General features: G+C 34.1%; 3 protein-coding genes across 3 annotated transcripts; 1 reads left to right on the top strand and 2 right to left on the bottom strand.

Moving 5' to 3' along the window:
• Positions 1–25755: 25755 nt before the first annotated feature.
• Positions 25756–51952, top strand: LOC132559821 (ribosome biogenesis protein BMS1 homolog). The gene is made up of 25 exons (XM_060224449.1): positions 25756–25764; positions 26282–26487; positions 28256–28446; positions 28811–28890; positions 29144–29332; positions 29671–29813; positions 30651–30772; positions 30958–31157; positions 31558–31691; positions 32010–32085; positions 40554–40598; positions 40800–41541; positions 42460–42564; positions 42957–43132; positions 43919–44000; positions 44535–44633; positions 45003–45169; positions 45411–45599; positions 45889–46069; positions 46489–46547; positions 47400–47522; positions 47945–48092; positions 49974–50149; positions 50863–51015; positions 51613–51952. Exons 1-25 carry the CDS (start codon positions 25762–25764, stop codon positions 51817–51819), a joined length of 3996 nt encoding a protein of 1331 aa, XP_060080432.1. The 5' UTR covers positions 25756–25761; the 3' UTR covers positions 51820–51952.
• Positions 51953–53449: 1497 nt separating this feature from the next.
• LOC132559822 (hydroxyacyl-coenzyme A dehydrogenase, mitochondrial-like) lies at positions 53450–61142 on the bottom strand. The gene is made up of 8 exons (XM_060224450.1): positions 61024–61142; positions 57117–57245; positions 56670–56827; positions 55136–55262; positions 54907–54996; positions 54623–54695; positions 54242–54358; positions 53450–53973 (listed from the first exon to the last, which is right to left on the bottom strand). Exons 1-8 carry the CDS (start codon positions 61138–61140, stop codon positions 53849–53851), a joined length of 936 nt encoding a protein of 311 aa, XP_060080433.1. The 5' UTR covers positions 61141–61142; the 3' UTR covers positions 53450–53848.
• Positions 61143–67801: 6659 nt separating this feature from the next.
• On the bottom strand, positions 67802–70518 carry LOC132559837 (ectonucleotide pyrophosphatase/phosphodiesterase family member 5-like). The gene is made up of 3 exons (XM_060224466.1): positions 70269–70518; positions 68743–69476; positions 67802–68092 (listed from the first exon to the last, which is right to left on the bottom strand). Exons 1-3 carry the CDS (start codon positions 70516–70518, stop codon positions 67802–67804), a joined length of 1275 nt encoding a protein of 424 aa, XP_060080449.1.
• Positions 70519–72089: the final 1571 nt, after the last annotated feature.

The following is a 72089-nucleotide window of genomic DNA, read 5'->3' as shown; positions in this document are numbered from 1 at the left end:
CAATTGAATATCGAATTAACTGCGACATTTGGGATGCAGGCTGTTGCTATCCAGAATGGAAAAAATCACAAAAAGGAAACTGAAATCATCACACTTATCATACGTTTCGTTGGAAAGCTATCCATATTGGTTTCGATGTAGGAAAAGATCTAAATAAGCGGCTGATGTTTAAAGTATGTCGTGTCTTTGATTTCCAATTTCTGGTGGTATAAACAATGGTGGACGTTTCTCGTCATTTAAAGACAGGACATATCCTTCGCTTTCAATGGTTAATTAAGGCAGCTAAAAGCTAAATGATTGTAAATTGCATCTCTTAACCCAAATACCTTGAAATCAATGCACATTTAGCGAAATTATCGCAGGAAAATATATTGACCAATTAGAAACGAAGTACCTTATTATGCGCAGACGTCAACGAAGGATATCCCTAGTTGAACTCGGGTTGAAGAAAATTAACTTAACCTGTAAACCAAATTTGATCAAAATCCGTTCTCACTTAGCAGAGTAACCGTACGGAGACTAAAGCAGCGGAACGAACAAAAATATATTCATACGTGCAGACAAATGGAAACCCTAAAATAAATATCCCCTTATTCTTCAAATAAAAGACTTTTCTATTCAATGGAAAACGGTCAAACGTTTAATTAGCAATAATATATTTCAAGCGACAGTATACTGACACCTGGCTATATCGTGAATAAAGACCTTCAATGCACGGGGGAAGATCGATATAATTACAAAGGAAAAGTTTTAATTTACTGAAGAGTAATATATCAACAAAGTCATTGCATGATGCAGTTTAAATCTTTTTTGACATATTTTCCTTAACCGACTGACAAAATTTGCAAGGAGAATATTGACTTGTGTGTCTTGTACATTACTCCGATGTGAGGCTTTGTTAATTTAAGATATACGCTGATAATTTATTTAAAACTGCACTCTGAAATAAAGATTTGCAGATTGATGTCTAAATAGGAAGTTTATGTGAGGGAATGGCCAGTATTTTAAACGTCATGAATAAATGAATTTCAAATAATGGTTATTGTCGATAGTAATAATTCATCAACGTTAACAACAATACCACCCAAACTCGTCTAACTTAATTATACTGGTAAACATTGCTTCGAGTGCGTTATGCTTTATGAATTTATTATCGTAAATGATCATCTATCCATGACACCTTTGTTCTCTTGAGGAAACGTGTAGATCAATGCACCGACATACCGTTTAAAATAGTGTTTCATCATTGGCTGGCTACAGGTAAACGACGGAAAATCCTGTGGCAGTCTTGGTACCATATTAAATTAAAATGGAATGCGACGGAATATACATTTGCAGGTCCTCGATGTACAGCATTTAATATGTCTTGTGTTGAAATTTTGAATAATTTGAACGATACGCAGTAGGGAGAACGCTGTCCTTTATTGAACTCCATATATTCGTATGAATTTAGGTGTGTTCGCTTAAGGACAGCCGATACTGCTCAAACCATTTATATCTCACCAGATACACACCTCTTTGAATGTCCACATGCCCTAATAATTTGTCTAGGATAATACAGGACTCCGTCACAGAAAACGGAAGAATAACTAGAGACACCAAATACAAAAGTAACACGTCCGAAAAGGAAAAGGAAGAACATTCTATAGAAATGTACCGATAGCTGCAATTTTGTGACATTTAACTTATGGATAGGCAAGCTAATTATTATAAAGTTGACTACTGAATGACATTAGGCTTTTTAGAATTGGCCCGAGGAATGTGTAAATACTATATTTAGATACGCATTCTTTCTCACATTTACGCGGTATAGAAACAAAAATACCGTAAATGCTTAATACACACACAAATGTTTTGTGAATTTGTATGGTTTTATAATTTAACAGTTTTTAAGACAGTGTAACACTATTGATGCCTTAAGTTGTATAGTCTGCATACTAATTTCAAATTGACAGTAAAACATGAATGCGTTGTCCTTCAAATATCTTATCACAAAACCTTGCCTTCCTTCTTAAAACTAGAACGACATAACGGTATATTCTGCCTTGTTAAAAATCATTTTTTTGTTCTTCTTTTCTGACCTTAAGTTACTTGATAGGACAATTTTTATGTAGGCCTGAAATAGGGCTCTGTGACGAGCATATGGCAAGCGTATGTTCAGGTGATTGAGGTTTCCCTCATCTAAAAATTAAGTATGTCAATGCCTATCTACAGGTTATGTATTAGAATCGTGCTATACATGACTTTGGCACTATGATACAATCGTCCGTGAGTGTTTTAACGGTTCTTGTTGAGGAAAATGATTCGTCACTTTACTGCAAGTGCTGCTCAAATGTCGCAAGGAGAAGAAAAATAATTTTCTACAGCGTTACTGAATAACTATGATTCATATGCACTTTGTTCTTGAAATGTTCTACTATAACATTGTGTATTCATAACTTTGTTAAGCGTATGATGCGTTAAAACCAAAATTCAATAATTTTCTTCGTGATGCTTAATAATATATTACTTGCTGAATGTCTATCGATGTTAAGTCATTGCCACGAACGATCTAAAAAATCTGATAAGTAGGTGACCCGAGACCCATATTATTATTCTAGGAGTTTAAGTTAGTGCCCGTCCCCAAACCCGTTTTCACATTCAACCCCTAAAAATGTATAAAAATATATTAACGAAACTTTCAAACATTTTTGGGTTTATTTTGTTTCGCATTATTTTGATTGCTCGGTTTGAGCCTACGTGTTACTTCAAAACAAACACGAAAAGATAATATCATAGAATGTGCTATTCACTTATATATCCCTTACACAATGCCTGGAGAAGAAATTTTCTATACTATTTGTTCGACTCCGCGATCTGTGTTATGATGTTCTCAAAATATGTAGATATACATGTTATATATGTATAATGATTATCTTGCTGTGTCCTATGAATTCTTTAATGTCACCTACGCTAATGTAATCATTTTCATATCTTAGATTCTACGTTTTGGCTGACACAGTAACCAGCTCTAAAATACATGTAGATTGTCATGTGTAGAGATCACCATCATGTCATGCTTCGTCCGATTACTACTCGAAACCTGATCGTGATATATCAGTGAATGGCTTAGTGTTATGTCTACTGTAACATCGACGTGTATGAAGTATTCGCCATGCTCAACTTATTTATGTTACATTAGTACATGTGCCTTTGTCTAAGCACAATACTTATTGGTTTTAATCAATACGTTCTGTAAATAGATATAATGCAAGTAAAAAAGCACTGTTATGAACATAACACGGTCAATCTTACTGTGCCATCTTTGTTACTTTTTAGTTCTAGTTTATCTACATGTTGTCTTCAAAACGTTGGAATCTCATCGTGTTCATGCATAAGAGAGAGTACAAGGACTTAAGGCACGAAGCGTTCACAAACCTAGAAACCAAACATCCAGAAACACAATTAGGTTCCATATCTAAACAATAAGATTCAAAATTTAAAAAAAAGGCTACAAACTTTAAACCCAACCCCAATAAATTCATTCGAATGAAAATCGAAATGAAACAGAAATCCAGCAATTAGAGGATAAAAAACAAACAAAGCAATAAATATTGGCATATGTCAACATAATCATAATCCAGACTTAAATTCAATATAATTTGGTGAAAATAATGAACAAAAAGTGATTTCGAAAAAAAGGTGGAGGAAGTTTAGACAGGAGTTCGGGAAAAGTAAGCATCTTCTGCATTATTGACGACATCCGCCATGTTAATCTTGGTAAATCCAAGTAAGTAATATCGCGTTCTCAAATGAGTACAAGGTATACAACAATGGAACCAAGAGGCAAACTAACTAGCATCAACAACATCCAGCTTCATATGGCGTAAAGAAATATGACATTTCTCAATGAGATCACTAAAAACTTTTCTATACTTTTCACCGACCTGAATCTTTTGAAACTCTGTGTTACGAGTTTGTCACTTCGTTGACGACTTCCTGCTCAAAAATCGTGGTAACAGGAACAAGTCTTTGAATATCGAATCGGCTTAGACATGATAAATCCATAGGTTACAGATACAAGGCTGTTGCTATCAAGAAGGGAAATTGAAATCATCACACTTATTATACAGCTTGGTGGAAAGCTGGCCATGTTGGTTTCGTTGAAGGAAAAAATCTTATGTTATGAGTTACCGCCCTTGATTGTGTTGTGTACACATAGATATATTTTTTTCCATTGACTGGTTTACTTATGCTATTAGTTCTATAGATTAGTAATGTTATACTCCAGTAGCCATCCATGGAGAGAATTTGACTGTTATTCCATCCATTTCACCATACCATCTGTCAATGAAATGAAAAAAGAGAACGAAGGCGTTCTTTCTGTTTATAATGGAGTATGGTGGTGTACAGTGTAGAGAAATCAAATTTTATCATAGAAATATTTTTTGAGAAGAAGGTGTTAAAGATTGGCCAAAAGCTCTTAGGAATTCTTTAAAATCAGTGAATCCTTAAAAACAGCATCACAAGATTTTAGCTAAGAATGGTAATATTCTATGTGCTACGACCAATGATGAATCCGTTGGAATCCGTTAGTTAGAAAATTTCACAATATGTCATCAAAATCCATACCTACATGATGTATTCTTCGACTTGTGTATTTTGAATTATAATTTCTATAATGAAGTGATACACCAAGTGAAACACCGGAGGACATGCCGTAGCATCAAATCATGTTCCATGTACAAGAACAAATTTGAAATTTGGATTTTATTTTGCATAATTTGTACAGTTAATCGCTGAAAGTCAATTGAACTCGAAATTCCAATCCACCCAGTAAAGTCTAGAAAACACAGAAATGACTAGTATCTTTTAGCATATATACTGCAGTGCCAAATAATGAAATTAACTGCATCATACATCTGGTTCTTTAGTGATGCTGAAGGATTTGTATGATAGAAATGTCAGAACATTAGATGGGGAAGTGTACTAACCTTAAAAAACAGTGAATGTCTTAAATGCAATAGATTATAATATCACACAAGATAAATACAATCAATTACGTAACATATAAAAAAATTACATCACTTTAACACGGATTGTGAACTTTAAGCAACCTAAATATCATTATCATTATTTTCGATATCGAATGCCTTTAAAAGAATATCAAGTGCTTGTTGTATTTTGGACCGTGCGGTTATTCAAATGAAGCAAAATTTCGTATGGAGATGAAGATAACTTAGAGGACCTAAGTCCACTTGTTGCAAAGGATTGTAGAAAAGACACGCAAGTATATACTGTCTTTTAATACAAACTAACATGAGTCTGCTATTACAGCATTGCTTTAAGTTGATCTGACTTTTACACGTCTATGGTGTGATATGAAGACGTATGCCGAGAAAACTGAAAATTGTTCAAATTGGCTGAGTTTTGCGTGAACTGTTTAATATTTTCTCAAATATGTGGTGACTTACCACACCAGAGTAATCTCTAAGGGAAGTAGACTTCAACAAGTCTGATAATTACAATGCATTTGATTAGTAGAAGTACAAAACTGTCATATTGCAATATAGAGATTATTTTGACGTGCTGATGTAAGTAAATATTGGCCACCGTTGTTCACGAGTGCAAGTAGAGGGAACCGTCATTCATAATCCGTGAATCATGGTTCGCGAAATTACTTCTATGACAGTGCGGACTGATAAACTGGATCTTGGTCCAAGCTTTTGAATGGCAACCCCGAATAAACAGTTTTGTTGAGAAGCTCATTTCGAGAGCGAATCGAGTGTCTGTAATGAGGCCAGGTCAGGACTTTATGGGGGAAACAGCTTTAGAATTTACGATGTTTTATCGATACCCCAGACTTCCTTCTGCAATCAATATTAACACTGTTATATATGTAATCATATATGTATATAGAATTGTATTCCTACCTAAGCTATGCTTAATGTGTAAAGGAGCTCTACCGTTTATTCATGTCGAGAGCATACTAGGCTTCCCATATAGATTGTAGTTTCGGTCTCGTATATTCAAGGTCCAGACAAAATCATGCCAGACGAAGATGAATGGTCAACATAGCGTCAATAGTGATCGTTGTGAAGAACTTATAGCCAATTACGTCCGTTAACGCCAATGAATGCGCTGATTAAATAACAAATGTTGCTAAGTCGTCCATCTTGGCTTAATTACCTGTTGTGAGACAGTTGATTCTTCAGAATGTGGCAATCGCTATGACGTGGAGTGGATTTAAACCTAGATGGAACGATATGCAATTCCTTGAAAAATGACCTTAAACATATTGAGTAGTCCCTCTTTTTTAAGTTTCTATTGCAACGTATTTTTCAGCATCCATCCTCTTAAACTTAAACTACAGCATGAATTAAAGACGAGCTGCATATTGAATAAATACAGTAAACTGATTTAGGCTACAAACTGTTTTGCATGAAGATTGCGGTTTGTTATTGTGACGTTTTCTATACCACAACTACATTATTATGTAGGACACTGCAAAGTTACTGTTGTAAGTTGTGCACTACCCGAAGCTGAAACTTGAAAAATCATAACCCCTATGTGAACTTGAAATCCATATCGGAAATACAATTCCTTGAAACCCCAATGTAAACCTTTAGGTCAAACAAATTCAGTCAGTATGCAATTCCGAGCTGTCAATATTCAATACAAGTAAATTTAGTGATCAAGTAATTAGCTCTACCTTAAATGAACATCTCCTCTTCTCTTCAACATATTCAACAAAGAGTTTAAAGGGACTAAATAGTCAATTTTTCATTTCATAACTGATAAAAAGCACTATAGCATTCAAACATCTTTCAAAGAAGTAACATACGGAGGACGAAATCATAAAAAATGATCGAGTTTCTGGTTGACAACGTTTTCGTTGTGTCTGGTGGTAATGTCTTCCAGCAGATTATTAGCAAACCTACTGCTGAATTCAAGGGTTCAAAAGATGCAGGTTAATAAAAATTTTGGGCAAGTTTTATGGTCGCCATGGCGATCTCATGTATGACCTGAAGCTGGACGTATTTGATGCTCGTTAGTTTGGGTGTTGTAAAAATAAGGAAATCTAGCCATTTAGTCCCTTCCAATAATAAGATATGTTTCCTTGGACACTACTTTACTTTTGGCCAGTAGTTAAGCGTTTGCCCTGTGAGAAAGGCTTTGGGTTCAGTTATCTGTGAATATTGTTATTATTATCATAATTACTATCTTGATAGCCCGTCAACACATAAAATGACATTAGGGCCTGGTGAAACACACAGCGATCCAAAATGGAAATAATATCAAACAAACGAAAAGGTCAAGACAACTGCTAAAAATCTTAAATGGTGATATTATCACAAAAGATTAAAATGATTAGACATGTTCTATAATATAGACCAACATCTTTCAGATGTTGTAGAATTTTATCTCAACAGTTTCAGAAAAGGTAAAAGATGAAGATAATAAAACATTTCTCTAGTAGACAGATCAAGTCAATGCAGTCCAATAAAAAATGATAATCTAAGCATTCCAATGAGTTGTTAATTTTTTGGTGAAAAATTAAAAAAAAAAACGATATTTCTCCAAATTCAATTTAGTCCCTTTAAAGGATAGATGAGAATGTATGTCATTCCTATGTTTACAAAGAGACCTGCAGGTGACGTTCATTGGTTATTTAATGATTTAATGTTTATTGATGCCATTTTCTTATTTAGACAACATGATCTTGATATTGACATTTAATCAATACATCTGATGTCATTTTCTAATTTAGACAAGACAATTACAACATTGACGGTCAACCTTAACATCCTCATTATGAGCAATTATTCTAAGTAAGCACGTGTAACCATTTCATATACAGTATTGATGTGACCCAGCCTAGTCCATACAATCCCAATGTAACTCATATCCATACAACCTCAATATAACTTCAACCTACTAAATGAAGTCCTAGTTCACACAACGTCAATATGACCCTTGTCTAAACAACCTTAAATGACCATATTCCAGACAACCTCATTATAACCCTAGTTCAAACAGCTTTAATCATAACCCTTCTCCTCACAACCTCAATATAGCCCTAGTATACAAAAGTGCAAGGCTAACAAGACAAGGTATTCCGGATGAGTAAGCCATGTAAGCTTTGGTCAATCCCAAATGAGAACAAGGCATACAACAAAGGTACCAACAGGCAAACTAACGAGCATCAAATACATCCAGCTTCATGTCACACAAAGAAATAGACTATTTCTCAATAAGATAACTATGGCGACCATGAAACGTCCCCATAATATTCATCAGCTTGCATCATTTAAACCCTCGTGTTACAAGTTTGTCTGTCAGTTGAAGACTTCTTGCACGAAAATCGTGACAATGGGAACAGACAGAAACAGAAATGGAAAATTCTCCGTTGAGAAATTGAAATCATCACGTTTACCATACAACTTGTCCGAAAGCTGTCCATGTTGATTGTAGGAAAAGATCGAGATAAGCAGCTGATATAGAAGAGTATGTTGTATCTTTGATTTCCTGTTCTGATGAATATATACGAGTTACCACGTTCATGTGGTATTATATTGTGATTAATAATTATTGGTCTGTCAATGTAAAATGTACCATCAGGACTGTGTGGTTTTAACTGGTACAATATGTACAACATTTCTTATTTCATTATTCATTACCTTGAAAACAGACTCCTCACAATCGTGACAATGACTGTGTACGACTGTGAAAAAGATAAGTATCTGCGCTTCGAAAAATTTAGTCATACCGATATCAACAAGTTTAAGTACAAAAGTACTTCAATGAAGGCGGTCGACTATGCTAATAAGAGACTGAGACAACAGAGCATCACATCATTTACAACAGCGTCAATAGCATTATCTTTATTTGATTTCCGTTGTTATTTGAATCCCACATATCGATACAATTTATTGGATACTCACAAGTTATCTCATTCTTAAAGTATACATATGTACGCCATTTGTGGTCTGACATGAGATTAAATCATGTACAAGTTCTGTTTGTCAAATATTTGACGAAGCTATTTTGATCAAATCAAGTTTAAACCATTTTAAAATTTCCTGTTGTAATTTGATTTCCGTTAGGTCCAACTATATGGTCAAAGCTCTGAATATAACACTGGTTTTCAGATGTTTCACTTCTTAAGCGTTTCAATGAAAATTACATAAGCCATGGCGTTACTAATCAATTATAAGTCTTGTAATGACCTAGATTCAGAGTAAATATGACGTTCATTATTACACGGATCAATGTCTATGTTCCCATATCAACATCCAAAATAGAGCTCCACATTGTGTGGACTTATTGATGGATGAAGCAAGTTACAGATTAACTATTTATCCGACTAAGAAAGATGTGAAATAATCAGGTCTGCCCAGCGAAAAGTAAGGAATCGAGCAGGAGATAAGCATATAATCACAAAAGCTATCATATAGAACGGATATAGGCACGCTATCAATAAAACTTTAAATATTAAATGCGCTAATTATACTACATTTCCGAAAGTGATACGTAATGAAATTGAAATTTTAAAGGTATGATCGTATTTGTCTTCATGAACAAGAAGTCGGTTTGGTATACTTTTAAATAATCATAATTAAATTGAATGTACGGAAACTCCCGAAAATAGAAAATAGAAGAATAAGACTACTTGTTCCAGAAGGGTAAGTGTGTTCTGCTTCATCGACGACATCCGTCAATTTTCCATGGTTTGTATATATATATTGTTTGTATATATATATATCTTTTTCAGGATAGAATGTCAACTACTTATTCTAATTTATCCACTGTAGTCATTTGATGCAATGAAATCAAACGTTAAGAATTCTGCTAAAAACTGAAAATATATTTGAAAATGCATTAACATCCTGAATCTCTAAATTATACATTGGTTTTCTATCTGGATGCGGAAATGACTGTGATAGTCCTATATACAAGCGAAGTATGGGGTTCGTGTGAAGGGCCTGATATAGAACATGTGCATGTTCATGACTCAACGTCAACATGGTTTAAACAAGAATACTTGGAAAGTAAGGCATGCTAAGCTTTACATCCTCGGACTGCCGGTTGCTTCTGGAATTTGTTATTGTATCTTAATAAAATTACTAAATATGAAAACTGATCGACTGATGGTTAGATTCCAGTTGTAACTGTAGTGACGAGAGTGACACGAAATTAGACGACAGTACCCCAACAGGACTCTCTTCTGCTCGCAACAGAGTCCAAATCATCGTTTTCACAAATGCAAGTCCGTTTACCCTATGATGTTACAGAATTAAGAGTAGAAAGAATTAGTTATTTTTCCATTTATGCCCCGGCCCTCGGTCTTATGTAAACTTTAAAGCCTGCCAGAAATCAGAAATTAACTTCTTTTTCAATGAAATATATGGAACAAACTAATTTATGTAAAATGTTCCTATCAGTCATTGTATAGACTTCAAGAGAATGACCGTATAACGGATCGTGCGATGACAAGTGACCTGTCATAACTTGTGATGCCCTCTCCCTGGCCTATACGTACATGCGCTAGAATTCTTATCTAAATATGTATACCGTACAATGTGTACAGATATCATGATGAAATGCTCGGCTTTACCAAATGTCTACCAATTTATCCGGTGTAATGGACATGTCAGATGTAAAACTGGTGTCGGAAATGAGGTTTCACCTTAGTGAATTTCACATTGATCCATGTGATCGTCAACAAATCAAATTAAATCTGATTAATTCAAGCAGCATGAACTGTACTTGTTTCCGAAAATATCCCCTGATCCCATTCATATCCAAAAAATGACGACAATTCGAGATTAGGATCTAGAAAGATGATGGCCCAATAAATCTGTTATTGCCACTGGACCATATGTCCTGTTGGCATGGGGTCACTACTGTCAACATAAGCGCTATTGAACAGTTTGTAAATAAACAGAAAGGACGGTAAAATCTTCAATATTACTCAGCTAGAGTACACGAATCAAGTAACTACCAAGGAGACGGAACAATTAATTTATAAGTTAACAACGATCGACGCAATTAATGGACCTCCCCTTTCATATACAGAACAATTAGCAAATTGCAACATGTAATCAATGAATCCCACTTGCCACATAAACTTTACGACATCAAATCATTTATACTAAATGGTGGGCCGTAAGCAAATAACGTTTTACAGACAATAACTAATAAAGGCAAAAGTTATGGTGCATTTTAATAGAAAAGTCAAGCTGGTCGTCTTTGTTTTACTTGTCTTTAACATTCGTTAACAATGTGCAAAACGACAAAAAATTTATTCATTAATTAACTTTTGAGATAAAGAGGAATTTGGTGCAATGGCACCGTTTTAATGCCACTGAACCTGTTCGCACATGCTTTCGATATGAAAAATCCCTATTATTGCCTTTTCTGCTCAAGTCGTGAGCATGAGATATTCATGCTACTTGCACACCATTGCTACATGACATGGAATGAGCGTTATATGTGACGACATAGAGAAAATATTTAAATGTTGTGTCATAGCGTTATACCCCCATTAATATGAAATCACGGAAACAAAATTCTTGGATATGGACTTTTCACATATTTTGTAATAAAAGATCCTCATTGACTTCGGCTCTATCAAAATTTTAATAAAATTCAGTACATATCAATAAGCAGCCATAACAAACTATAACTGTGGAAAACAGGCTGCCTTCTTGTTCTTCGGATCATTTCAAAATATGCACAACTAGGGACATAGACAAAACTATGTGTCACTTGCTGGAATGATCTTTCACAAAATATTCCAGAAATAACGTAAACGACGTACGACCATTGAAAACCAAGATGGCCGCTGGGCAGTTCGTTAAACAGTCGCATATTGCATTATTCTTAATCAGGTACCCAGGCAAACCTGCCAATGAATTTTTATATGATTCTGTATAAAATATTTTCCTTTTTATTTTGTTTATTGTCTAAGATAACCTTGTCTAGTTCCCAAGCTGAACATTAAATTGACGCACTTAATTACTGGATTCTTTTATCTGTTCCAATCGTCCATTATTTCACCTTTCACACGAATCATGCGGTTGAAACCATGTGCTTAGAGTGATATTAAGTTACTTAGAAATAATGGAAACTTATATTTGATTATCGACTTATTGCTGTGAATGAAGCAAGCACCGATGAGTCTGATAAGGATTTTTACTTAGCCGACTGTCGCTGGTTGATATATAATTCGCGTAGCTATTGAGCTTAGTTGGTTAGTGAGCCCATCAGCATATTAGTAATCACCAGCGCTCATACATAACCTTAACTGGAAAAACGAAACATCAGCGTTTCCATCATCATTTTATTTGTTCTTACGAGGGACTTTCTGAATATGCCGTCTCATGGTGTTTCGCTGGTTCCGCTGGCTTGTTCGGGCATTTACAAAAAGTGTATTTCGTCGAAACGTGTATCAGATCATCATGTTTACACGTTACACCAGATAAACCATGTCCATGAAAAGTTATATCTTGTTAGAGGGCGTCTGCATAACCATGCAACATGAGAGTATCTACCGAGCTGCAATTAGCCATAGAGAAAACTATAAAATGTAGCTATCAAGGTATTTGTGAAAGTGGTTAGTTATATCTTATTTCATTGTTTAATGCTCCAGCAGTGAAGTTTTGGAGGCTATAATTTTCGCTTCTCTTGAAGAATACAACCTGATATTATTACGCTTGTAACTATGATACTCAAGATAAACTGCTTATTATCGTTCGCACCTTATCATTAGCTTTAAAGTTTACCATACCATTTGTAGAACGCTTTTTTTGTGTGTGATCTGATCTTCAATCCTAATAAACCACATAAACAGTTAGTATATTCCAGTTAGTGAATTTTACACACGAGACATGCACACGGTTTCATATAAATTCTTATCGTGTTGTAACAAGAAAATACAATAATCATTTACTAGATTAACTGTGCACGTGCAATAAAACGCACAGGTAGCATACTCTCTTTTTGATGTATTTGGTATCACTAGCTAAAGGAAACGTCACGGTTTTATGTTAAAACAGGAATAGATTAAAATCGGTTGAGATATGTACATTATATGTTGATTAGCCTTCGTCAGGACGAATAAACGAAGTTAAATTACGACAAATCAATAAGCAGCCATAACAAACTATAACTGTGGAAAACAGAAAATGGCCGACAGGCTGCCTTCTTGTTCTTCGGATCATTTCAAAATATGCACAACTAGGGACATAGACAAAACTATGTGTCACTTGCTGGAATGATCTTTCACAAAATATTCCAGAAATAACGTAAACGACGTACGACCATTGAAAACCAAGATGGCCGCTGGGCAGTTCGTTAAACAGTCGCATATTGCATTATTCTTAATCAGGTACCCAGGCAAACCTGCCAATGAATTTTGAGAGGGATCTATCCTGTCCTTCTCCAGAAATAGCGATAACAATACTGTGAGAAACCAAGATGGCCACCTGTTTGCCTTTCTATCAGTCCCAAATATGTTATGTAATAGGGACAAACTCAAAACTACATATGGCATTTGAAAATGACCCATCAAACAATATGCTTCGGATAAAGCGATAACAAATTACGATTGTCTACCACCGAAATGCTCGCCTGTTAGCAATCTTATTTTCGATCACTTTACGTTGTTTGACAGTGGAAGACACTTTCCAGGCCCACGCTCCATCATTGAGCGTTTTGTGACAATGGTAGGGACTTTCCAGGACCATGCTCGATCATTGAGCGTTTTGTGACAGTGGAAGATGCTTTCCGGGTTCCTGTTCCATCATTGCGTTGTGTGACAGTGAAAGAGACTTTACAGGACTCTGCTGTATCAATGAGCGTGTTGTGACAGTTCTAGAAACTTAATATTCAATGTTTTACGTACTAGTCGTCGTTGTACTACTGACGAGTCCTTGATTGCTATTGGCAAATAGAATCGATATTCCATTAGGAACAATGGGCTTTGATTATTGTGTTGAAAAGATTATATGATTCTGTATAAAATATTTTCCTTTTTATTTTGTTTATTGTCTAAGATAACCTTGTCTAGTTCCCAAGCTGAACATTAAATTGACGCACTTAATTACTGGATTCTTTTATCTGTTCCAATCGTCCATTATTTCACCTTTCACACGAATCATGCGGTTGAAACCATGTGCTTAGAGTGATATCAAGTTACTTAGAAATAATGGAAACTTATATTTGATTATCGACTTATTGCTGTGAATGAAGCAAGCACCGATGAGTCTGATAAGGATTTTTACTTAGCCGACTGTCACTGGTTGATATATAATTCGCGTAGCTATTGAGCTTAGTTGGTTAGTGAGCCCATCAGCATATTAGTAATCACCAGCGCTCATACATAACCTTAACTGGAAAAACGAAACATCAGCGTTTCCATCATCATTTTATTTGTTCTTGCGAGGGAATTTCTGAATATGCCGTCTCATGGTGTTTCGCTGGTTCTGCTGGCTTGTTCGGGCATTTACAAAAAGTGTATTTCGTCGAAACGTGTAACAGATCATCATGTTTACACGTTACACCAGATAAACCATGTCCATGAAAAGTTATATCTTGTTAGAAGGCGTCTGCATAACCATGCAACATGAGAGTATCTACCGAGCCGCAATTAGCCATAGAGAAAACTATAAAATGTAGCTATCAAGGTATTTGTGAAAGTGGTTAGTTTTATCTTATTTCATTGTTTAATGCTCCAGCAGTGAAGTTTTGGAGGCTATTATTTTCGCTTCTCTTGAAGAATACAACCTGATATTATTACGCTTGTAACTATGATACTCAAGATAAACTGCTTATTATCGTTCGCACCTTATCATTAGCTTTAAAGTTTACCATACCATTTGGAGAACGCTTTTTTGTGTGTGATCTGATCTTCAATCCTAATAAACCACATAAACAGTTAGTATATTCCAGTTAGTGAATTTTACACACGAGACATGCACACGGTTTCATATAAATTCTTATCGTGTTGTAACAAGAAAATACAATAATCATTTACTAGATTAACTGTGCACGTGCAATAAAACGCACAGGTAGCATACTCTCTTTTTGATGTATTTGGTATCACTAGCTAAAGGAAACGTCACGGTTTTATGTTAAAACAGGAATAGATTAAAATCGGTTGAGAAATGTACATTATATGTTGATTAGCCTTCGTCAGGACGAATAAACGAAGTTTAATTACGACAAATCACTGAAGCATACAGCTCATTCTATTCACTGATAACTTATCACAACACATAAGCCATCCCATCCCCTTTGCCGTCAGGTTATTATATAGTGTCCTGACTTTGTATGTCTTGAATAACTTTCTAGGCTTTTGTTTTAGGTTTGCCGCCTTATGGCTATGAAGATGATGTTTTATTATAAAATAGTGTTAAAAGTTCATTCCGGAAAGATTATTTGGTAACCAGATACCATCGTAACCAGACTTGACACAGAAAATTAGCATACAAGAATTACAATTTCATGCAATTTGTTGTCATTGTTAAATAAGTATCAACACATTCCAATCTTGAAAAATGTTTTCTTGTATTGATCGCGCTAAACAAGCTTCATTTCAAAATACATCATTTCCGTATTGAATATGGACATTTGCTGTTTCCTTTTGGGATACATAACAGTTAAACCATCAGGGCAAGCCGGTTCTTGTTCACAAAGTTATCATTCAATGTATTGTTCTGTTATGTCAATTGAGTTTAGAAAATTAGTCGTTTCATGCTGCCTTAGATTTATTACGCGAGTGTGTAAGTGTTTTGATATTAGATTTTAAGAGAGAAAGTGGGTAGTAACTTGATCAACTTCCTCCAATGAACTATGAAACATGCTATCACATCATTTCCATGGGGAAATTTTTTTTAAAACGATTTTTTTACATTGATAAATTACTTGCTCAAAAGGTCAATAGCTCCACCGACAGGATACTGAAGAAGATATAGAGATACAGCAGGTTTACGCAGCGAGTTCCCAAGCGATTGGGACTTTTTATCTCCTCTGAAAATTGAACAGTGCTGGTAACCCTGGTACACACATCACCAATTGGAATGGTCACCTTACGAAAAAATATCAGTAAGGAACGATATTGGATCAACCAGCTTCAAACTTGCTTCCCATTTGGCATGAACGAAATATGATCTATACATGCTACATCAGGCGGGTCCGGTCAGACATAAACATTTAATCGGTACAACTTACCCCACCACTAAGGCAACTCCTATGGGAGAGCCCTGTATTTTTTTCAACTTCATAATTACTTATTTGGTCTTACCACTTTCAAAATTACAATTCTAATGTGTTTCTACTTTCGTTCCCATTTAAGATTGCAGCCGATTTTGAACTTTTCCACAGAAACAGAAATTTTCTAGGGTGAGAGTTTTGGAGAGTGATTGACCTGGGACCAATTCGACCATACTTAAGATATTTTTCATAAATTGTTTGTGCATTAAACTTGTGGTTTTCCCCCTTTTTTATTCTAACCATAATGAAATATGAAACACGCTATCACAGAGTCCTTTCCTGTTTACTTGATACAAGAACAGCTGTGACAATGATCGAAGTATCAAGAATAGTTGAGATCATGATCACGGTCCGTTTTAAAGTGCACATGGAATTATGGTAATTCCTGAATAAGTTCACCGAGGATCAAGATTCGCAAACTTGATGTAATGAGGACCATGACGAGTCAGCATTAAAATCAGTCGGATATAGTTTCTTCATGACGCGGTAACCAATATCATGGTTTAAATAAGGACAGGGAGAAGTATATATAAACTATGGCAGAAAATTAGCCCAATGTGTAAGAGTGGAAGATTTACAAACAGAAAAATAAATACGACTTACTAACTATAGCTATAGTGACGGAGAATTCTGAATGTTTAAGTTCGTTCTTCGTTATCTATATTAATTTTTTCAACTCACTTTTACTATTCCTCCTCACAAAATAAATGTTTCCCTATGTTTTCTTTGTATTCCAGGACAAAGGGATCTATACCAGATGGGTTAACAACAACTTCACGGGTTCATAATGGGTTGATGTAGAAGCTGAGATACAGTGGGCTTATGAAATCTCGACCGATATACACCACAGGTATGGATTATGAACGCCAGCTTTTCGATTAATTTTCCATAATGTACACGATTTATCTTGGAAACGCCAGTACTGCTTTATCTAGTTATATGACAAATGCATATTTCTTTTTATTGCTTCGGTTAATAGTAACTGGGGAAAATATATAAACAAAAATGAAACATTTGAAGCAAAACCGATAAAAGAACCCACTAGATAACTTTTACAACTGAAATTTTACTTTATCTAGCTGGCAAGTTTTGGTTTAACACATAATTTAATTAACATATTCTAGATTTCGTGACGGATCTTTATAAAGGATAATCTGCATATTAAGACTACAGAAAAATTATATTTCAAAAGTTTCTTTCCGTGTAGAGTGTTTTGATAATTTGGATTCAAGGTACATTAATATTTATCATAAGTTAAAAGCAGAGCACCTTGATACTTGGTTCGGAGGCTACAGAGTATGGGTCTATATATCTAATATATCACCTTTATTTGGTAAACAAAAAAAAATAACTTAACTCTATCATAAAATCCAAGTAACGAAGTGAAAATTAAAAAATAAGGCGATATGTTTCAAGTAAAGTAAAAGTTTGTGTCAATTTTAGGAATATCGAATGACTAACATTAGGTTTTGTGAGAGCATGGTAAAGGTCAATTGAGTAAGGCTTAAAGTAGAGTTATAAGCCTTCATGGGTTGCCAACCTTGAATGAGCAAATAAAAAGAGTGCGTCAAGATTTATCTTGCAATATTGTATCCTGAATCTTTCAGTGCGTTACACGACGTTACAATAATAAAATAGTGTTTCTGTGTACAAAATCAAAATATCAAAATTCAGTTAGAGTTACCGTTACAATTAAGATATTAAGTTTAAATGATAGAAAATGTAATTATTCGTTAACCTCTGGAATGTATTACAGAAACATGTTTTCCTATTTTTTTTGTTTTTTGTTTTTTTTTTTTTATTATTATTATTCATGTTTTGTTGAAAGGCAAAGCTAATCCTCGGTGCATAGGATATGATAAGCCATTCGTAAAGACATCGAGTCTAATATCAAATTTAGTGCCGTTCATCGGTAACGCCCATGGTTAAACCGAAAGCCTAGAACTGTTGTCGCTAAAGTTGAAACGAAAAGGACCGTGAGATGGTGCTAAAATCAGTTCCTATTAAACTAAAGGGCAAACATGAATTTACGTCAACGAACAGTTTTCAGCCGAAGTCAACGACCAAACAACATGGTAAAATCAGAGCTGACAAGCTCTACATCGGCGTGCAGCCCTGTACTACACCGCTACCCGCTGAGTCATCAGAAAGTCAACCTTCTCGTATGCTGTCGTCAAATCGATCGCCATTTTGATCAGCAACAGGATAAGCCGCGCAACATTGTTCCGCGTGGAACAACTGGTCGCCGTACTTAGAGACGCTATTGGACTACATGGAAACAATGGTGTCGCTAACACCCGAGTAATGATAACTTTTTTGAATGTCTGGCATTGAATCCAAACTACCAAAAAGTTTCTCCCATTTCATGAAAAATCGATCAAGTAATAAGAAAAAAATCTGGCGTCATAGTTATTATCTATAAAAGAAAGTTGAATCAATTTTAGAAAATTCGTCCCGAATACGTTCAAGGTGTTAAATTATCTAAAAACCATAACCAGTCGTGCAAATGACGTACCTTTAGGTGATGTGTTTAATGGAATTGAAAATGAGTTGCATGGGCTTCAATTTAATGTTAGCAACATCATGTTAATAGGTGATTCAAATGGCAAAGCTGGGCAACGTCTGTATTACGATATACCAGACAATGATCTCTTTGATGTTATTGACAGTGATCAAATTGATATATTGTATGATCATTTTGCAAGAACATGAAAAATTGACATTGTTAAATGTTCCATTACACCGTTTTAGTCCGTGCTCATCTAGACCTAACGATTATGGGTGGTATACAGCTAATAGTAGAGTTTGTAAAGACTCGGACTTAGAATTAGCTAGTCCGCAGTAAAGATCAATATGTAAATAAAAACACTGATTACCTAATCCGAGAAGTTCCAATTTGTAAATGGATTTTAAGTTATTAATTTTAATCCAACAACATCCGACATCCATTGTAGGTTTTTTTCGGGTTTCGTGGTTGGATGGCAGTCTCAACGTGACTACTTGTCAAGGTCAAAGCCAAGGTAAGAATATACACTATATATATGTAGCTTGGAAAAACGAGAAGAAGAAAAAAAATATTTCATACACCATGTACAAGATAGTTCTATTGATAAACTGAATCTTACACACGGTGCACTTAATGTTTTGTCAACAAAACTTCTTTCTGAAAGTCTGAGATAAATGACGGACAAATATTCCATGTCCATGTCAAATAAAGTCTCTGATGATAAGACATAATTTACTGCTGAATGCCATAAGAAAGGGTGTACCTTCGTACCTTATATGTATATACGGAAATCATAAAGCAGATAATAATAGAGCATTTATCAATAAGAGGTCTATAGAATAGGGAAAATCTTTAAACATTATGATACCTAAATAGAGAATTAACATTGAGAACCAAATAGGGAATACATCGAAATGTAATCCTATGAAAATTTGGGATATTTTAGATAAGTTGAATAAAACTACAAATGACAATTATGACGTCAACATTACTTTGGACGAGTTTTGTGAGTATTGAAGAACTCTGATGAGGAAGACGATGAATTTGATATCGCTAATATGAGTGAAAATATATTTGATTTCATACCTAATAGTAAGAAACTGTAGATGAAGTTAGACAAGCTATCGTTCACCTTGAAATAATAACGCGCCGGGTATTGATAGTATTTTAAACAAGTACATGCCGTGCCATTGCCTATTTATAAAAACAAGTAATGATTTGACTGATATTTTTTCAAAAGTTATGTCGGGGTAAAACTGAGAGAAAACCACTCCCCATTTTTATATCTGGATGATATAGAAGATTTGTTATGCCTAAAAACATTGCAAACTCCATTATTTGATACATTACTTCAAGAATGGTGATATTGTTATAACCTTAAACAGGTTATAATGATCTACAAAAACGGCAGTGACTGGAGCTGTGAAAACCCGTGTGTTCAATGATGCGCTAAACTGTAGACTAACACTAACAAAGAATCTCTCGCTAACGTCATGCAGTGGCCGACCTGCACCCGAGCATCTCGGTATTTACATCATCCAAATCATGCAAAAACTACGGCAAGGAACGTCCATTTTACTACATTCATCTCCGTTTTCTTTCAAACTCGAGAAGCTTCAAATAGTGAATGTCCCTGTTTGGCCTACCTGACTCATCGTCCAGTATCTAGCTGTATTCTGCAACGTACTTAAGCATCCTTCTCTATCTGCCCTTAAATCTAGTTGGATTCATACTCTTCCTATCTTGATGACTGAGACAGCGCCTATTGAGATCCTATCTGCAGAAGATTCACCTGCCAGCTTTGGCTTTGGAAGAGACGTCCGGAATTCCACAGCGAGTCCCCGGTAAATTCCAAACAGTTTGTAGATCTACATGTCCTTGCTGTCTACCGACTAAATCTCAACAAGTGTTTGGTTTCTATTTCTCCTGAGACATAGTGGAAACTCGTGATCCTCGGACGGTTTCAGGCGGTTTTGATGGATTATAGCTTCCTTCTTGTCCTTTTCCGGTATAAAACTAGTAACTTCACTTCATGGACCCCTCCAAGGCTGTCTGAGCTTATGGCTGTCTTACCTTGACACTTCGGGTTTTCGATCGTTCCAGTGTTCCTCAGAAGAGCGCTTCTGCCGATCATGCGTTGCAGACAGGTTATCACGGGCTAATCAGTGAGCTTATTGCAGACCGTCCTGAGGGGAAGAAACAATGAATGTAATCTTATATAGATTGTATTGTACGATTAATATAACATATTATTGATTGTATTGTACGATTAATATAACATATTATTGATTGTATTGTGTGATGAATATAACATATTATTGTATTGTACGATGAATATGACATATTATTGATTGTATTGTGTGATGAATATAACATATTATTAGTTGTATTTTACGATGAATATGACATATTATTGATTGTATTGTATGATGAATATGACATATTATTGATTGTATTGTACGATGAATATGACATATTATTGATTGTATTGTACGATGAATATGACATATTATTGATTGTATTGTACGATGAATATGACATATTATTGATTGTATTGTATGATGAATGTGACATATTATTGATTGTATTGTATGATGAATATAACATATTATTGATTGTATTGTACGATGAATATGTCATATTATTGATTGTATTGTATGATGAATATGACATATTATTGATTGTATTGTACGATGAATGTGACATATTATTGATTGTATTGTACGATGAATGTGACATATTATTGATTGTATTGTGTGATGAATATAACATATTATTGATTGTATTGTGTGATGAATATAACATATTATTGATTGTATTGTACGATGAATGTGACATATTATTGATTGTATTGTACGATGAATGTAACATATTATTGATTGTATTGTACGATGAATGTAACATATTATTGATTGTATTGTACGATGAATGTAACATATTATTGATTGTATTGTACGATGAATGTAACATATTATTGATTGTATTGTACGATGAATGTAACATATTATTGATTGTATTGTATGATGAATGTAACATATTATTGATTGTATTGTATGATGAATGTAATATCATATTTAATAGGAAAACCGATTTGAGGCTATTTAAAAACAATCCCACAAGCGATAGCTTAAACAACTATAAAAATTATTAGGGCAAAAGTCTACATGTTATATGCTAACACAAAAAATTGCCTTGGAGATCTTATGTGTCCAAATTAAATTCTAATACATCCACCAAAAATGTATGGGTTATGATTAAACGAATCAGTGGTAAAACAGTCAAAACAATGGGACATCTGACAACAAATGGAAATTTAGCTACATCAAAATTTTGAGAAGAAATCCGATTCCTGCTGTCGTATGTAATCGTCTGTTTATACTTAAATCTCCGTCTGGTTGTGTAGTAGATGAAAACTTCTATCCTTATAGTCACCTGTGTAAAAAGTTCGAAGTATTCGTGAAATGTATCATGACTGTTATTCATTAAGTGTCATGTCATGTGATTTGGAATTCTTCATCTTATTTTACATTGAATCTAAATTTAGGTAAGATAAGCTTTAAGCAATATTCCGAAAATAGGTCTCCTGTTTCCAGTCATCTATATCGTCGTTTTCAGAATGAAGACTTCTTCCTGATATTGAAAAAGAATAAATCTAGCCCTGAGACAGAGCACATTCAAAGTTTTAAATAAACATAACAAATATCACTCCTAATATACTACATTCTGATTTCTAATGCCTTATTTCTAATATACTACCTTATTTCTAATGTACTACCTTATTTCTAATATACTACCTTATTTCTAATGTACTACCTTATTTCTAATATACTACCTTATTTCTTATGTACTACCTTATTTCTAATGTACTACCTTATTTCTAATGTACTACCTTATTTCTAATATACTACCTTATTTCTAATATACTACCTTATTTCTAATGTACTACCTTATTTCTAATGTACTACCTTATTTCTAATATACTACCTTATTTCTAATGTACTACCTTATTTCTAATGTACTACCTTATTTCTAATATACTACCTTATTTCTAATGTACTACCATATTTCTTATGTACTACCTTATTTCTAATGTACTACCTTATTTCTAATGTACTACCTTATTTCTTATGTACTACCTTATTTCTAATGTACTACCTTATTTCTAATATACTACCTTATTTCTAATATACTACCTTATTTCTAATGTACTACCTTATTTCTAATGTACTACCTTATTTCTAATATACTACCTTATTTCTAATGTACTACCTTATTTCTAATGTACTACCTTATTTCTAATATACTACCTTATTTCTAATGTACTACCATATTTCTTATGTACTACCTTATTTCTAATGTACTACCTTATTTCTAATGTACTACCTTATTTCTTATGTACTACCTTATTTCTAATGTACTACCTTATTTCTTATGTACTACCTTATTTCTAATGTACTACGTTATTTCTAATGTACTACCTTATTTCTAATATACTACCTTATTTCTAATATACTACCTTATTTCTAATGTACTACCTTATTTCTTATGTACTACCTTATTTCTAATATACTACCTTATTTCTAATGTACTACCTTATTTCTTATGTACTACCTTATTTCTAATGTACTACCTTATTTCTAATGCACTACCTTATTTCTAATGTACTACCTTATTTCTTATGTACTACCTTATTTTTAATGTACTACGTTATTTCTAATGTACTACCTTATTTCTAATGTACTACCTTATTTCTAATATACTACCTTATTTCTAATGTACTACCTTATTTCTAATATACTACCTTATTTCTAATGTACTACCTTATTTCTAATGTACTACCTTATTTCTAATATACTACCTTATTTCTAATGTACTACCTTATTTCTTATGTACTACCTTATTTCTAATGTACTACCTTATTTCTAATATACTACCTTATTTCTAATATACTACCTTATTTCAAATGTACTACCTCATTTCTTATATACTATCCCTAATTTCTTTTAATCTTTAACATCGCTCAAATTATCCTTTTCGACTCATTTAAATATGTAAATCGACATCAAAGTCAAATGTTTGATATGGAACGTAACCAAGAGAATATGTATGTTAAGTATGTAGTCCGAGGTATACAATTCAGTTAAATTGTTTAAAACTTATGTGACATTTTTTTATATATGTTCTTCAATAACAGTAATTTAGGAGATGTGTGACGTTTCGATACGAGATGGTAATGTAATCAAAATTATCTTCGTCGTTGTTTAACATTACCAAGCAGATCACCAATATTCCACGTAGCATGACTCTCTCAATATCCTATCATTGCCACAGGCACTCGAGGCCAGGATATTATTTTTTAAACGTTGATTTTTGTTTTAGCACTCATGACTGACGTTATTTAAACGAAATATCAGCAGAATTCAAGTTTATGTGCCGGTTGACAAATCCGAGGTCCACGGTCATTAAAAATACACAAGGCAAGCAACTCCAGATTTTAAAAAATCGACCCCTCGCTTGGAAACTGGCTCAAAAAAAGTAGTTATGATAAGTTCCTTGTAAAACAATATGTATCCGTAGGTAGTGTGTATATTTACCTTTTATTTGGTGCATAACATTACAGGCAACGAGAAATTCACAATACGTACATGAGATTAACATCTCAATAATCGGAGATTTTATCGTCCATGTAATTATCTTTGACGGAAGTAACATGCCATTTCAAGGGCGGTCACTCCGACTTTTTGGGAGAGGAGTTCCGGATAGCACTATACCAGTGAACAGGTAAGAAAGGTTCCGATGTCATTACGCGCGTAACTTCAAAATAGATATTTTTATTTCTACAAATACATTTGCGGGGATGGAAAAATAATGGCTGGGCATTTAAAAAAAAAATAGAAAAAAATCATTTAATTTCCAATTTCTAAGTTAATATATTTCCCCCACGATATTTTTCATAAATTGCGCCCTTTTTTCATTATCTGCATGATTTTTTTTTTCTATTTTTTTTTTGAAAAAAAATTCTCATTACCGCCAGCTTGATTGAAATTTGATGCATTCTGTATAATCCCTTACCATGATATTGTATCCGAGTTGGCAACTGTGGACTTTCTTTGCCCAGCCATTATTTTTCCATCCCCGCAAATGTATTTGTAGAAATAAAAATATCTATTTTGAAGTTACGCGCGTAATGACATCGGAACCTTTCTTACCTGTTCACTGGTATAGTGCTATCCGGAACTCCTCTCCCAAAAAGTCGGAGTGACCGCCCTTGAAATGGCATGTTACTTCCGTCAAAGATAATTACATGGACGATAAAATCTCCGATTATTGAGATGTTAATCTCATGTACGTATTGTGAATTTCTCGTTGCCTGTAATGTTATGCACCAAATAAAAGGTAAATATACACACTACCTACGGATACATATTGTTTTACAAGGAACTTATCATAACTACTTTTTTTGAGCCAGTTTCCAAGCGAGGGGTCGATTTTTTAAAATCTGGAGTTGCTTGCCTTGTGTATTTTTAATGACCGTGGACCTCGGATTTGTCAACCGGCACATAAACTTGAATTCTGCTGATATTTCGTTTAAATAACGTCAGTCATGAGTGCTAAAACAAAAATCAACGTTTAAAAAATAATATCCTGGCCTCGAGTGCCTGTGATCATTGCATACGTTTCCTCGTCGCTGTTCATAACATCTACCATACGTTATTTGAGTAATAAATTGTTTAAATTGTTTTAGTTTTTAAACAATTTTGGTTCTTATTTCGTTTCATTTCATTTCACATTTTAAAATCGTTGTTATTTTCAAATGTTTGATTCTTGAATTTCATTGTTCAATCCGGAACTTTCATCGAGCATCTAGCTCTACAATTACTTTTACACAAGATGGCGGCGCCCTCTGGAAACGTGGAAATCTAGAAATAGCGTGCGTGTTTTGTGTACAGTGGTAAATTCAGCTAATCGCGGTTGATTCACCTTTGAAGTACGAGTACATGGTATTTCTTTCACATTGCCAGCTTTTAGGTGTTAAAATAACTTTATCGATATTTCTTATTTCAAGACAATACAAGCCACACCATGTGCTGAATTTTCTTATTCGGCATGCATGGACTCTGCTGAATCAGTTTCTATTATTACTCATAGCATTTAGTGTAGCTCAAAATCAAGAGTTTTACCGATATGTGGGGTTAAGGCCACATGGACTAGACAGCAGATTTAATATTATCATCAGTTTTATTGAAGTCGTATTTTAAAGCTTTTTGTAAAATATACAGATTATCCATAACTGAAGTTTGAGTGTCAATTAGATATGCTGAATTTTAAAATTGTAGGGTTCATGTAGTATATAAATATTTCAGATACAAAAAACTTTCTATTAAGAACGTTAACCATTATTGAGAACTACCTCATAGCACCATAGAGGATCTCAAAACTCGAATACATGTACGTGTATGTATTTAGCGTAATGGATGCAGGATGTTGGGTGAGTCGGTAAATTTATTTTTATTACAGATTGATAACAAACCATGTAATCATCATATAAGAAAAATGGAGGACCAGACTCATTCTGTGAAAAAACATCGTCAACCTAGAGCGGGACCAAGTGCTGATAAGAAGAAAGCAAAGAACAAACATGTTCAAGAGCTGACAGCACAACAAAGAAATCCTAAAGCTTTCTCTGTCCAGCATGCTGTTAAGACAAGTAGACTGGTCCAGAGGTAAGAAAGATTTTGTTAAAAATCATATCAGAATCTGGTGTGAAAAACAAAACTGATAGCTATCTTTGAACCCAGTCTGTAAAGATATGAACATTTCCTTTCATTACCAAATACCTTTATTTTTTCTGATGAGACCAGAGCACATTTCTAAATTATTGATGAGAGTCCAGTTACGAAGAAATACAGTGGGTCCCAAAGAAAAAGCAAAACTTACTGCAAATAGGATTTTTTTTTTATGTAAGGCATGTTGTTCTTGACAGGGGGAGGCCATAAATTGTACTGGGTTCTTCACTCGGTTATATTTTTGGACCTCTAGGTTATATTTCTCAGAGCATCAATATACAATTACTGCATGTTGATGAGGTCAATCCATGATTTTATCACACTAACCAAGAATAATATTAAGCAAGGATGAAGTCAGATGTTGATAGTATTCTTGGATGGTTTAATAAAATCATGCATTGACTGATATCAGCATACTATAAAAGTTTTCTCATTTTACCAAAATCAATACAAGCTACTGAAGAGAAGCAAAACATTAAATTTGGTCGTGATATTTTGAACTTTATGAACAGTCACAATAAAATACTTCTTGTTTGGAAATATTGGGTCATCATCTTGAGTTAGAAATTTGGTAGCTCCCCACCAAAATTCCATATGGTGGAAAATCTGCACATTCTTGCTTGCAGAAATTTCCAGGATTTGAAGAAGAGAGTTTATATATCAGACACTTTAATCAGTCTTAGTAGTGTCATGGCAGTCTGTTTTACATTAGCAGAGTCAACCTTTTCTGTCACTTTCTTAATTCCATTCATAGATGAAGAAACAGACCTTGTAAAAGCAGCCATTGGTTGTTTGGTTAGCAATAAGCATCAAGGCAGGTGAAGATCGAGATGTTCCAAAAATTAAAAGCATGTTGTTCCTTATAAATCTTTTTTATGGAAAAACCAGATTCACAATGTTCAATAGAAAATGAGGAACTACAATGAAAGATAAGAAATGAAAATATCAAATTGGCTGTAGGTGTGAGTTCCTAGCTATATTTTCTGAGCACAGTTTGATTGATGCACGCTATGGATATCTTCAACACATCAAAATTATGGAAAAATTTAGAAATCAAAATTATATATGAATGCAGAGAGAAAATCTATACTTATTAGTACCAGTCCTATTTTAGTCTACAAATTAAACAGCACAAGAAATGATGAGAGCTATGTATATTTCCTGATGTTTATACATTACACAGATTGTTTAACTCATAAATCTCTGTTATGCACTTTGTACAAATTATGATTGCTTTGTAGAAATACATTTCATGTTAATTTCCAGCCTGAAGAAACTTTAAAAAATTCTCAGTGACTCTCCAATGCTTGTCTACTTATAGTTTTTAAGGGGGTTGATTAATTAAGGCTTTATAACTGGTGTGCCACTTTCCAATCACGTACATGTATGGATATGCAGTTGACTCCAGGTATCGCATAAATATATACAAAAATAGCCCATATCACAATCAAGTTCACTGAAGTTTTTCTTTTCTATTTATTCACATTGATTAAGTATGCCATTTGATAATTTATGCTATGTATAAATACTGTGTTTTGAATGATTAGTAAAATTGAGAAGTGTTCATTGAACATGTACCCTTATAAAATCTTTCTCACCAGCTCGTTTAAGTGTTTTGTTGATAACACACCAGTAGCATAGTATATTTTTCACTCAAAAAAATAGTTAATCATAATGAATTTAATGAATCAAAATGCATTGACAGGTCACAGGACATCAAAACTAAGAAAACACACATCCCACTAGTAGACAGAACACCAATTGAACCTCCACCAATAGTTGTCGGGATTGTGGGACCACCAAAAGTAGGAAAGACAACTCTGCTGCAGTGCCTTGTTAAAAACTATGCCAAACAGCGACTGACCAATGTGGAAGGTCCCGTTACTGTAGTTGCAGGTGGGGATGGATTTTCTCTGATAATTGTATTTATTCTGTGTGTTTCTACCAAGCATTCTGACTTAATTACACCAGAATGGTTTTTTTTTTTTTTTCAAAAAATGCATACTGAGCTCCATTTTTAATATGTTGCTTTGATCTGTTGGGTTACTTTAATTTGTTGGGTTCCTGTTTTAATACTGTGCCACGATTTAATCAGATGATTTTCCTGACCTTGAAGAGCATGTTCTTTTAATTCTGGACTTTGTGATAATTTGATCATGTAATGCAGGCTTCAACTAACTTTAAATTTGAAATCAATTGAAATGAAATGACTGGTGATGTGTAATATTGTGATGATACCTCTCTAATACTACATGCACAGGTAAGAACAGGCGACTGACACTTTTGGAATGCAAGAATGATATCAACACTATGATAGATATTGCAAAGGTGGCTGATCTGGTGAGTTATCATAGTCTTTACATCCAAACTCAGAGTCTGAGTTAGCTATCTTAACATTACATTAAGAATGTGTCTCAGAATAGTAAATTTTGAATTCACAAGCACCAAACATATTTAAGGTTAAGATGTAACAATGCACTGGTCATGGATTTTGTTAAGTGTGCCATTGAAATATTTGCCCTTTATTAAATTTAACTGTTTGTCTTCCAGCAATGATTGAAATCATACTTTTTCAATTGTCCTACATTCTTAGGTTCTTCTTCTGGTTGATGCAAGTTTTGGGTTTGAAATGGAGACATTTGAATTTCTGAACATCTGCCAAGTCCATGGGTTCCCTCGCATTATGGGCGTACTTACTCATCTTGATGCCTTCAAAGACAACAAACGCATGAGGAAAACAAAGAAACGCCTTAAACACAGGTTCTGGACTGAAGTATATCAGGTGATTAAGTCGGTCTGATATACCACAAGATACGTAACTTTTATGGACAGCATTGTTGTTTCGTAAATTATTCTATATCTTGAAGAAGAGGTCCATGGTTCTTAGCTTTTATAGCCATATATGTTAAGGGAGAAAAATCGAAAAATCAGGTTTGAAATACTATTGACCTCTAATAGATTAATTTCTATATTTTTGGTGTGTTTGATTATTGCAAGATAAATATGGCAGTCATCAAATTAAAATTTTCAGTGTTTGAACTATATTTTTGTATAAGAAAGAGCGTTTGTGATTGGTTTTCTTAGATTTATCAATGTTTGTAATGTCAATGTTATACATAGGGAGCAAAGCTGTTCTACCTGTCGGGGATGGTAAATGAAGAATACCAGAAGACAGAGGTACACAACCTGTGTCGGTTTATATCTGTGATGAAGTTCCGACCACTCCAATGGAGAATAACTCATCCATACATCCTAGTTGACAGGTACTAGAAAGTTGTGTTATGTTCCCATAAAGAAAATGTCTGTAATACCGTAATGATAATATTTGTTATGTCGCTCCAAGTCTCTTTTGCTGTAAGGCTGTAGTTATTGGATGTCTAAGCTGTCAGATAATTATATGTCTGTCTGAGTGTCTATCACACTTAGATTTTAAGTTTAATTCCAGTATTGGTTGATACTAGTTTAAGAATGCTGCAGTCATGATGCATTTTGAATTGATTTTTCATATTGTAATACCGCTGAAAATTTTCATTGTTTCATATACCTCCTCACTCTTGTTTTAAAGTAAATGGTAGCAAAATGCAAAGCATAACCAATTTTCAGTCTGTTAATATAGGCCAAGAGAATATAACCAAAAAATGTGTAAGAAAACAAATGTTGGGTGTAAATATTTATTGGATCTCTACATAATGCTATGTAGCAAAATATGTGTACACATCTCACAAAGAGGATTACTATTAGATGTGAAAAATCTTATTTTCTTTTACATTTGGACATAAAAATCAGAATTTAGGAAAAAATAACTAAACATTAAAAAAAATCAGAATTTAGCTATAGCATCACTTGTGGTTTTGATACAAATGAAAGAAACTGTTTTTCCTTTATCTAAATTTTCTGCTGATATTTGTGATATCAATAAGGGGTCAGGGTTCTCCTGCTATTTTTGTATGTATGCTGATGTAACAGTCATGATTCATTTTTCAATACTTTACAAAAAGGACATGGGTTTATTGATAAAAATGAAAATTACACATTGTTAAAGTTTAATACCTGGCAGGAATATTGTGAATCTTTCTCAAAAAATAAATATTTGACTTCAGAACGGAGGATATTACGGATCCAGAGACTGCACGAAGGAATAGAAAATGTGACAGGAACATTTCTCTGTATGGCTATGTAAGGGGAACCCACCTGAAGAATCGTAGTAACGTACACATTCCAGGTAAATCTCTTAGACAGGAACTTATAATGGTACAGGGACCTATTCTTAATGAATACATGAGACATGCAGGTATTACATTTTAGAATGTCAACACCTTACAATTGTAAGCAGTAAAACATTGTGAACATATACCAGAAAGAGTCACTGTTGTGTACATAAATTGTAACCCAACATTTCCTTATCAGGTTGTGGTGACTTCACCATACACGACATGCAGATCCTATCAGATCCGTGCCCCACACCAGACCAGGAGAAGAGACGCTCATTGAATCAGCGTGAACGGATCATCTATGCCCCAATGTCAGGAGTAGGAGGCATTGTGTATGACAAGGATGCTATTTATATAGATCTTGGTGGAAGTCATTCTCACAACAAACGGGAGGAGGTGAGAAGCATTAGTGGTCATTTGACTTGAAGATATGTACTTATTGTTTTGGTTTGTTTTGTGATTACTTACTGTTGTTTATCAATTTATAATTAGATTATACTTTGATGCACCTTCTTTCATGGATAACTTCTTTCCAGAAATTTGTTTTCTGTTGATGAATTACTAAACAATATTTGTCTCTGCCTAAATTGATGTACTCACTAGATTTCCTGTCAGCGAGTTATCAGATATTTACATATTTATAAATAGAAAGTTGTTGGAAATTTTTGTAAATAAATATGTATACCCTTCCTAAAACAGCATGAATCAAATGTGTCACCACTACAGTTACATATTTGACATCATGATAAGCTACTCAGAGTCTTTTTTAATTTGAAACATTATTGTACTTTAATAGGAAGAAGTCCAACCAGCCAACGACCTTGTCTCCACACTCATGTCAACCTTCAACCCTTTAGATGAGAAGATCAACACTAGTCACATGACAGTCTTTTCCAACACTGCACCCATCTCAGATGTGGGGATGCTGGGGTAGGTTTTCTCCTTTAGATGCTGTAGCTCAGCACACCAATTCTAGAAGTCCAAACGTCCTGCAAATCTCAACATATCTTTCCAAGGAAAACTTTCTTTATTTGCCAATAAATGGAGCCTGTTTTTTCTGATATATATCTTTATTATAATTTGAGTATTTGAAATATTTTTTCTTTTTCGTAGTTTTACAGAAAGTGATATATTTTGGTATAAATTTATTTCCCTTTATGAGATAATTCCTTCCCCCACCCAACAGCTCCCTCCTTTTTTTTCCCTTTGTATAATATGATATGTAGTGATGGAGTTATGCTATTACAGTGACCAACCATCCCAGGAGTCTGTCCAGGAGGGAGAGAGGGTACGAAGGAAGGCGGTATTTACAGACGTTTTAGATGTAAGCCACTTTATGATTGTTTCTTTAGTGTACACAGTTACTTGTCATAAACAGAAAAGGTTTCCTTAGTGTATACAGTTACTTATAGACAGAAAAAGTTTCCTTAGTGTATACAGTTACTTATAGACAGAAAAGGTTTCCTTAGTGTATACAGTTACTTGTCATAGACAGAAAAGGTTTCCTTAGTGTACACAGTTACTTATAGACAGAAAAGGTTTCCTTAGTGTATACAGTTACTTATAGACAGAAAAGGTTTCCTTAGTGTATACAGTTACTTATAGACAGAAAAGGTTTCCTTAGTGTATACAGTTACTTATAGACAGAAAAGGTTTCCTTAGTGTATACAGTTACTTATAGACAGAAAAGGTTTCCTTAGTGTATACAGTTACTTATAGACAGAAAAAGTTTCCTTAGTGTATACAGTTACTTATAGACAGAAAAGGTTTCCTTAGTGTATACAGTTACTTATAGACAGAAAAGGTTTCCTTAGTGTATACAGTTACTTATAGACAGAAAAGGTTTCCTTAGTGTATACAGTTACTTATAGACAGAAAAGGTTTCCTTAGTGTACACAGTTACTTATAGACAGAAAAGGTTTCCTTAGTGTATACAGTTACTTATAGACAGAAAAAGTTTCCTTAGTGTATACAGTTACTTATAGACAGAAAAGGTTTCCTTAGTGTATACAGTTACTTATAGACAGAAAAGGTTTCCTTAGTGTATACAGTTACTTATAGACAGAAAAGGTTTCCTTAGTGTATACAGTTACTTATAGACAGAAAAGGTTTCCTTAGTGTATACAGTTACTTATAGACAGAAAAGGTTTCCTTAGTGTACACAGTTACTTATAGACAGAAAAGGTTTCCTTAGTGTATACAGTTACTTATAGACAGAAAAGGTTTCCTTAGTGTATACAGTTACTTATAGACAGAAAAGGTTTCCTTAGTGTATACAGTTACTTATAGACAGAAAAGGTTTCCTTAGTGTATACAGTTACTTATAGACAGAAAATGTTTCCTTAGTGTATACAGTTACTTATAGACAGAAAAGGTTTCCTTAGTGTACACAGTTACTTATAGACAGAAAAGGTTTCCTTAGTGTATACAGTTACTTATAGACAGAAAAGGTTTCCTTAGTGTATACAGTTACTTATAGACAGAAAAGGTTTCCTTAGTGTATACAGTTACTTATAGACAGAAAATGTTTCCTTAGTGTATACAGTTACTTATAGACAGAAAAGGTTTCCTTAGTGTATACAGTTACTTATAGACAGAAAATGTTTCCTTAGTGTATACAGTTACTTATAGACAGAAAAGGTTTCCTTAGTGTATACAGTTACTTATAGACAGAAAAGGTTTCCTTAGTGTATACAGTTACTTATAGACAGAAAAGGTTTCCTTAGTGTATACAGTTACTTATAGACAGAAAAGGTTTCCTTAGTGTATACAGTTACTTATAGACAGAAAAGGTTTCCTTAGTGTATACAGTTACTTATAGACAGAAAAGGTTTCCTTAGTGTATACAGTTACTTATAGACAGAAAAGGTTTCCTTAGTGTATACAGTTACTTATAGACAGAAAAGGTTTCCTTAGTGTATACAGTTACTTATAGACAGAAAAGGTTTCCTTAGTGTACACAGTTACTTATAGACAGAAAAGGTTTCCTTAGTGTATACAGTTACTTATAGACAGAAAAGGTTTCCTTAGTGTATACAGTTACTTATAGACAGAAAAGGTTTCCTTAGTGTATACAGTTACTTATAGACAGAAAAGGTTTCCTTAGTGTATACAGTTACTTATAGACACAAAAGGTTTCCTTAGTGTATACAGTTACTTGTCATAGACAGAAAAGGTTTCCTTAGTGTATACAGTTACTTATAGACAGAAAAGGTTTCCTTAGTGTATACAGTTACTTATAGACAGAAAAGGTTTCCTTAGTGTATACAGTTACTTATAGACAGAAAAGGTTTCCTTAGTGTATACAGTTACTTATAGACAGAAAAGGTTTCCTTAGTGTATACAGTTACTTATAGACAGAAAAGGTTTCCTTAGTGTATACAGTTACTTATAGACAGAAAAGGTTTCCTTAGTGTATACAGTTACTTATAGACAGAAAAGGTTTCCTTAGTGTATACAGTTACTTATAGACAGAAAAGGTTTCCTTAGTGTATACAGTTACTTATAGACAGAAAAGGTTTCCTTAGTGTATACAGTTACTTATAGACAGAAAAGGTTTCCTTAGTGTATACAGTTACTTGTCATAGACAGAAAATGTTTCCTTAGTGTATACAGTTACTTATAGACAGAAAAGGTTTCCTTAGTGTATACAGTTACTTATAGACAGAAAAGGTTTCCTTAGTGTATACAGTTACTTATAGACAGAAAAGGTTTCCTTAGTGTATACAGTTACTTGTCATAGACAGAAAAGGTTTCCTTAGTGTACACAGTTACTTGTCATAAACAGAAAAGGTTTCCTTAGTGTATACAGTTACTTATAGACAGAAAAGGTTTCCTTAGTGTATACAGTTACTTATAGACAGAAAAGGTTTCCTTAGTGTATACAGTTACTTATAGACAGAAAAGGTTTCCTTAGTGTATACAGTTACTTGTCATAGACAGAAAAGGTTTCCTTAGTGTATACAGTTACTTATAGACAGAAAAGGTTTCCTTAGTGTACACAGTTACTTATAGACAGAAAAGGTTTCCTTAGTGTATACAGTTACTTATAGACAGAAAAGGTTTCCTTAGTGTATACAGTTACTTATAGACAGAAAAGGTTTCCTTAGTGTATACAGTTACTTATAGACAGAAAAGGTTTCCTTAGTGTACACAGTTACTTATAGACAGAAAAGGTTTCCTTAGTGTACACAGTTACTTATAGACAGAAAAGGTTCCTTAGTGTACACAGTTACTTATAGACAGAAAAGGTTTCCTTAGTGTATACAGTTACTTATAGACAGAAAAGGTTTCCTTAGTGTATACAGTTACTTATAGACAGAAAAGGTTCCTTAGTGTACACAGTTACTTATAGACAGAAAAGGTTTCCTTAGTGTATACAGTTACTTATAGACAGAAAAGGTTTCCTTAGTGTATACAGTTACTTATAGACAGAAAAGGTTTCCTTAGTGTATACAGTTACTTATAGACAGAAAAGGTTTCCTTAGTGTACACAGTTACTTATAGACAGAAAAGGTTTCCTTAGTGTATACAGTTACTTATAGACAGAAAAGGTTTCCTTAGTGTATACAGTTACTTGTCATAGACAGAAAAGGTTTCCTTAGTGTATACAGTTACTTATAGACAGAAAAGGTTTCCTTAGTGTATACAGTTACTTATAGACAGAAAAGGTTTCCTTAGTGTATACAGTTACTTATAGACAGAAAAGGTTTCCTTAGTGTATACAGTTACTTGTCATAGACAGAAAAGGTTTCCTTAGTGTATACAGTTACTTGTCATAGACAGAAAAGGTTTCCTTAGTGTATACAGTTACTTGTCATAGACAGAAAAGGTTTCCTTAGTGTATACAGTTACTTATAGACAGAAAAGGTTCCTTAGTGTACACAGTTACTTATAGACAGAAAAGGTTTCCTTAGTGTATACAGTTACTTATAGACAGAAAAGGTTTCCTTAGTGTATACAGTTACTTATAGACAGAAAAGGTTTCCTTAGTGTATACAGTTACTTATAGACAGAAAAGGTTTCCTTAGTGTACACAGTTACTTATAGACAGAAAAGGTTTCCTTAGTGTATACAGTTACTTATAGACAGAAAAGGTTTCCTTAGTGTATACAGTTACTTGTCATAGACAGAAAAGGTTTCCTTAGTGTATACAGTTACTTATAGACAGAAAAGGTTTCCTTAGTGTATACAGTTACTTATAGACAGAAAAGGTTTCCTTAGTGTATACAGTTAATTATAGACAGAAAAGGTTTCCTTTGTGTATACAGTTACTTATAGTCAGAAAAGGTTTCCTTAGTGTATACAGTTACTTATAGACAGAAAAGGTTTCCTTAGTGTATACAGTTACTTGTCATAGACAGAAAAGGTTTCCTTAGTGTATACAGTTACTTGTCATAGACAGAAAAGGTTTCCTTACTGTATACAGTTACTTGTCATAGACAGAAAAGGTTTCCTTACTGTATACAGTTACTTGTCATAGACAGAAAAGGTTTCCTTAGTGTATACAGTTACTTGTCATAGACAGAAAAGGTTTCCTTAGTGTATACAGTTACTTATAGACAGAAAAGGTTTCCTTAGTGTATACAGTTACTTATAGACAGAAAAGGTTTCCTTAGTGTATACAGTTACTTATAGACAGAAAAGGTTTCCTTAGTGTATACAGTTACTTATAGACAGAAAAGGTTTCCTTAGTGTATACAGTTACTTGTCATAGACAGAAAAGGTTTCCTTAGTGTATACAGTTACTTGTCATAGACAGAAAAGGTTTCCTTAGTGTATACAGTTACTTGTCATAGACAGAAAAGGTTTCCTTAGTGTATACAGTTACTTATAGACAGAAAAGGTTTCCTTAGTGTATACAGTTACTTATAGACAGAAAAGGTTTCCTTAGTGTATACAGTTACTTATAGACAGAAAAGGTTTCCTTAGTGTATACAGTTACTTGTCATAGACAGAAAAGGTTTCCTTAGTGTATACAGTTACTTATAGACAGAAAAGGTTTCCTTAGTGTATACAGTTACTTGTAGACAGAAAAGGTTTCCTTAGTGTATACAGTTACTTATAGACAGAAAAGGTTTCCTTAGTGTATACAGTTACTTATAGACAGAAAAGGTTTCCTTAGTGTATACAGTTACTTATAGACAGAAAAGGTTTCCTTAGTGTATACAGTTACTTGTCATAGACAGAAAAGGTTTCCTTAGTGTATACAGTTACTTATAGACAGAAAAGGTTTCCTTAGTGTATACAGTTACTTATAGACAGAAAAGGTTTCCTTAGTGTATACAGTTACTTATAGACAGAAAAGGTTTCCTTAGTGTATACAGTTACTTATAGACAGAAAAGGTTTCCTTAGTGTATACAGTTACTTATAGACAGAAAAGGTTTCCTTAGTGTATACAGTTACTTGTCATAGACAGAAAAGGTTTCCTTAGTGTATACAGTTACTTATAGACAGAAAAGGTTTCCTTAGTGTATACAGTTACTTATAGACAGAAAAGGTTTCCTTAGTGTATACAGTTACTTATAGACAGAAAAGGTTTCCTTAGTGTATACAGTTACTTATAGACAGAAAAGGTTTCCTTAGTGTATACAGTTACTTGTCATAGACAGAAAAGGTTTCCTTAGTGTATACAGTTACTTATAGACAGAAAAGGTTTCCTTAGTGTATACAGTTACTTATAGACAGAAAAGGTTTCCTTAGTGTATACAGTTACTTCTAGACACAAAAGGTTTCCTTAGTGTACACAGTTACTTATAGACACAAAAGGTTTCCTTAGTGTATACAGTTACTTGTCATAGACAGAAAAGGTTTCCTTAGTGTATACAGTTACTTATAGACAGAAAAGGTTTCCTTAGTGTATACAGTTACTTATAGACAGAAAAGGTTTCCTTAGTGTATACAGTTACTTATAGACAGAAAAGGTTTCCTTAGTGTATACAGTTACTTATAGACAGAAAAGGTTTCCTTAGTGTATACAGTTACTTATAGACAGAAAAGGTTTCCTTAGTGTATACAGTTACTTGTCATAGACAGAAAAGGTTTCCTTAGTGTATACAGTTACTTATAGACAGAAAAGGTTTCCTTAGTGTATACAGTTACTTATAGACAGAAAAGGTTTCCTTAGTGTATACAGTTACTTATAGACAGAAAAGGTTTCCTTAGTGTATACAGTTACTTATAGACAGAAAAGGTTTCCTTAGTGTATACAGTTACTTGTCATAGACAGAAAAGGTTTCCTTAGTGTATACAGTTACTTATAGACAGAAAAGGTTTCCTTAGTGTACACAGTTACTTATAGACAGAAAAGGTTTCCTTAGTGTATACAGTTACTTATAGACAGAAAAGGTTTCCTTAGTGTACACAGTTACTTATAGACAGAAAAGGTTTCCTTAGTGTATACAGTTACTTATAGACAGAAAAGGTTTCCTTAGTGTACACAGTTACTTATAGACAGAAAAGGTTTCCTTAGTGTATACAGTTACTTATAGACAGAAAAGGTTTCCTTAGTGTATACAGTTACTTATAGACAGAAAAGGTTTCCTTAGTGTATACAGTTACTTATAGACAGAAAAGGTTTCCTTAGTGTATACAGTTACTTATAGACAGAAAAGGTTTCCTTAGTGTACACAGTTACTTATAGACAGAAAAGGTTTCCTTAGTGTATACAGTTACTTATAGACAGAAAAGGTTTCCTTAGTGTATACAGTTACTCATAGACAGAAAAGGTTTCCTTAGTGTACACAGTTACTTATAGACAGAAAAGGTTTCCTTAGTGTACACCGTTACTTATAGACAGAGAAGGTTTCCTTAGTGTACACAGTTACTTATAGACAGAAAAGGTTTCCTTAGTGTATACAGTTACTTATAGACAGAAAAGGTTTCCTTAGTGTATACAGTTACTTATAGACAGAAAAGGTTCCTTAGTGTACACAGTTACTTATAGACAGAAAAGGTTTCCTTAGTGTATACAGTTACTTGTCATAGACAGAAAAGGTTTCCTTAGTGTATACAGTTACTTATAGACAGAAAAGGTTTCCTTAGTGTATACAGTTACTTATAGACAGAAAAGGTTTCCTTAGTGTATACAGTTACTTATAGACAGAAAAGGTTTCCTTAGTGTATACAGTTACTTGTCATAGACAGAAAAGGTTTCCTTAGTGTATACAGTTACTTGTCATAGACAGAAAAGGTTTCCTTAGTGTATACAGTTACTTATAGACAGAAAAGGTTTCCTTAGTGTATACAGTTACTTATAGACAGAAAAGGTTTCCTTAGTGTATACAGTTACTTATAGACAGAAAAGGTTTCCTTAGTGTATACAGTTACTTATAGACAGAAAAGGTTTCCTTAGTGTATACAGTTACTTGTCATAGACAGAAAAGGTTTCCTTAGTGTATACAGTTACTTATAGACAGAAAAGGTTTCCTTAGTGTATACAGTTACTTATAGACAGAAAAGGTTTCCTTAGTGTATACAGTTACTTATAGACAGAAAAGGTTTCCTTAGTGTATACAGTTACTTGTCATAGACAGAAAAGGTTTCCTTAGTGTATACAGTTACTTGTCATAGACAGAAAAGGTTTCCTTAGTGTATACAGTTACTTGTCATAGACAGAAAAGGTTTCCTTAGTGTATACAGTTACTTGTCATAGACAGAAAAGGTTTCCTTAGTGTATACAGTTACTTATAGACAGAAAAGGTTTCCTTAGTGTATACAGTTACTTATAGACAGAAAAGGTTTCCTTAGTGTATACAGTTACTTATAGACAGAAAAGGTTCCTTAGTGTACACAGTTACTTGTCATAGACAGAAAAGGTTTCCTTAGTGTATACAGTTACTTATAGACAGAAAAGGTTCCTTAGTGTACACAGTTACTTGTCATAGACAGAAAAGGTTTCCTTAGTGTATACAGTTACTTATAGACAGAAAAGGTTTCCTTAGTGTATGCCGTTGCTTGTCATAGACAGAAAAGGTTTCCTTAGTGTATACAGTTACTTATAGACAGAAAAGGTTTCCTTAGTGTATACAGTTACTTATAGACAGAAAAGGTTTCCTTAGTGTACACAGTTACTTATAGACAGAAAAGGTTTCCTTAGTGTACACAGTTACTTGTCATAGACAGAAAAGGTTTCCTTAGTGTATACAGTTACTTATAGACAGAAAAGGTTTCCTTAGTGTATACAGTTACTTATAGACAGAAAAGGTTTCCTTAGTGTATACAGTTACTTATAGACAGAAAAGGTTTCCTTAGTGTATACAGTTACTTATAGACAGAAAAGGTTTCCTTAGTGTATACAGTTACTTGTCATAGACAGAAAAGGTTTCCTTAGTGTATACAGTTACTTATAGACAGAAAAGGTTTCCTTAGTGTATACAGTTACTTATAGACAGAAAAGGTTTCCTTAGTGTATACAGTTACTTATAGACAGAAAAGGTTTCCTTAGTGTATACAGTTACTTGTCATAGACAGAAAAGTTTTCCTTAGTGTATACAGTTGCTTGTCATAGACAGAAAAGGTTTCCTTAGTGTATACAGTTACTTATAGACAGAAAAGGTTTCCTTAGTGTATACCGTTACTTATAGACAGAAAAGGTTTCCTTAGTGTATACAGTTACTTATAGACAGAAAAGGTTTCCTTAGTGTATACAGTTACTTGTCATAAACAGAAAAGGATTGCGAGTCTGAACCTCACTATTTTCCAATGACAATATATTCACCTTTTGGTACAGTGTTGGTATAATATATAATGTATTTCAACAAAAAGTATAAAAAGATTTCTTCTTTCCACAGGATGTAGATGACAACTCTGAAGAACCCAAGAAAAAAAAAGTCAAGGTAACTTGCACTGAGAATAAAAAATCCTGTTGTAATTGTGCATGCAGTAAATACATTAACTTCACATGTCTTTGAACTTTTCAAATACACCAACAAAATGCAGAGTTCTATTGGTGTGCTTTGCTCAAATGATGTTATCATATAAGAAATATCGGTTACGTACAGTAGACAACTCAGACTACAAATATAACTTGGTTTCAGGTGGATCCAACAGAAGAATTGGTGTTCGATGACAGTGATGATGATGAGGGGGAGGATGGAAATAATGCGTTTTTAAAATCAGGTTTTTCCTTATCAACTGAGAGAGTTAATTGTACAGAACAAAGTAATGATGATGTAGAGGATGATGACACTAGTGAGGAAAGTGATGATGATGACATAGAAATGGAGGAAATGGATTTATCATCAAAAAAACGAGGCATTCAAAGTGTGTTAGGTGACAATATAAGTAAGGAAAAGGAAGATGGTGTTGATTCTGACGATGAAATTGTTTTATTTGCAAACAAAAAGACTTCGTCAGACTCATTTGATCAGGATGAAACATTTGACAATGATGCTAACATTTCTGACAATGACAGCTCAGATGACAATGATGATGAAAATGATAATGAAAACGATGATGAAAGTGATGCTGAATCTGATGCTGAATCCTACGATGACATGGATGTACATACAGTTGACTCTATAAAATCACCAGATGAGAAAAGTGTAAAAGGCAGTAGTGATACAAAACTGATCTCCAAGACCAGGAAATATTCACATGAAACTAAAGCATCGGTAGAATCATCTAAAATCACTGACAGTGAAAGTGACATTGAAAGTGATGAAGGTTTAGGTGATGAAGCTGATGATAAAGAGACTGATGAGAACAATGAGAGTGATGATGACATTAAGGAAACAGAGGATGTTGAAGCAGAAGAAGAAAGCGAGTCTGAAGCTGAAGGTAAATTTGATGGGTTATTGAATTCATTTATCAGGTAGATTAAACAAACTACTATAATACTTAGAAAATTTCAAGGAAATTCAAGTAATATAAAAATAGGAAAATAATCTTGAAATAAGCAAAGTAGTAGAAGAAAAAAACTTCTACATAATTATTATATGGGAAAATAGTCGAGAAGAAAATTTGACATTCCTGATTATCTTGATTCTGTAGATGCTCAGAGAAGAAAAATTTAGTCATGGAGTCTTTTCATGCCCCCATTGTATTATTTTGAGGCATGTATCTATATATGGTGTTAATCCTACCTGACTGGTTTGTCCTGTCAAGTCCTGGTCTTAAAACAATGTCATATTGAGAACTTCTCTACTGATTTGATTCATATTTACACAATATTATTTAAACCACAAGTTTTCCACCTCATCCTATTTAGGTGATCAGTGGTCAAGAATGAAGGGTCAAAGGTCCCATGTGATAACTGTTTAAATTTATCTATGTAGGGACATTCAGTGTTTGATCGACAGTTTCCAGTTTCCTATGATAATGCAAATACCACCATTACAATAAATAAATAAATCAACAAATAATAATAATAATTTCTTAGAATTTGTTGTGAGGTGAAACCAAAAATGACTGGACCCATAAACAGGAAAAAAGATGTTTTTTGTTTTATTCTGTACAGTACAACATGTGCATGCAAATTTATTTGCAAGTTTATTCATTTTTGTCTTTAATATTAGAAGCAACATTTTTATATAGGAAGTGCTGGTAACATAGATGTGATTTGAATTCATGTTTGAAAGTGTGTACATGCATAGGAAAGTAATTGTGTGTCAGTTTTATAAATTATACCCTCATAAACTGTTTTGCTTGCCATTATAATGTGTTGTATCAAGTTAATCGTGGGTATTGACTTATTAGAGGGACATTTGAAATGGAAGAGTAACCTGGCAGAATTAGCAGCTGAATCCTTCAGAAAGAGACAAAAGGAGAGAATCAATTACAGAAAGCTGATATATGGACAAGGTGCAGTCATTTATGTTTATCTGTTTTGTTTGTTCCCATAAATAATTAGCTGAATTTAAACATTTCATGTAGGGCCTTCATTTTTCTTTATTTTTTCTCATGTATTTACGTTTAATAAAACTTTCTATACAATGGAAACCATAGTTTATCTATATGAAAACATTCAAAGCTTCAATTTCATCATTCTTTCATTAATATGTAGCTCATGTCAAAATGTTTTATATCTTAAATACCTAAAGTTTTCATAGTTTCTGTCTTTAAAGAATCCTGCAAAACATCTTTTTAGTCTTTTTCTGTATATGAAATTATGGGTTTGAATGAAACATGTTTGAATGAAACATGTTTGAAATGATGTATGCAGATGTTTTCAAAGTGATGATTGAATGTTGTAGATGCAGGTGAAGAATTAGAAGAAGAAAAGAATGATGACGATGATGATGAGCTGGGAGGGCTGTTCAAGGTTCTAAAGAGAAAGCAGGAGAAGAAGACTGATGAGCGACTGTCTATTAACAAAACTGACTGTTCACGTTTCTTTATACAGACAGTACAGGACTGGGATCTGGAGGAGGTCAGTGTCTATGGGGTTACTTAAACTATACTAGATTGGTTAGTCAGAAAGTAGTCCTACATAGAGAACCAGACTATGAGTGGGATATTATAATACCCTCCTAATAATGTTAACCTGGGTTTGGTGATGTAAACAGGAAATTGGATGTCTATCTTCCTATCAGAGAGTACCCAGTATGTTTGTATAATTGAAATAGCAGTGATGACACTTAATTATTATTGAATGTACATTTATTTGTTTACAGACATCTCTTATTCCCCTTGAACACATTTTGCGAATAGCAAATGAAAAGGAAACCTGACATAAAATTTCAAGAGGTTCTAAAAAAACCCCTAAGGTTCTGAAAAACTTTGCTCTTTCTCTGTGGTCACAGAAATGCCTGGCTGTTCAGAAAAGCCTTGCTCTTACTCAGTGGTCCTGAAAAGCCTGTCTCTTTCCTTGTGGTCCTGAAAAGCCTGGCTCTTTCCTTGTGGTCCTGAAAAGCCTGGCTCTTTCCTTGTGGTCCTGAAAAGCCTGTCTCTTTCCTTGTGGTCCTGAAAAGCATAGCTCTTTCCTTGTGGTCCTGAAAAGCATGGCTCTTTCCCTGAGGTTCAGAAAAGATTGGCTGTTTTCTCCAAGGTTCTAGAAAACCTGGATCTTTCTATTAGGTTCTGAAAAGCCTGGCCTTTTCTTGTAGTCTTGAAATGTTTTGCCCTCTCCATGACCTGTTGAATCATTAAATGATATATATGTACATATAAAATTGAGAAGGTTAAGGAATGATGGAAATTGCTGCTGCTGTTATAGGTGAGAGAGCTCATAAAGGACTGCTTTGTGACAGGGAAGTGGGACAAGAGTGAGGATGCTGCCGCCAGGTTAGAGCAAGATGGTAAGTTCTCCTTTCTGTTGAATATGACCTGGTTATCGAAATGCTGTCCATATTGTTATCGGAATATGATAATGCTGTGAATTCATTAATTTTCATTGGTTTTTGTTATCGTGTTTTGTCCCTAGTGCACCATCACCATTCACCATTTGCAGAAAATGTTTTTATGAACCAACAATGTCTTCTTTGTAAGCTGTAATATAGGCGAACAATTAACTTCAGGCTTATTCGGCTTCATTCATATATAGGTCTTTATTGCCAGATGACTGTTAAGGCCCATGGGCCCCTTTATTTTCGTTGCTTTCATGGGTACTTATAATCCATGGATTCATGTGTCCGTTAAAATTAGTAGAAGTAGACTTATCAAGCTCTAATTAACCACAAAACCAAGAACTCATGACATAGTAATGTTTTGAAAAACCATGAAAATTGAGTCCAGGATACAGTAGAAGTTACTTCTATTAGCGTTCAACTACAAGGGTGGGATGTGTACCCGTATCATATTGGCTCTAGAATTCTTTATACATTGTACTTTAGATGAGTTGTACGGAGACTTTGAAGACCTGGAGACTGGTGAGGTACACAAAGAGGATAACAGAGAGATTGACGACGAGGAGGAGGATTCAACTGCTGAAGGTATTTTTATCATATACAAATGTGTACCTAAATACTGTTATCGTGTCATCTCTTGATTCATACCTTTTGTATCTCGTTCATCTAGACTTCTGTTTTTCTGCTATCATATATTACATTTAAATCCTGATGAACCTCTAAATGTTTATATAAGCCTTTAGATGTCTTTTGCAAGGCTCACCAAAGAGCAAATATCATTATTGCATAAACAAACAAACCAGTTCCAACTGGAAAACTGTTTGGAGCAAGATACATCAAAATAGACCAAGTGATGAGAACACAGAGCCACGCAGTACAGTAAAAGTGTAAAACAGTTTCAGATTTGCAACATTTACCTGCAGAAGTATTTCCCCTCATTTGATATTTTTGCAGGTGAAGATGATGGAGAGAGAAAACGCACAAAAGCAGAGATTACAGCAGATGAGAAGCGGATAGCCAGGAAAAAAAAGCTAAAGGAGGTGTTTGACAAGCAGTACGACATGAAGGATGACTCTGAGTTCTATGACTCCTGGAAACAAGAGAACGAAATACAGGCTCAGGTATAAATTCTTATTTCAAATAGAACAATAACAGTTTTAGGATTTAAAATGTAAGTTATTCTCATTTCATTTTTCTAGAAAATAGCTTTGTCAGTAGATAGGACTTAAAAGTAAGGGTAAGATGTAACATCTGATCCAAAGGATTTATACTTTAGGTTTATAAATTTCATCAAGATCGTCCTATGAACATTTTATTATATGTATATACATGGATTTCTTTGATTTCTGTGTTTACTCGCAGCTTAATCGTGCTGAGTTTGAAAACATGGATGATGACGTACGTGTGAACTATGAAGGATTCCGACCTGGGATGTATGTACGAGTTGAGGTGAACAATGTGCCTTGTGAGTTTGTCACAAACTTCGATGCCAGTTATCCAGTAATCCTGGGCGGGCTACTTAATGTGGAGAGTAATGTAGGCTACCTCCAGGTATAGAATTTCTTTATCAACATAGATTTGATCACTGCAAAATAACCAATAAATAATAATATTTGTAAAGTACTTGGCAGGACTGTAATATTGAAATCCTAGTCAGACTTCTGGTCATGTGCTACAGACATGATTGGTAGTATTTTAGACTCATACTGGAGAAGGTATTGATTTGCAATTATTGTTCATGTAATTGAAGTATGCTATATGTTTGAGGAATCCTCCTTCAAAGTAGTTTTCATTTTATTTAGTAAGCATTTAAAAATTGCTATCTTTCTGGTTGATACAGACACGTGTGAAGAAACACAGATGGCATAAAAAAATTCTCAAGACAAAAAATCCATTGATTGTCTCCCTTGGATGGCGGAGATTCCAGACATTGCCCTTGTTTGCAATTCAGGACCACAATTTTAGGAACCGACTGCTAAAATACACTCCAGAACATCTTCACTGTCACTCAGTTTTCTGGGGTAAGTTCTTGAACATAATTACTGTAACATAATCATCCAGATTCAATAACACAGCTACAGGCATAACTTTTCATCAAAATACTCAAACAACTTCACATGACATCCATTAGCTTCTGGGGTATGTACACAAATATTTGAACAGTGTCACTCAGTGCACTGAATCACGTACTTCGGTGTGTAAAGCTGTGTCATTTAAACTCTTGGTTGGTACTTGCACAAAGCTCGATTCCTTTGCCTTCTGCATTTTAGTAGTATTCGTACATGATCTCTCTCACTTGACCTACTGAGGTACTTACCGTTTAAACTGCCATTTAACATCAGATTCACTTGTTAGAATTATAAATCAAAGCTTCATTTTAAGAAGAAAATGTTATTGTAATCTTTAACTCTGTCTTGAATTGTTTTATCATCTGTTACAGGTCCTTTGACACCACAAGGAACAGGTTTCCTGGCTGTGGAAAGTGTCTCTGGTGTAATGGTTAGTACATATCAAGTGTAAAGTGTCAGTACATTGTAATGTGTTTATGAAAGATTTGTCAGAATGATGATAAAGACTCATTAATGTTGATATATTGATTTATCTGGTTTCTGCTTTTCATTTTGATATCTTCTTGTTCCTCACCTTTTGAAGAAAAACAAAGATATTTATTTTTAGGGCACCTGTCCCTCTGTCTGTCCATCCTGCTTAAGTCTTTTTGTGATAATTAATTAGGTAACTTCATTTCCACTTGGCCAATTGTTTTCTGTATAATAACTTTGCTAAATATGGATGGCTTTGGATCAGATTTGGTTTGGAGGTATATCTTAATATTGTCCAGTCCCACTTGTACTACCGACATTGAATGTTGACATTTATGCATCATTAATAATACTGAGTATTAGGAACTTCATGGCCAAGTGACTGATTGGTGCCCATGTGATAACTTTGCTGAATGTGAATTGATTTCAATCAATTTGGTTTGGAGGTATATCTTACTATCCTTGAGTCGGAGTTTGACTGTTATGCATTATCATGAGTTGCTTCTGATTGGTCAATAGGCTTCTGTGGAGAAACTATTCAATTTCAATGGATTATAAACGAATCTGGTTTATAAATGCATCTTATTAGATTTAAGTCAGGCTTTAGCTACCTTACTGTATACACATTGAAAGCGATTGATATAGATTTGATAATATCATATATTTATTTCCTAACAATTTTTTGATAGGCTTCTATGCTTGATGTTGTCATGGAAACTTTCAACAATTTTGCATGTGTTAACATTAATGTAGAATAAGAGTATATTCCATGAGGACAGTATTTTATAAATGTGCAATGTTTATTGTTCAGCCTGGCTTTCGAGTAGCTGCTACTGGAGTTGTTCTGGAGATGGACAAGAAATTAGACATTGTGAAGAAACTCAAACTGACTGGTACCCCCCAGAAAATATACAAGAAAACTGCATTCATCCAGGTCAGTTGACAGATGACTGATTAAACCAGTGATTGGATGTTGAGAGAAGATCAGTGTTTCATAGTTACAGGGAAAATTGGTGCCTAGGGCAATATTTGGATTTAGATTTTGAGGGAAAGCATTTTTCTTTTTTTGCTTGTTGATTAGACAACGAGAAATGGAAATTAAAATTTGTTACATACATTTACACTGTAAGCATACTGTATTATCACTACTTTGCAAATTAGTGCTGTTTTAAATTTGGTCATCAGTATTAATTGATATCTATAAACAATATAAGTCACAATTAGCACAATCATGTTTAAAATCAATCGTATTTCAGCAGGAAAAGTGTTATAGAATAAAAATAATGTACATTTACAGTAATCTATTGTCAACATGTAATAACTACCTTCAGAAATTTATACATGTATGTTTTACAGGGAATGTTTAACAGTGCTCTGGAAGTTACCAAATTTGAAGGTGCCAAAATCCGAACTGTCAGCGGGATACGAGGTCAGGTGAAAAAAGCTGTACGAACGCCAGAGGGAGCATTCAGAGCTACATTTGAAGACAAAATACTGCTCAGTGGTATTTATCAAACTTTCCAGCATATTTCTGAAAATGTAGATATAGAATGAAACAATAAATGTGACAGTCAAGTTAGGATACTAAATGAAAATATTCTAATTCCACTTTTCCCATTATTGACATATGTTTAGGATATGTTTGTTTTTGTGTTACATGGTATGTTTAGATCACCTGAGACGAACTCTCATCGTGACCAATATATACTGGAATCCCCTTTTGTCTGACTTTAACTTTAAACATTTTTGACTTCTCTTGCAAAACCTTTGAACTGATTTCAATGAAATTTTGCAGAAACCATCCATGGTCAAAGGCAAACCAAAATGGTGAATTATATGGTCCCCATCTCCCATGACCTGAGGGATGGGGCCAAAAAGGGTCAAATTGACTGGAATTTTAAAAATCGTATTCTCAATACCCAAATATGGTAGAATCAAATGCTCTTCACAGATGAAAAGGTCTTGAAGTGCTTTACCAAACATGTAAATTTTGTTAGCCCACGGTCACACATTTCCCATTGTGAGGGGGTAAAGTTTATCACATGGATTAGCTAATCAGTGAAATGCATGGAAATTTGCAAGAGTTATTGGACTTTGAATGACAAAAATTTACCACTATTTTACTTTCTGCACAAAAACTTGTGGAGTTGTAGTCAGATGTTCTCCAAATTTGCATGTGGGTTCACAATTAGACCTCACATAAGTTTGATGACTAGTGTCATTGATCAATATTTACAAGACCTATGGGGACTTACAGCCGACAATATACCATTTTATCACTTTCCGCACACTGTATGTTTATAGTAAGATTTTCACCATATTTGGTTTGTTGATTATGTACACGAGACATCATATGGATTTGATAACCATTAAAATCTGTTCATAACTAGAAGAGTATCAGAAGTTTGAACTTATAACCAGATTTGTGTTTTGTGTCTTATACACGAGACCTTGTTTGAATTCTGCTCCTACCCACCATATTGCTTCCCACACTAATCATGTTTGGATACATTTATAATTCCCAAGTCATCCTAATGTGGACATATCATAGCAATCATTAACAAATATCTGTGGATTGCATGGACTAGATACTTACCACAATCAGAACAAAAAACCTGGGATGTATTGAGAAACATTGTACTGTTGATCAAAAACCTGGGATGTATTGAGAAACGTTGTACTGTTGATCAATACAATTAATTACAGAAACGACATTTTTTACTGTAAATTGATCCATCTCATTGAAACATCACAATAAAAGCATAAACATGGTTTATTTATGTGTTTAATTCTTTTCAAGTTATCATGAAAAGTGTAGCTTCTGGTAATATGATATTCATCTTTGTAAAAGATGTTTTTTAATTTAAACCTTCACGATAATTATTTCGAACACAATATTCAAATAGAGGCGAAACCTTATAGGTGGGGCCCTTCCTTTTCTCTTCTCTTTACTACCCATTCATAATTTCCATTTGCCAGTTCGCTCAAGTGACCGTTTAGACCCCTGGGGCTCTTGTTAAAACTACGTCATAACAAGTAAAAATAAAATCAACATTATGGCAGAGTTTGTGTAGCATAATGAATAGCACACGACCCATATCATTTAGCAAAACAGTACAGATTGTGCTCTTTTGTCCAGTTTAATAAGTTATCAGGCCATCTTCTTGTATTCTCCCTGTTCTGGTTATGTTTCCCTGTTCCATGTCCTCTTCTATAGGAGCCAACAAAGTTACTTGTAGATATCATAGTAAAGAATTGGTTTGATTATTGATGAAAAATTCATTTTGTTTTTCCAGTTTTAAAACTTTGACTTCAGTGTAGCTCGTAAACTGTATCATACGATTTCAATAGTTTTCACACTACTTACAATGTTACCTCTGTGCAGACATTGTGTTCCTGAGAACGTGGTACCCTGTAGAAGTTCCACAGTTCTACAACCCTGTCACATCACTACTGCTGCCCCAGGAACAGAAGACAGCCTGGATTGGCATGAAAACAGTCGGCCAGTTACGATGGGAAAGGGGAATAACTATCACACAAAATCAGGACTCCTTATACAAGGTACATAGAGATCTTGATAGTTGCAGTTTTAAAGTGATCATTTCTTTTGTTCTCTTTCTTTTACTTTTTGCCAACATTTCAGTAATTCATCATTTCATACAAATTTGTTCTTGAAATGTTAAAAGAAAAAACCAGTAATAAAATTTTCATTACAGTTCAAATTTGTAAATTTTCTGAATATAAGCTGTGCTAAAGTGAAGTTTGTGATTTAAGGAGATAAGCACATTTCTTGATTTAAAAACAGTGATCTGTTTATGAAAAAATCTATTTTCATATCGGTAGAATTTAAAATCAAATTTATCTAGAAGCTGATAAAATACGATGTACATGAAAATTTGTTCACCATTTGCAGGCATTAACACTAATATTATCAGATTTATTTTGAATTTTTATGATTTTACATGACTGTTAACTTTAACTTTACTGGAGGGTCAACAGTATACATATGTACATACAATGTTACATTTATGAAACTGTGTTTGTATACTCTTACTCATCTCTCTTAAGCGTTTATCTGTAAAGAGAAACACTACCATTTTATCATTTATCATTTCCTCTCCTCTCATTTCTTTCATACACAATCAGGGGACCTCATCTCTTTACATAAACCATCAGTGTAAAGAGACCACTTCTGTTACAGGACCATTTTGAGTCTTTGGATGGTTAGTTAATACAGGTCTAAGTGTACATTCAATTTCCCGTTGCTGTTTCAGCCCGTCGAGAGAAAGGTGTATCACAGGAAGCCAGTCACAATTCCTCAGGACCTACAGAAGAATCTCCCTTTTAAGGACACACCAAAAATCCTACAGGCCAAGAAAAATCCCATCAAACGTGTTGCTGTTATCAGGGAGCCAAAAGAAGTCAAGGTCTACATAATTACTATTTGTTTCAAAGTGCATTGTAGTTTCTTCCTTCATTATGTTGGAATTATTCCCGACATGGGTAGAAACATCACCAGATCTACAGTTATTCTTATTATCAAGCAGCCTTCTATTACTAGATTTTGTCCTGAAGCCTATTGTTACAATGTTGACTTTTATATTTATCCCAAGCCTACTACACATTTCAATGTTGCTTATTTTTGGTGCATTTTGGCAGAATTTAAATGATGGTGTTTCTTTGTGAATGCACTGTTTACCAGATGTTTTTTTTCCTATTGTTTTTATAATGTTTTTATATTGATGATCTTTGAAGCTATTCTGTTAATGAAAATGAAAGCATCAAAGATTATGTTATGTTATTGATAACTTATAATTCATAGTTCACAGTGTAAGGATTTTTATGTTTACTCTCTGGAAAGTTTCGTTTTGTGAAGATTTGTTGGATGGCCAGGTCAAAACAATAATTCTTAAAGCTTATTTTGTCAGTATATTGTTGAAGTTGCTCATATTTCAAATGTGATGTGTGGTGGATGTATTCTCGTTTAACAGGTGACCAAATTAACAGATATTCTCCCTTTACAGGTGGCAAAATTGATGAATATGATGAAGACCTTAGATGATCACAAAAAGAAGATGGAGCGGGCTTCGATGCGAGAGCGAGTTACAAACCACAAGAAGAAACAAGGAACGATAGACAAGAAGAAACAACAGAAACAAAAAGAAACCAAAAGACAAATATACAAAGCTCTAGGACAGTTAGAAAAAAAGAAAAACAAATTCAAGAAATGAGTTCTCCAACAGTATTAGGGCTAAAAAAGACTGGTACAATAAGATCATCACTGCGATAATGATTCTTTTTGAAACCACGACAGAACATGTGTTTATTCCAGTGATGTTGTTGTTCTCAGTGATTTGATAATAAAATGCATTAAATATATATTCATGTACATTTACAGTGTATAATAGTTTTATTTACCCTGGTACCCAATATACCATCATTAGATGGTGGGCTATTCAAATAGCTCTTCTTCTGTGGTCGGTCTGTCTGTCTGTAAACAATTATTGTTATCGCTATTTCTTGAAAAGTCCAGGATGGATCTTTCTCATTTTGCATATGTAGATTCCACCTGTTCTCTAGTTGTGTCCATGTAATTTTGGAACTGATCAGAAAAACAAGATGACCGAAAGGCGACCTCAGTAATCAAAAGGCCAAGAGTGCTTGAAATTTGACCTGTAGCATGCTGAAATAAAGGGCTACCAAGTTTGTTCACATTATTGACCTCAACCATTTTCAAGGTCAAAGGTGTCACATACGTCAAAATTTTCAAACAACTTGTTCTAACTAAGCAGAAAGTTTAGGGTGTATATATTGGGCCTGTGGCATTCTGGGATGAAGGGTTACCAGTTTTGGTCAGGTGATATACCTTTTCCCTTTTAAAGGTCACAGGTGTCAAATGTGTTCAAATCTTTTAAACTGCTTCTTCTCAATAATAAAATGGTGATCGAATTCTAAACCTTATCTTTTTGTGATTATCTTTAAAGCACCGAAGCGTCATTATTTACAGCAAAATCAAGAGAAATAAATTACATCTATTCCAACACAACATCCATCCCATTCCAGAATTTTCTGTTTTGTCTATAGCTATACCCGTAAAACATCCACCCCACCCCAGGACTTAGGTTTTGTGTGGGACTATTTTAGTAAAACAACTATACAATCCTACAACTTCAGGTTTTGTTAAGGGTTATTCCAGTAAAACATCCACCCCACCCCAGGACTTAGGTTTTGTGTGGGACTATTTTAGTAAAACAACTATACAATCCTACAACTTCAGGTTTTGTTAAGGGTTATTCCAGTAAAACATCCACCCCACCCCAGGACTTAGGTTTTGTGTGGGACTATTTTAGTAAAACAACTATACAATCCTACAACTTCAGGTTTTGTTAAGGGTTATTCCAGTAAAACATCCACCCCATCCCAGGACTTTGGTTTTATATGGGACTATTCTAGTAAAACAACTATACAATCCTACAACTTCAGGTTTTGTTAAGGGTTATTCCAGTAAAACATCCACCCCACCGCAGGACTTAGGTTTTGTGTGGGACTATTTTAGTAAAACAACTATACAATCCTACAACTTCAGGTTTTGTTAAGGGCTATTCCAGTAAAACTCCCATCCCTCCCTAGGACTTCAGATATTGTTCAGGGCTATTCCAGAAAACATCTATCCCTCCCCAGGACTTCAGGTTTTGTTTAGAAACCACCCATTTAATTCAAGTGATAATTTGTTTAGAAGCAATATGCAGGAGGCTGAACAATGGGTAGAAATTATTTAGTTTTGGAGTCCTACAGTCAAGTAGATTTTTTGCTGGGGTTGTCGTAACAAAGAAATATTTCAGAACACAGTATAACTTTTTTTTATAAATTTATTTCTCACTGAGTCATATTAAGTTCAACCATTATGAAAAATTATACAATATATTATAATTTGAATCCATGAATAGCACACTGGAAAATGCCAATTTCAATGATTATAAGTATGTTAAACTGCACATGGAATAGGTTTGAATAGGTCTCAATTGACACAGTTAAATCACCTGAGGTAATGAAAGATGTATAGAATATATCTATTCCTGTAAAAAAAAAAAAAAGACATTGCTATTTCCTTTTCATTAAAATTTTATTGAAATTGTGTCATTGTAAAATGTTCCCACCTAAAAGACAAGTCTTCAATCACTGCATATCAGCAAATCACAAATTAACAATTTTATGGTCACAGCAGAACACTGCAAATTTCATTACTGGCCATTTTCAGAGTTACTTCTTCTTGTATGGGTAGAAGCCCTCTCCTGTTTTGATTCCAAGCTTTCCTTCAGCAACCAACTTGTTTAGCATAGCACTTGGTTCAAATAATGGATTGTCTGGATACTTCTCAGCCCAACCTGTAGATATAAAATACGGTTTCAATAAACAAAGATATTTAACATATCTGTCAAAGGTTTCACAACACTGTTGACAGTGAAAATTAGATAGACTTTGATGTAGTGACTTTTTTTTCAAACTTCTTGAGTTTGAAGTAATGGTCTCCATCTCTTGGCTTAGATTTATCCTTGATTACATATCTGTTACTATGTATGAGATTAAGAGTTAATAGTATGGTAGTTCTGAAAATCTGGAGCAATTTCATTTATACTGAATCAAATTGCTTACCGTCTAGAATAAACTTCATGGTGTCCAACCCTACATAGTCGCTCAACTCAAATGGTCCCATAGGATAGCCAGCACCTAACTTCATAGCAGTGTCCACGTCACGAGTGGTAGCATCACCTATTGGGGCATAAAGAGAGACAAACCTTAATCTGTACCAAGTGGGAACAGAAATTTTAAATTGTATAGGAACTCAAAATATTCACCTGAAGACAATGAAGGTAAAAATAGTTGTAAATGTTTGAATACTAATCGAAATAAACACCAAAAATTTCTGTTATTAACTAATCCTGCTTTCTGACAGCAGATAATATTGACTTTTGTTACTCTCTGTATATTCTGTTGATATAAAAGTAATACATATATACAATGTATAGAACTTGCCTCTCTCTACAAGTCGCACCGCTTCTGCCATATATGGTACCAGCAGCCTGTTGACTATGAATCCTGGTGTATCCTAGAGTTTAATCATAAAATATTACAATAATAATCATAACACTGGTTAAGAATCAAGAGGAAATAAAAAGTTTAAACCCATAACGAAGCTTAAATAGTCAACAGTGAAAGCAGATTGTGTGAAATATTTCTTTTTTTTTATTTTTGAGTAATGTGAGATTCTTAATGCATGTAATACACAGACATATACAACCATCACATGACAGATATACCTTGCAGTTAACAGTTGTTTTCTGCAAAGCTTTTCCAAAGGCCAGTAGTTTATCAAACGTTTCATCACTGGTTTGAGGTATTCTGATAACCTGAAATTAAAAAAACCAGTACAAGATAAGTAGGACTCTCTGAATTTAATTGCTCTATATTTCAAGTCTTGAAAAGATACCAAATAGGAAGTAGACAGATTCCAATTACACATGAATTTAATTTTTCACACTCAATTACCTCCAGCAATTTCATGACCGGAACAGGATTGAAGAAATGGAGACCACCAAATCTGTCCATTCTTTGTGTACACTCAGCTATGTCTTTGATGGGCAAGGAGGATGTATTACTGGCAAATATGGTATGTCTGTAGTAAAAAATTGGTCCAATCAGGAAACAAACACACAGCTCCCACAATATATGTACCATAGGCTACATTAAAATAATGAAAGCATTTATATACTCAGAATTTTTCTTGAATATTAATACACACATAATATCAAAATATTGAACTCATTATTTTGCATGTATTAGACCATCTTCAATACTCCAAGGGTTACAATCACTTTTGCTTTCCACACCCCTTGAGCATTTTGTGGCAATATAAAAGGTTCTGAGTGTGACACTTTGTAGATAAGATCAAAGACTATTTTAATGCTTTGATGTACATTATACCATAATGGTATGTTGTAGTGGCTTTGAAGTTGGGTATCACTCCCTTGTAACCTTCAAAGGAGCATATCAGTCTGATTGGTCTATTTTTTTCCCTGAAACCAACTCTAGACCAATCAAATAACTTTGCATGTGATTTCAATTTTGCTATGAGCTGTTCCAGGGGTGCAGAGAGCGAGTGTAACCTCTGGATTATTGAGGATAGTTTAGCCGAATTTTAAGTCAAAAATCCACAAATCATCCTCCATGAAAAATACATTTGTGTCCAATTTAACTGATAATTACAGCCTAATACAAGAATTGAGCCATGAAATCCCTGGTGCCAAGAAACCCTCACTTATATAGGTACAGGTAAATCATACAAAAAACAAAGAAGGATGAAGAATACAGGTATCATGGTTGTATTTGGCTGTCTTACCCAGGATGATGAATAAGGTATCATGGTTGTATTTGGCTGTGTTACCCAGGATGATGAATACATGTATCATGGTTGTATTTGGCTGTCTTACCTAGGATGATGAATACATGTATCATGGTTGTATTTGGCTTTCTTACCCAGGACGAAGAATACATGTATCATGGTTGTATTGGGCTGTCTTACCCAGGATGATGAATACATGTATCATGGTTGTATTTGGCTGTGTTACCCAGGACGAAGAATACATGTATCATGGTTGTATTTGGCTGTGTTACCCAGGACGAAGAATACATGTATCATGGTTGTATTTGGCTGTCTTACCCAGGACGAAGAGTACATGTATCATGGTTGTATTTGCTGTCTTACCCAGGATGATGAATACATATATCATGGTTGTATTTGGCTGTCTTACCCAGGATGATGAATAAAGTATCATGGTTGTATTTGGCTGTCTTACCCAGGATGATGAATAAGGTATCATGGTTGTATTTGGCTGTCTTTCCCAGGATGATGAATACATGTATCATGGTTGTATTTGGCTGTCTTTCCCAGGATGATGAATAAGGTATCATGGTTGTATTTGGCTGTCTTACCCAGGATGAAGAATACATGCATCATGGTTGTATTTGGCTGTCTTACTCAGATTGATAAATACATTGTATTCTGATTGTAGATGATACTTACTGAGGGGCTGCCTTATCCAATACTGTAAACAGCTGTCTTTTCACATCTATATTCTCTACAATGGCCTCCACAACAAGATCTGCATTGCCAACTGCATTGGAGGCATCTGTTTGGATACTCACTCTGTCAATGGCTTCAGATATAAAAGCTTCCCCAGCCTATAACAGTCGTGGAATCCTCATTCATGAATATTGTCATTTTTTCCCAGATATCTTCCAAGATATGTACTAAAACAGTGTTTGAACTTCTTATAAACTGAATTTCTTACATTTCAATGTAACTTGTTACATTATTGTCGAGGAAATACAAAAAGTATACTGCAATATTTCTTTTAAAATATGGTATGAATCTTTTATGTCATATAAACACAAATAAAAGCGTGTAATAAATAATTTAAGGTAAATTACTTTTTAGCTTGAAATCCGAGTCCAAAATGACACAACAAACCTTAGCATCTTCAGCAAACTTTTTCTTGGCTACCCTTTGCAGACTTTTGTGTATAGAAGCCTTGGATTTGGCTAGAATATCCTCAGACTGATCCACAATTACAACTTGATGTCCAGTAGTTGCTGCAACCTATATCAATGTCAAATAATGGAGGAGTCGTGACCAATTTTAACTAATCAAATCAGATTTTTAAAAAACCATTTTCTTTTTTATATATTTTTTTATTTTTGAAGAATTATACATGTAAAACAAACATACACAATACATGTACATGAAAAACCCATAAACTCTTATTTATTAATTGATAATTATATACTGGGTCATTCTCACTTGCACAAACAAATGATGAAGCGAGGATAGAAAAAGGGGTAATGGAGAGTGTGGAGGGGAGGGGGTCAGAAAGAAACGAGTGATGGTATCATTGGAATGTAAGGAGGGGAGGGGTTGGGAGAGTGGAATGAGGTTGGGGATAGTATGTAAGAGAGGTAGTTTCTCCAGGCTACTTAGATTTATAAATCTGATATCATTTCTGATGAATTTTTATTTAATAAATAAATATATAGACTGTGCTGTGTCGGCTTGATTTACTATGTGGTTACAAGCATCATGAAATATAAGGCAAATTTGAAGTATTAATAGTGAAATCGCACTAGAGATAAATGTATAAATAACTAATGAGAACTTCATAATAGACAAACATTCAAATACAAACATTGAGTATATACCAGAACTGGTTACTCATATTTTGATTGAATTGGCTAACTTAACTGATTACCAATAAATCAGATAAAACCACAATTATTATTTAAGTAGGTAGCCAAGTATACAATAACTGGTTACTTATAGAGTGGTTTAACAAATATGAAATAAGTGATCAGATATATCATATACTAGTTACCTATAGACTAATTACTAAATCACATAAATAGGTAATCAAATTTACAATACACTAGTTATTGAGATCTACTGGTAGTAAAGAAGTTATTTATATATATTGACCATCAGATATGTCATATACTGGTTACTAATAGACTGATTCCTATCAAGATAATAAGCTAGGAGACAGATCAGGACACCAGTTACTTGTTTAATTGGGAGTTAAACATACCATAAACTGCTTACTTATGCTACTGTGAAAATAAACTACTAGTCACATGAGTAACTGTATAGTTGATATCACCACAAATTGGTGACTTATTTAAAACCGATCATGATCAAATGATGGGTAGTTCAAATCGCTCTATGCCAGTTGTCTTTGTTATCAGTATTTCTTAAGAAGTAGTCAACAAAGCTTTCTAAAATTTCATATGAAGGTTCCTCTTAGTCTCTAGTTGTGCCCTTTTGATTTTCAGACTGATGAGATAAACAAATGATCATCTTGAATCTTTCTTAAATTTCCAATGTTGGCTCCATATTTACACCCTTTTGATTTTGAGACTGAACAGATAAACAAAATAGCTGACAAAAGGTCACCTTGGATTTTGAAAAAGAAAACTTATAATTGCTATTTCTGGTGCGAAATACTGGATGGATGTTTGTCAAATTTCATATGTAGGTTCGCATTGGTCTTTACATGTGTCCTTTTGATTTTGGGATGAGAACTGATCAGAAAAAAACCCAAAATAGCCCATAAGCAATCTTTGATTTGACAAAGATTATTATCACTATTTCTTAAGAGGAATTTTCAAATTTCATGTAATTAAGAACAAAAATGAAAGAAACAATAGAAAACAAGTGAAAAGATCTCTAACTTTTTCAAAGGATAAGTTACGTTCAAACAATGTTGCATCAAGGTCCTGTGGAATCTCTAGTCCCATTTGTGAGCTTATGCCATATTGAAGAGCTGTTAATCATTTTTCCTAAAAATTGCCATAAGTTAAGAATGATTAAGATAAGAAGCATCCTTGATGAAAGGTGGAACCAATTTGGTATAAATGGTGGGTCAAGGCCTTCTGGGCTTCAGAGGCACAGACCAAAATGGAAAATTAAGCCAGCTATTTAAAATCCTTCTATTTCTATAGAAATGATTGGATTTTGTCCGAATTTGGTTTGTAGCATCCTTGGAGTCTTTGAGGGCAGAGGGGAAATACTTCATTACTCTGTTAGGATGTAAGTGTTTTGAAAATTAAGAATCATCTATGTGGGAAAGGGAATCAATTTTGTAGAAATGGTGGATCTTGACAAGCTGGGGTCTGAGGGCTGGGCCCAAAATGGGAAATTTAGTCTGATTTGAAAAATTCTCCATCTCCAGGAATGGCAGAATTCTTTTCAAAATTGGTCTGAAGCATGCTTTTATCAACTTTTGATTATATTGAACATTAATGTCATTATCAGATACCTATATCATCCCTGTAATCAAAATGATAAGTTTGTTATATACATATATATCAGTATTTTGTAAATTTTTAATTTGAAGCTTACAAATTATATCTGTTCAATTAATGGTGAATAAAATGTTTTGAAATGAAAGTTGAAATATGTAGATAAGGCAGGCCGATGGGCTTTCTATTTAATATAAGGCAATGCAACAGCCTTCATTATCAGCCTTCATCTTTAAAATCTTGGATCACGGTTCTTACATCTTCATTACAATAAATGTTTCTATTGATGAATATTAATGCTACTTCACTTCAACTTTGTGATTAGGCAGTGGGATGATGGAATATAAAATGTATGTAATATCTACACATAACTGGATAAAAACTAGCTTTGTTGATTAGAACAGTGTTTATTTAGTCTTAATTTCAGTTCAGTTCAGGGAAGATGCCTAGACATCATTGTTGGGTAGAGAGTTCCAAGTGTGTCAGTTCTTTTTCTGAAAGCATGACCCTTTATATTAGTCCTGAATCTATTTCTATGTAGTTTTTAACATTTCTCCTTGTGTTCTGGTTATCCACTGGAGGCAAGATTGGACTGATTGACGCATCTATAGCATTCTTACTCTTAAAATAGTCAATTGCAGTTGACAAAATAGAGTTCAATTGTTTAAAACATGCATCTGACATTTTGAGATTCTAAGGATGTTAAAAGATTTGCTTTAACTTAGTTAGAGTTATTGGAATATCCTTGCATCTAATACCTATCTTTGTTTCAAGTAATTTGTGTATATATGTGAGGTTCTTTTTTCTCTCTCTCTTTCTCAGAGGAGATAGGAGGGCATAGTATTATGATGTCATCTTTCACTGAAACAGCGTTTGAAGGTCACATGTTATTTTGCATCCTGGACTTTATTTTAAAATGGAAATTTTGATTTTCCCCTCTCTTGTCTTGTTAAAATACAAACAATTCAACAGATATTTTGCCCTCAACTAAACTACTTTTTATAAATTATGCATTGTGTTCTGTAATAAATTAAACCCAATACAAATTACAATGACAAGATATACAGCCATTCACGCCAGACATCAAAATGTGTAACGACTCCTGTTGGTTGGAACCAGAGGAAACTAAGACATAAAGTAGACAAATATAAATTTCTGTAAAACTATAAGGGTATTTATTTTATTAAACAAATAACCCAGCATGCAATTTTACAACCATGTAAATGAGAAGGATTAATGTGTTTTCTTGAAGGCATGAAGAACATGCTGCGACATTGATAAGTTCATTTCAATTCTGGGTCAACCAACGATAACGACTCATTCACAGTTTTATATCGGTGAGAATCCCATGTGGCAGTTGCACTATTTAAATTTTCTAAAAAGTAACATTTAATTACCTTACAAGTTTATGCAATTACTCTATCAAAATCTGAATACGCAAGTAGAATGTTGTATCAGTTTAATAGTTTTCCCTGTAGATACCGTGTTCTAGATAGCTCTAAACTGAACCCGTCCTGGTCAAAGGTCGCTGTGCAAATTTTCAGGTAACACTGTCGGCTGCTCAGTTTTCGACTAACAATAGTTACCTGTGCAATACCAGCTCCCATCTGCCCACCTCCTATCACAGTCACACACTTTATAGCTTGTTCACGCATTGCGGACGTGGAAAATCTTCGAACGCATGTCTTTACGAAGTGAGCCATGATTTCGCCGAGTCTACCGTAACGACTGACACACACCGAGTTGGGAGATATACAATGCACTTCCGGTTCCTGTCAAACCGAAAGTAATTATGCACATGTGCACATCTGTAACATACCCAACGTTTTGGGGGATTCTTTTTCGTAACACAAACTAATAGGCACTGCCTAAGAGCGAGCAGAAGTTGGTAAAAAGATACACGTTTTTAACTGCCTGATCCATGTATGCACAGAAGCATGATTTAAAATTTGTTGTATATTTCGCAAGTTTTTAACAAACCATCGGCATATACACATTTACCGATTATCATCATCATCATCATCATCATCATCATCATCATCTTCTTCTTCTTCTTCTTCTTCTTCTTCTTCTAGAAAACACTGATCAAACACACTTGTCTTTCACCTAGCCGTCGGGGGTTTTATTCCCCCAAAGGGATACGGGTTTCCTCCTACAGTTAGACCCCTCGCATGCTTACAACAAGCTTGATTTTCATAAGTTGAAATAAAAAGTTTCCATATGTTAATAAGTCATGCACAAAAGAACAAAACAAAAGACGACAAGATAACGCAAAGCGTGACATTACTTTAAATCAATTTTATTGCAAACAAAATACAACAGGATTGGACAAAAGTTATAATAACTGACTTACGGCCTTTCCATAACAAATAAAAACATACAAATTAAGATAGTCACGCAATAGCCTTAGAACTTTTCATATTTTTTAGTTAAAGATAGGCTTAGAAAATGAGAAAGAGAAAACAAAATTGAGGTAAGGGGTGGGGGCAGTAATTCTGTGGATTTGGTGACTGTCATTTCCTAATCCAGTCGGCTAAGAACTGACTGAAACGTTTAGAACTAGACATAAATTATTGTACAGACCTACAGATGACAATATTTTTTATCAGTATCGAGATTTTCGCCCCCAAATAGAAGGTGTTCAATAGTTATTTCGTTGTACCAGTAAATAGAGTGAAGCATTATATTACGTAATTGATCAAAGTTGTTACAGAAAAGCAAGTAATGACTATAGTCTTCAGAATGATGTCCGCAGCTGCAAGAAGATTTAGGTCGAAGACGTGTTTTGTAAAGATCATAATTTAGGGAGCTGCTGCGGTTTTGGAGTTGGCAATGTATTATATTTACTTGCCTATACCCGTACTTTATTATATAATATTTGTAGGGAGAGTAAGATGAGGTAGAAGAGTTTTGAATTGTTTGATAGAATCAGATTACTTAGTTTCGATAGGTAGAGTATTCCAGGAGTCTGAGGTGCTTGGTATAAAGGATGAATTTATAAGTGTAGCATATAGAGTGGATTTTGAATGTTATTTCTGTTTCTAAGATTGTAATTTGTAGAATTTGACACAGTAGGTGGTAGTAGAGATTTTAGATATGAAGTAACATTATAAAACATAGATAACTTCCTATTTTTACGTCTGTCCGCCAATGATTGCCAGCCTAGCTCCCTGTAAATATGTTTTTAGTAAATACTGATAATCCTGTAGTTATGCGACCTGCTTCATACTGAATATTTTCTAATTTATTTGAAAGTGTGGTATTGCAATTGTCCCACACTTCGCAGGCGTATTCAAAAAGTGGTCTGATGAAAACAAGATATATTTTTTCTAAGTTTTTTTTCTGTTCAAGTTGTACTTAAGTTTCCTAAGTGTTGCGATATATTTAGTAGTTTTTGTCAAAATGTCACCAAAGTGAGAGTTCCAAGTACCATTACTGTTTATAACTACTCCTAAGTGTTTGTTAACGATAGGAATGGGTGTGTTGTCAAAGAGAAAATATGGGTTAGAAGGTATATTTGTGTTAGAAATCATGAGTATTTCAGTTTTAGTTGGATTGAAGCTCATTAACCTTTTTTTGAGACCAAAGATTCAGCTATTGCATGTCGTAGTTTATTACCTGTTTTAGATCGTGTAAATGTTTAGAAGAGTATGCTAATGCAGTATTGTCAGCGAAAAGTCTAGTAATAGATAAAAGAGTGTTTGAAATATCATTAATGTATGCAAGAAAGAGAAGAGGGCCTAGAACAGAACCTTGGGGAACCCAGGCTTTAACACATACTTCTCGAGAGACAATATTTTTAAGAACAACTGATTGACATCTGTTGCTTAAATAGTTTTTTTATCCATTCTAAGACTTTACCCCTTATTCCATATTTTCCTAATTTAATTAACAAACCATTATGCCAGACTCGGTCAAACTCTTTAGAAAAGTCACAGAAAACGAGAGCTGTAGATTCGTGATTCTCAAGTGCTAAAATTATATTGTGGTAGAGTTCAATAAGTTAGTGAGTCGTAGAGTGATTTGGCAAGAAGCCAGATTGTAATTTGTATAGAAGATTATTAGTGAAAAGGTAGTTATAAAGATGTTTATGGATTATTCGTTCAAAAAGTTTGCCGATGCAGCTAAGTAAAGAAATAGGTCTGTAGTTATTTGCCAATTCAGGTTCCCCCTTTTTGAATATAGTTGTCACGTAAGCAAATTTCCACGAATCACGAAAAACAGAGGTACGAAACGATTCGTTGAATAGATGGGTGAGAGGTTTAGCTATTTCACTAGATATCATTTTTAACATTCTATGACTTATGCCATCAGGACCAGCTATTTTGTTAATGTCTAAAATATTAATAGTGTCTAAAACCTCTTGTTCTGTTATTTCAATATCAGTAAAGGAAGAGTCAGTTGTATAGTTAAAGTAGGGTCTGACATCATCAGGGTCATAAGGTCAGAGACAGAATTAAAGAAGTTATTTAAGACATTGCATTTGATATAGTCATCAGTAGTTATGTGTTTGTTAGAAGGATTTAGTTAGGGAGGTATGTCGGTAGAAGTGTTACGTTGTAAGAGCATGCGCTTTCCAGTTTCCAGTTTACTTTCGGACTAGCTGAACTGTTACGGATGAGACCATCAACATTATCATAAAATGTGTTTTAGCATGTTTAAGCATGTTATTTACTTCGTTTCTTGCACGTTTGTATTTAGCTTCTGAATGTGCGGTTTTAACTCTGAAAAATACTTCCTTAATCTATTTCTCCGCTGAATTTCTTTTCTTATATCTCTGTTCATCCATGGTTTGTTAACTTTATTTACAGTTATAAGTTTTTTAGGAATATGTTTCCCTAAAATGGAAGTAAGTTTTTCAGTGAATAAAACACATTCCTCGCTCACATCATCAGTGACGGAAAACAAATTTACACAGTTTACTTGTCTAGCTTCAGTTTGAAGGGTTAAAATATCTGCTCTACTGTATAACCATATTTTCCTTTTAAAAGATTTCGGTTTTGGTTGATAGGACAATAGAAACACAATGCTAGCTCTGTGATCACTTATAGCTTCCAGAACAGGTACAACGATGGATGAATCGGAGGATACATTATCACTAATATAAAATGGATCGATAAGAGAATGTGTATTGTTTGTTACTCTAGTCGGACTTGTTACCATGTTTGTTAAATTGTGTTGTTGTTTAAGGAAGGTGAGATCATTGTTATTTCCAGTAGGTAAGTCAATGTTAGTATCCCCTGTCAGTATAACCTGAGGTGTATAATCAAAGGATATATCAAGAGAATGTTTCAGCAGTTTTGTCATGGAGGCTTATATAATACACATAAAAGATATTTCTTATTATCAGAAGAAAATTCAATCCAAATTATTTCGTCGTTTGACGTGACATTATCCCCGCGCCCCGCACACAATCACAGATATATGTTAATATCAAAACAAGCTTGATTTCTATTTGGTATGTACTGAAATTGAGAACTTGCACTAGAGCACTAGCTTGATGCCTGTCCAAAGTTTTGAGTAACAGGTAATTACCTTGAACGCCAATTGTTTCCATGGAAATAGAAATAGTATTTAAATGGTGAACTTCCCCATAACTAAAGAAACTACTAATGTAACAAATGTAAGTTTTCTGCAATTATCTTGAATAGTTTCAGAGCATTGGCCAAGAAAAACTGGAATTTGTGATGAGGGTTATCTGTTTCCATGGTAACAGTAAATGTATTTATAAGGTCTTTGACAACATATCTAGATTATGAAAATTAATATAAAAAACAAACAAATCTTCAAAATAAATATACAAGTTTCCGTTTTAGAGTTACAGAGATTGCAGAGAGGGCTGTCTATCATCTTTACTTAAAAATAGACATGAGTTTGTAGTCAAAATATGGTGAAAGGCAATATAGTTTTAGTCGGGTTTGTAAAGGCGATGCTTATTGTTTAACCGGTTTTCATTATTAAAAACAGAATGTTCTCAACAACCGTTTTCATTTCTCTTTGCTATTGAGAGTTTTCGTTCTGTTAATTAATAAATCATAAGATGCTTTAGAACCTCCAGTTTTTAGCAATGTTGACTTGCCTTGGTAGCAAAAAGAGGATAAAGCTGTAAACAATGGTGAGACTATTCTATGATTTAAACATATTTTATTATCAGTAGCAGATAAATGGATCAGAGACAAGTTTTAGCAACTTAGGAACTCTTCTCCATAAATGAAATTACAAATAATCAATATACTGGACGTAACACATATTTATACTATAAATATGAAGATAAATAATTCGTAGACGTACTATTGTAAGTTTAAATCATTTTGTCAAAAGGAGGAAAAGATGAGATTTATAGGATAGAAAGAAAAGAAGAGAAAAAGAGATAGATAGGTTTTTTTATCAATTTTATATCAATTCTGTACCAATTACATATCAATTCAGTGTCGACTACAAACAGTGCAGAATTAGGTAGTGTTAAAACGCTTCGTTTGCTTTATAAACTTTTGAACAGATTTAACAATAAGATCGTTTCTATATTAAAACATACGTCGAAATCATACAAATTATCAAACAATATGCGTCTACTATCCTGTTTATCAATAATATTCCGATGACAATCGGATGTCGGTTTTGTAATTGTATTCAATTTCCATCTCCCGAAACAATAGAATAATTTGTCTATAGCACTCGACATCCTTTCGCAAAATCTTTGATTTTCTGAGTAAGCCATCGATTATCAAGTGAGGCAAAGCCGAGATAATCTCGATAATTGGTTAAATGGTTATGGTGAACAAGTATATTAGCTGTACACTCTAGCACTACATCTATATCTAAATGTTCATCGAAGCCACATGTTTTGATAAAGATAATTATAAGCAACATAGTCATTGTCCTTTCACTCTTTGTAATTTTCTTAGCTATGTACGTACGTGTTTATTTATAATAATACACAATTTACTGCCCCAGTGACTGGTTCCTACATCTGAAGACAATTTTTTCCCAAAGACGATTTCTTTATTCCAAATTCATCGAGCGGCGCGAGCCAGTCGAGTAAGGCAGATACATTACATTAAATTTCAAGCTTCACACGAATTAATGTTGTTGTTTTTCTATCATTTCGCTCTTTGTAGTTGGTTTAACTAGCTAGCCTATGTGTTCTTCATTCCTAATAATAGGTAATTTAATATATAATGCTCGCTGGATCTGCATTTCTTTTCTCTAAATTTACCGAGCGGCGCGAGCCAGTCGAGGAAGACGGAAACAGAGTAACATGCCAAGCTCTATGGAGTAGGTACAGTGTATGTTGGATATTAAGCTAGACCTGTGTGAAAAAATAAACTCAGAATCTAGGTTCAATATTTTTGATGTTACTTGGTTAACGACAGTTTTCGTGTAAAGCAAAGATTGTTGGCTAGGATTTGAAAAAAAATAATAATTGCAATCAAAACTATCAGCAATTATCCTCCAACTGAATATTTTATTCAAGGCTGAATTTATTTGAGAGCTCAACAAAACAAGCCACCAAGACATTCTATTAATAGATCTATTATTAATGCAGTGTCATTTAATGCTGGATACAGAACAGAATTGCGATCAAGGATATGTTACATTTCTACATTATTCGTTTACCTTGACATTTTCCTACAATGAAAAACAACATGGTGAACTTTGATGATTTGATTTACCTATGGCGATTTTTCCATTTCTAGATAGTAGCAAACCTGTTCCCCAATTATAGTATTTGAATATCGCAGTTGCCTTTGTGTTTCAATGGTGTGTTTCCAATATCACAGCATCTCTGCAAAAATGGACACCTGACAGATAATCTCACAATTCAAGGTTTCGCGAGATGCGGGATGATGAAGATTATGGGGCAGTTTTATAGCCGTCGAAATGAAATCATTTGGAACTATTCTATTTCCATTTGCAATAATAAGTTGAACATGTTTGCTGATTATAAGTATTCCTGGTGTGTCATTGGTAACCTTGTTCTCATTTTGTAAACATGACATTACCTTGAATTTTTCTCCTTGAACTTTTTCAGGATTGTCTGTGTAAATCTACTTTTGTCAATATTTTACCCTCGTTTCATTGATTCTGCATGTGAAGACTTGTTGATATTTACGTTGTTGTTTTATCAGACAAATCTTTAATACATCGTATATATAATTATACTTCAATTATACTTGTCAATTAAAAAATTAATGAATAATTAGATTAGTTTTATATAAATTATTAAGGAAACAAACGGTTGATGCTGTGGGTTATACAAAGGGTCTATTAAATGATATTGAATAATGGTAACAATATACAAAAACAGTATATTATATTCTAATTAATAAATTTATTTATTTAATTCATACACTGACGATTTTGTCAGGGAAAACGATTTTTTTCTTCCAAATTTAATCCATTACAAATTTGTGGACCATCATGGGAAGTCAACAGGAAGCTGATTGTATTGTCCAGCGTACCGTTGTTTGGGGCTGGAGGTATACCAAGTAGTTTACATATCATAGGATATATATCTATTGTCCTGAAGGGCGGTGCGGAAAATCCTGAGTGGAAATTTGGACCCATGGCATAGAATATTGGCTGCATTGTAATGAGGCTGTTGTCATATCCGTGGTCGCCAATCCTTCCAATTTTTCTGGACAGTTCTGTGTCCTGTTAAAATAAATAGAAAAAAACTTTTCTTATCTATTCATATATAATATCTGCACATCCGAAACAGATAACCCGAAAATCTCAAACTAAAACCATTGATAATTACATGCAATTTCTACTTTCTGCTCCGTATGGGTTTGTATACGCTTGTAGAAGGATTGCATTTTAAGCAATAAGTCTTCCTCAAAATTACTGAAAATATGACACAGGGTAAAGTAAAGCAATGACATAAAACTAGCATGTTAATACAAAACAAAAATTACTGGTATAAAAAGATTTGAAATTTAAAACATAACAAAAAAGAATCCATATTTGTCATTTCTTAAATTCAAGATGAGTCAATATTAACACTTTCGTCCATCGGGAAGTGTCGACCATCTACAAAGTTTCTCTCTTACATCATTTTAAAGGTCGATTGAAAATTGTCAGCTGTGTCTAATTAAGTCTTATATATGTTTCACGCCATGCATAAAGAATTTCACGCGATACAAGTCGTAGTATAACTTTGCGTACATTGGACGAATTATATCAATTCACCGTCACTGCAAATACAAGATTGATGATGATAATGATATGAGAGACATGATTTATTTGTATCGAGATGATGTCAAAAAAGAGATTTAATAAGTGTTGAAAAAAAATCAACTTACGTTTGTAATTGTCCAGCCTTCGTTCGCTACTATCAGTACTGGCATGACCCTACGGTTGTTCTTGTAATGCCATACTTCCGGTATGTCTTCTTTCTTGTAGGCCCTTAAGTTTGCATTTTTGTTGATGGCGTTGACGACTTCATCCTCTTGCCCTTCTACAGGTATCAATTGCATAACAGGACCAATTTCTAACGTCGTTATAATCATTGTTCGGTGTACTACATCATAAATATTAATTAGTTTATTATCCCAATTTGTAGCTGTCATTCCATGGTCACTGGCAACAATTAAATTAACCGAATCTTTAAGTCCATTGTCTTCTAACTTATTAAGTAGCTTCCCTAAAAGTGAGTCCATTTCCTCAACCATTTTGACCAATTCTTTTGACTGCGGACCGAATTTATGTCCTGTATTATCTGGTTCGTGAAAATACAAGGCAACAAAGTTGAAATTGTCTTTTACGAGCATTTCGATTGCTATGTCTAGTCGATGCTCAAATGGCACAGATTTATTGTATTTGTGGATTTTGTTTGCACGCATTCCTTGTATTTCTATATATCCTCCTGGCCAATGTATGGTTCCAGTCTTCAGTCCATGTTTCCGGGCTGTAATCCAGATCGGTTCTCCTTGGGTCCACCATTTGGAGTCCGGAAATAACTCTATAGAAAACATATCGTTGAATTCTGGGTCATACATGTCGTTTGCTATTATGCCATGGCTTTCCTGGTATAAACCTATGTTAAAACACCATCAAAACAGATTAAGCTACATGTTGTTCTTGTATAGAGTTAGTATCAGTGAACTTAATAAGATATCATTTTGCGATTTATTGTTTTGGTAAATGGAAACGAGGAATTGTTTCCTATTATTTTCCTTTTATCCATTATATTGAAGGGAAGAAATCTGTACATCTTTGGTATAGCGGTATGAATCAGCTGATGAACCCTCTTTATATATAGAACATAATCATCATGCTGGATTTTTGTCTGTGCATTTTTGGCTGGAAATACTTCGATTGAAGTTATACATTTCATATAAAAACGAATGACTGACCACATTTGTCCCATTATTCATAAAACTGCATTTTGTCATTCTACATGAAGGGACGTTAATCTTTATATGATAAAGTGTTTAGCTGTGGATCTAAATCTATTTTAACATTTGTAGGCTCTATGTTATTCAACCTTGACGACGACAAACAAACACGCTCCAGTGAATTTATCGAAATTATATTTAATAAAAAGATAGTCAGCAAGTGTTCACCTCTCTACCAACGTGCTTACGTGTTTTAAACTTGGTCTCTTAGAATTAGGTAGACAAGTTCATTACGTGTCTTTGAACAAACACGACATATATCGTTCTCTAAGTTTAGCGTAAACATGTGTCACTCTCTATAAGAAATATTCCAGTTAAAGCAACAAATGCAGACATCATCAACAGAACTGATGGTCATTTTTGTTAGTACTAGCAATGATGGATTACAGTTATACAAGTTATTAATATAAAATACTAACAACTTATATTACCTGTCGCAATGCTGTAGTGTGATGGAAGTGTTTTCGTTGTAAACGTACTGTTGACATATTTCGCCTTTACGCCGTTCCGTTCAATTTCGTCGAAGTTGGGTGTATTCGCTTTCTCATGGTAGTCGTATCTGAAGCCATCCATTGACACTAATATAACCTGTTTGGGGTATTTTTTGTAAAATTTTGGTATCACCCTATTAGTGAAAACAATTGTTAACACCATTGTAATAATCACGTGTCGTGGTGCCATGATCAAATTCGCTGTCGGGTGGTGTTTTGTCCTGTTACATTACAATTTGTACTAAGGTCATGCATACCTGATCATAAGATCTAGATAAGCTATATAACTTATATATAACTCTTTTTTAAAAGTGGGAGAAAGGAGAAGACACCATACGGATACCTTAGCTTATCTAGATCTTATGATCAGGTATGCATGGCGAAAGTGTATACATACACATGTAAGGTATTTAAATCTCTACACGCTTTACATGCTTTACGGATGGTTTGTTCTCCTTTCTCCCACTTAAATACCGTACATAACTCTAAATCTATTACGAATAATGGTTCAATTCTGTGTAATTCACGAACGACATCACCGTTTAAAGAATCTCACCCGCAAGATTCGGCACGAATTTACTTTCGGACCGTAGGGTTGGAAGTGTACCGAGTAACTACGTGTGCAGTTTATGCCGTTATGCTTGTCATTTTCTCTGAAAATACCTGTAACAAAAAGGCGCTGAGAACGTTGATATCCTTTTAAATAATCCATCGAGATGCTTTTGCCATGTAACTTACAAAATTTTTAATTAAAACAATCCCCTCGCTTCCATTTATAATGACACGCCGAAACACAAACACATCCAAGGTATTATGATGCTTGACCAATATGTAAAGTTTGATCAAAGAAAGAAAGTTGCTAGACCAATGATAAAAAGTTAACATATGTACGGACGGAAACGTATATCCACTACGCGGTCGCCTCGACGGGACAATACATTGATGGTTAAGTGCTGTTTTGATAATAACTGATCTGAATGTCTTTTGTAAATATGAGAGCAAATACACAACTGAAAACGTGCTAACAGAGGTCCGGGGGCATAGGCGCGTGTTTTATTGACACCAACCATGTTTGTTACGTCCTCAAATAGAAATACTCAAATAGGGTAAACAGTAATGAAACTACCACACATACTAATGAGGATATGCACAGTTACTTCGTTACGTACAAGATACTGGTGATGAACACAATGAAGCATCCTATAATCTCCATTTATTTAATCTAAATTCATGGAATTGCTCTTGAAGTAAACCCAGTTCATTAAATTTATCACAAAGGCAACCCAATGCATCTTCCCATGAAATCGAACAAAGCAATGCTCAAATAATGGCTATATAACGCTTTTTTCATTGGATGCTTTCTTACTCGTCCAAAATGTATTAATCAAATCTGCCGCAAGCCCAAAGATGGCGGCCATCTTTGCTGTCAAGACAGCTGGTTATCATAACGAAATGTTCAAATGTGGCGTTGAAATGTAGAGAGTACGATGACTATCTTATTGACATATTCCAATTCACTTTTCTCCGCTTCAGGTGAGTTTGTCGGTATTGTTAGAACGTCGACAAAGACGATAAACGGTTGAGATGTTCTTAATCCACGGACCAACTTCAATTAAGCTATACCGACTAAATAAAATTATATGTCACTTGACATTGTCACCTACCTTAACTGTATAATTCTACACGGAATGATACATAAATCCCAGTCTCCATTTGAAAGAAACGTACTGAATCTCACGTCATGGTCACTTGTCGATGCCC

The sequence above is a fragment of the Ylistrum balloti genome, unplaced genomic scaffold (assembly GCF_031769215.1).
Source record: "Ylistrum balloti isolate Yb309-2 unplaced genomic scaffold, AGI_CSIRO_Ybal_v1 Utg370974, whole genome shotgun sequence".
Lineage (NCBI taxonomy): Eukaryota > Metazoa > Mollusca > Bivalvia > Pectinida > Pectinidae > Ylistrum > Ylistrum balloti.
This window is presented reverse-complemented; position numbering and strand designations above follow the sequence as displayed.

Coding starts and splice junctions, on each gene's coding strand:
- LOC132559837 (XM_060224466.1), bottom strand. CDS start 70,518: ATGGCACCACGACACGTGATTATTACAATGGTGTTAACAATTGTTTTC. Junction 69,477..70,268: donor ACACTACAGCATTGCGACAG/GTAATATAAGTT, acceptor GTTTTAACATAG/GTTTATACCAGGAAAGCCAT. Junction 68,093..68,742: donor AAGGCTGGACAATTACAAAC/GTAAGTTGATTT, acceptor TTATTTTAACAG/GACACAGAACTGTCCAGAAA.
- LOC132559822 (XM_060224450.1), bottom strand. CDS start 61,140: ATGGCTCACTTCGTAAAGACATGCGTTCGAAGATTTTCCACGTCCGCA. Junction 57,246..61,023: donor TGGGAGCTGGTATTGCACAG/GTAACTATTGTT, acceptor ACATTGATATAG/GTTGCAGCAACTACTGGACA. Junction 53,974..54,241: donor CATGAAGTTTATTCTAGACG/GTAAGCAATTTG, acceptor TTATATCTACAG/GTTGGGCTGAGAAGTATCCA.
- LOC132559821 (XM_060224449.1), top strand. Junction 31,692..32,009: donor TCAGATGTGGGGATGCTGGG/GTAGGTTTTCTC, acceptor ATGCTATTACAG/TGACCAACCATCCCAGGAGT. Junction 45,170..45,410: donor AGAACGAAATACAGGCTCAG/GTATAAATTCTT, acceptor GTTTACTCGCAG/CTTAATCGTGCTGAGTTTGA.